The sequence below is a fragment of the Hibiscus syriacus genome, unplaced genomic scaffold (genome assembly GCF_006381635.1).
Source record: "Hibiscus syriacus cultivar Baekdansim isolate YM2019G1 unplaced genomic scaffold, ASM638163v2 tig00111582_pilon, whole genome shotgun sequence".
NCBI classification, from domain to species: domain Eukaryota; kingdom Viridiplantae; phylum Streptophyta; class Magnoliopsida; order Malvales; family Malvaceae; genus Hibiscus; species Hibiscus syriacus.
Window position 1 is genome coordinate 9,630,229 of NW_024063126.1, and position 72,089 is coordinate 9,702,317.

General features: G+C 33.8%; 1 protein-coding gene, 1 non-coding gene and 1 pseudogene across 2 annotated transcripts; 2 read left to right on the forward strand and 1 right to left on the reverse strand.

The window, feature by feature from the left end:
* Positions 1-3,833: 3,833 nt before the first annotated feature.
* LOC120165542 lies at positions 3,834-4,052 on the forward strand. Its single transcript, XR_005519829.1, has one exon. It is a non-coding gene; the product is annotated as a small nucleolar RNA U3 (small nucleolar RNA).
* A 30,415-nt stretch (positions 4,053-34,467) lies between these two features.
* LOC120165428 lies at positions 34,468-37,408 on the forward strand (annotated as a pseudogene).
* A 12,307-nt stretch (positions 37,409-49,715) lies between these two features.
* Positions 49,716-50,055, reverse strand: LOC120165322 (monothiol glutaredoxin-S9-like). The gene has a single exon (XM_039174871.1). The coding sequence runs from the start codon at positions 50,027-50,029 to the stop codon at positions 49,724-49,726; it is 306 nt and encodes a 101-aa protein (XP_039030802.1). The 5' UTR covers positions 50,030-50,055; the 3' UTR covers positions 49,716-49,723.
* Positions 50,056-72,089: the final 22,034 nt, after the last annotated feature.

The window sequence follows — 72,089 nt, forward strand, 5'->3', positions numbered from 1 at the left end:
AGGTAATGTCTTTTTCCTTTATTTTCCTTTTCTCTTATATTTTCTCTCTTTGTTTATTCTCTTTTTTTCTTCTTATTTTCGATGGGTTTTAATTCGAAAGCTTCTCTCCTTTTTGTTTTTTTTCGTTGTTCAAAAGTACTCCTCCTTGGATCTCTAGTTGTATGTTGATTTATGATTGATTTTTTGGATGAAATCTTCACATCTTAATAGGGGAATGATTTCCCTATGTTTGAGCAAGTAAAATTCCTCGACTTTTTGGGATTTAGATCATTTTTATGGTTTTTTGATTGGGTTTGCTACTGATTTCATTTGGTGCACTGTTCGGTATGTTCTGATGATGACGGCGGCTAGGGATATCAATCGATGGGCGCATGGACCACAGGCGCATGATCGGACGGTCCAGATCTTCTGGGTAGTGGCAGTGGTTGTTGATATTTAGGGTTAAAATGCTAAGCTTTTGGGTGATCTGGACCATTGTTCTTTAACCCAATCGGACGGTCGAGATTATGAGGCGGTGCTGGGAAGAGAGAAAGAAAGTCCAGAAAACCCTAGTCGGGTTTGGGCTTCTAAATGTGGGCTTGAGTGTTGTACTTTAGGCTGCTTATTGGGTTTGTAATTTGGGCTCTATTTGGGCCTACAAAATATAAATTAGAATATTATTAATATAATAATAATAATTAAAACATGGACAAAAACAGGTGTCTACAAGTACATTATGGATATGTTTCATATTGCCTCAACACTTAAGGCACTTAAGATCGAGTTTTTCTGAAGAATTAGTTGTTCTTGTGATTTTAGTATTGCTTCTTATAGAGTTTAATCAACTGAAAGAGAGAAATGAACTCTAAATGAGCTCATTTTTCATTATGTGCTAGAGGAAGAAAGGTTGAAGCATAATAAGTTTAAAAGTACTCATTTAAAAAGTGCATATAAAAATAAAGGCAAAAAATAAAATCAGAATGTAGTTGTTAAGGGTCCAACTTAAAGAGACAACAATATGTTACAAAAGGTTGTTCTCTTTTTTAGATAAGTTAGGACATTTGAGGATAAATTAAATTCTAAAAAAATAAGCAACTATTTTTGGTTATTCTGAGCGATCCAAAGGTTATAAGTTTTATGGTCTTATAATTAGGAATCTTTTTAAGATGAGATCTATAACATAATTTTTTGGAAGGTTGAGTTTGGAGTGATAAATAAGGTTTAATGAATTGCTTTTGAGGGGTAATTGAATTATAACTCAATTCCTTTTATCACTTTTTCTTATATTCATGTATTCATACATGTCGTTAATCAAGAAGTGAATCTAGAACCTCAATAAGATAATATTGAACAACTTTCCATTTAAGATTGGAAATTGTTACAGAAGAACAAACTCAACAACCTTAAAGGATAAGTGTCATTTTGAAGATCCACGAAATGAGAGAAATATTATTTTAGATTATTATGTTTCTACAAGAAATAGAGATGATAGTGGAATGATGGACGATGATTTAATCAACCTTCATCATGTCATAAAAGTTTTTACTCTCAAAAGTGGATTAATGTCATGTAAGAATAGTATAAGTTGTATACAAGATAATAAAGTTTGAGAACTTGTTTCATTACCTGAAGGTGAAAAGATGATTGGTTGCAAATGGATATTTAAAACCAAGATGGATACAAAAGGTGATGTTGACATATATTAGGAATATATTGTACCTAAAGGATATACTAAAACATAATGTATTAATTTTGTAGAGACTTTCTTTTTCGTTTCATTGAAAGACTCTTTAAGGATAATCATGATATTTGTTACTCATATTTGATCTTAAATTACATAAGTTGGATTTCAAAATTATGTTTCTCAATGGTAATATTGATGAGATGGTTTATATGGTACAGTTAGAAAATTGTGTCTAATGATACAAAATTAATTATATGAACTTAAGGAAATCCATTTATGAGTTTAAGTATTACTCCCATTAATTGTATAACAAATTTCATCAAGTGATTATCTCATTTGGTTTTGAGATAAATTTGGTTGACTATTGTATATATTATAAGTTTAGTGGGAGTAAACCAAGTGATACCCCTTTTTGCTAAAGGAAACAAGTTTAGTCTTTATCAGTTCCGTAAGAATGATTTTGGAACTAAGGAAATTCAAAAAGGTTCCTCATACTTCATAAATAAATGAAGAGTTTAATGTATACTCAGGTTTGTACTCATTCAGTCGTAGCGTATGATTTTGGGACATTAAGCAGATATTTAAGCAATTTGGATATGGATCGTTTGATAACAATCAAATTAATCATATGATACATTTAAGAACAAAATATTATATGCCCAGATATTGGAGGTCTAGTAAGTAAGAGATCATCGGGTTGATGGACTTTGATTTATTGGAATGGATGTAAAATTTTGTTAAATGAATGCTATTAATGTATACTCAGGTTTGTACTCATTCAGTCGTAGCGTATGATTTTGGGACATTAAGCAGATATTTAAGCAATTTGGATATGGATCGTTTGATAACAATCAAATTAATTCATATGATACATTTAAGAACAAAAATATTATATGCCCAGATATTGGAGGTCTAGTAAGTAAGAGATCATCGGGTTTATGGACTTTGATTTATTGGAATATGGATGTAAAATTTTGTTAAATGAACTGCTAATTATGGATTGATAAGAAAGACCACTTGAGTTATTTGTGACAACAAAGTTGCAATCCTTTATTTCATATACAATAGAAACACCTTAAAGTGTAAGCACATAGATATTATATTTCTAATTGTTAAAGAAAATACATAGTGATTATGCGTTTTATAGAGCATATTGGTGCAAACTTATTATTGCACGCTCATTAAGGAATTGTCCTCTAGGCCTTTCATAAGCACATTACTCATGTGGGTGTAATATCATTTAAGGATTAGTGGGAGTTTAATTTAAATGCTCGTTGGTTATAAACATAATTCTAGTTACTTCAGTTTAAGGATATTTATTTTAAGATTATTTTCTGTAGAAATTAAGCTTGTTTTGGTTTATCCATGCTCTGGTTTTGGAAAATGTTGATCTCACTAAAGACGACCAATTAGAAATAGACATGTACGGTTCACATTGCATGTAATTTCCATGCTACACTCCATGATTGATCTATGTCATTTGACTGTGTTTGTATACGTGACCATTGATGGGTCTAGTCATGATTGATATGGCAAAGGTCGCTTTGATCATATATGGATATAGTTGATGGATGAGATTGTTATAGAATACCTATTGAATGATAACAAATTTTGAGCTCGTAAGGTTATACATTTATCAGGAAACATATGTTACCCAAGTGGGTAATTTTAAATGTATATTGTTATCATAAAATACTACATATAAATTAAATGACCAATTATGTTATAAAGTCATAAGTTATTAGAAGTGTCATAGAAATAAAAGTGTAGATACTATTAAAGTTGTATTTATAATTCGATGAGGGGCAGAGTTATAAGTACAGAAAATAAATGATTCTTAAATCAACTACATAAAGGGGTTATGCTCCCCAAGAAATAGATCATCTCGTATTACTCTTATCCCCGTCAGAAAGTTTATACTAAAGAGAATTATATATTCTTAGAAGATCACAACCAAGACAATCTTCAAAATCTCAACCTTCTAGATAATCTCCAATAATAGATTTAGGTAGACTTTTGCAAATCTATTTTATTTTATTCTTGATGGTTTGACATGATTGGATCCTGGTTGGTTTTCATAGTTATTATGATTTAGTTCTATCAAATCCCACATGGGAAAAAGAAGACAAAGAATGATGATATTTAGCTTAGAACCAAGAGTTTGTAGGATACGACCTTACTTGAATAGGATTTGTTCTATACGATCGTACCTTTGTATCCTTGAGTTATAAGGAGACAAGCTTCCAAGTCTGGTTGATGAAATGAGATTGTGTGATCAGAGCGTGATTATTGGTCAGCAGTCTCTTAAATATGGACTTCATTGGCCGTAGAGGATCGTTCTCAGCCTGCCTTGTCTTGTCGGGATGGCCACACAGTTGTCTAACATACTTCCTTTTTCATTTTTTTCTTTTTCTGATCGTTAGTTCCATTGCATAGACCTTTGGAACAAATTATGGGTGATTTTGCCTATGGTATTGTTAAAGGCAATGAGCAGATGAATGGCTTGAAACTTGACAAATACGAGTTTAGAATTTTCAATTTTATTTTTCTTAAATAAGAACTTAATTGGTTGCAGAGGATCATTCTCAGCCTGCATTGTCTTGCCGGGATGGTCACGCAGTTGTCTGACAGACTTTCTTTTTCATTTTTTTCCTTTTTTGATCAGTAGTTCCATTGAATTATCCTTTGGAACAAATTATGGGAGATTTTGCCTATGGTATTGTTAAAGGTAATGAACACATGAATGGCTTGAAACTTGCTAAATATGAGTTTATAATTTTCAATTTTGCTCTTCTTAAATAAGGACTTCATTTTCCGTAGAGGATCATTCTCAGCCTGCCTTGTCTAGTTGGGATGGTCGCGCAATTGTCTAACAGACTTCCTTTTTCATTTTTTTCTTTTTCTGATCGTTAATTATTTTGCATTGTCTTTTGGAAAAAAATTATGGGAGATTTTGCCTATGGTATTGTTGAAGGAAATTGATGAGTGTTCTAAATTGATATATTTGCTCGTTAATTTTTCGATCTCATGGATTTATTGTTGCTGATTTGGTTGTGTTATGCTTATTTTTGTGCAACACAGCCTATTTCTAAAAATGGTGTATTCTGCATTTTTTTATTATTTGGTCATGACTAGAAACATGGGAACGACTCTGGGCATGACACTATCTGACGTGGCAGTTTCTAGAAGGTCCAGTCAATAGTAGTTTTCTAGAAGATCTAATCAGCGCCTTTTGGAAGGTGGACGAGCAGAGATATCTTAGGAGATTTATTTTTAATTTTGAAGTTTGAATTTGAAAAAACATTTGGAATTATCTTTAGGATTTTTTTTTTCTTTTAATTTATATGTTTATTTCTAGGATTTTAAAGGGTATAAATATCCTCTTGGGGTAAGCCTAAACACAACTCATATTTCACTCTTCTTCTTATTTCTAGTTTTATAAAGTTCTTTCTTTTCTTTTCTTTTCAAGTTTTCATTTTCATTTTATTTTAAGTTTTATTTTTAAACATGATAAGTATGACTTTTTTCATTCTTAGCTAATTTTCTCATAAGTGGAGAGCTAAAGCGATGACTCAATTCCAACATGATAATTGAAAAGAACTTGAACAACTTCGGAATATCTCTCTCAATCTCTACGCTTATTTTCAAAATCTAAATTTTGTTCAAAATCAAAGAATGATTTTGGTCATGATATTGTTGCAATTAAAGGTGAGGGAGAAACGATCGGCTTATTAAAAGCACATTCGACTTCCTGGGAACAAACTTGGCAAGATTGTCTTGCTAAGAGGGAATTGAGACCAAAATTAGTAGTTATTGAAACAACAATATGAGACAGTCTTAACGAACTTAAACGATTATTGATCTACGAAAATTGATGTTGATAAGATCAATTTTCAAAGCCAGAATCAAAGATTGCCTTGGGTACTCGGTATACAAAGTAGAGTCACAAAGATTGCCCTTGTAGACAAAATAACTTAACTGAATCCCGAAGGGAAAATATAATTTGATTATCAAAAGGAAACTGAGTCAAAGCGAGGCTTGAGGTTGTTTTTACCATATTTGTTTTCAACTTTACATTCTCTGTTTTCTTTATTTTTACTTTAAAATACTTTTTATTATTTAATCCTTTTTACCAAACCCTTTTTTTATCTATTGCATATCATTTGGTAAAGGTAATTCAAAATGAAATTTAGGAATTTCTAAGTCCCTGTGGAATCGACCCTTATTTCTCTTTACTACGTATTTCCTTCATTTATTAATTGAGAATAATGAATTTATTTTGACATCAAAATGACAGTTGTCAAATTGGTGTCATTGTCGGGGACTTCACCAAAGTTTCTAATTTTTTTGTTTGCTTTTGATTTATGATCAGGTCGAATTAGTGGAGTGCGACCCGAAAATTGAAGCCAGGGCTCAGAGACTTCACGCGCAGACGCTTTGAGAAAGAATGAGACAACAATCAGATCCATAATCGAATTCAGAATCAAATTTAGCCGAAGTCGTTAATACAAAACCAAATCCGATGGCCAATCCCTCTATCAGAGAGTTAGTCGCGACTCCTATTGAACAAGAGCCTTTGTGCATTGATTTTCCCCAAGGAAAAACTCTATACCAGTACAAAATTGGTCTTATTCATCTCCTTCCTACCTTCCGCAGATTACCAAAAAAAATACACATAAACATCTCATGGAATTTCACATGGTTTGCTCCAGCATGAAACCACATGGAGTAACTGAGGACCAAATCAAACTTAGAGCTTTTCCTTTTTCATTAGCAGATTCGGCTAAGGAGTTATTATTTTATTTACCCCCAAATTAAATTACTACATGGGCTTAAATGACTCGCATTTTTCTTGACAAGTTTTTCCTACGACGAAAGCAAGTGAGTTACGAAGAATGATACATGGAATTAAGCAACTAGAGGGATAGTCACTCTATGACTACAAGGAGATATTTAAAAAGTTATGTGCTAATTGCCTACATCATGGGTTAACTGAGAAAACACTTCTTCAATACTTTTATGAAGGATGCACTCCCCTGGAAATGAAGTTGATCGATGCTACCAGCGGAGGAGCTTTGGTGAACATAATTCTTACTGAGGCTAGGGATTTAATTTCCACAATGGCTACAAATTCCCAACAGTTTCGCCCAACTAAAGAAACTCCTCGAAGGGTTCATAAGATAAGTTCATCTTCTTTGGAAAGTAAGATAGATAAATTAACTAAAGTAGTTAACTTTCTTGTTGCAAGAAAGATAAGATCCAACATATTACGTTGAATTTGTGTACTATCTGACCATCCAATAGACAATTGTCCACTGATTCATGATGACACAACAACTCAAGTTAATGCAGTCGGGAACTTTCCATGACCTCCCTAGAGGGCTTATAATCCCTGTAGCAATACTTATAACCCAAGATGGAAAGATCATCCAAATTCCAGTTACGCTCAAAACGCAAGGCCAAATCAAGCTTATCAAACAAGGCCACCTCCATCACCCCAACAGCCATAAAAGTCATCGTTAGAATCAATTGTTGAAAGATTAACTTTTTCCCAAAAAAAGTTCCAGATTTGAACTGAAGCCCACTTCCAAGAGATGGACAAGCATAAAAGCCAACTAGCTCAGATCGTAGGATTTTTAGAATCACAAGGTAAACTTTCGTCTCAAACTGAGGTAAGCCCAAGGGAGAATGTTAGCGCCATCACTCTTCGGAGTAGTACAGTGGTCGCGCCACCTGTTCCAGAAAATGAAGCAATCCAGAAAGGAAAGAAGAATATTGACTCAAGATCCAAAAAGAAGAAAGACGAAGTACAAACGGATCCAATGCCATTCCCTATGATGTGCCACCACCTTTTCTATCGAGGTTAGTAAAAAGGGATAAACAGGCTGAGGAAAAGAAAATACTAGACGTATTTCAAAAGGTGGAAATCAATATACCTCTCTTTGAGATTATCCGAAAGGTTCCAAGATATGCTTGATTTTAAAAGGACCTTTGCACAACAAAAAGAAAACTTATCAGGAATGAGAAGGTAAATCTAGGAGAACATGTCTTAGTTGTATTCCAACAAAAGTTGCCACCAACTGAAAGACCAAGGTATGTCTGTAATACTCTATAAAATTCGTAAAGTTGGGATAAAGCAAGCCATGTGTGATATTGGCACCTCTATTAATGCGATGCCTTTCTCTATTTATAATATGATCACTAACGAGCCCTTAAAGGATACAAAAATATTAATTCAACTTGCCGAAAGATCTGTCATTTACCTGGAATGACTCTTGGAAAATGTGCTGGTAGAGGTAAACGACTTAATATTTCCTATTGACTTTTATGAAATTGACACGGAGAATGATCAGAGAAGCAATTCTTCCAATTTTTTTATTGGGGCATCCCTTCCTAAGTACAGCGCACACAAAAATTAACGTAAGAAGCGGGATTTTAACCATGAAATTTGATGGTGAGATCATTAAATTTGATGTGTATAAGAAAATAAAGCACACAAACAAAGTGGCAAGCATAAATTATGTTTGTATTATTGGTCCTTTAGAAAATGAGATTGTAGAAACTAATGTATCTTTTGATCTATATAGGGAGTTAGAAGACAACAATGACGAAATCAGGGAGTTGGAAAATTTATTTTCTGTTCATTCTGATTTACGTTTGATTCTTTATAAGTCTAAAGTTCTACTTTCTGTTTTGTAGGCACCTGAGCTAGAATTGAAACGAATGCTGAAACACTTAAAGAATACCTTTTTAGGAGAAAATTCTACTTTACCAGCTATTATTTCGGCTAACCTTTCAAAGCTAAAAAATATTCGAAGAAAATCTATGAGAATGCCAAATTCTACAAGGAGAAAATAAAAGAATTACACGATCGTAAAATTTCTCATAAGAAAGTTCTTAGTTGGAAAAAGTAGATGAAGTATTTATCTTAAAACCTATCGTCTGAAGTCAGGTCATCGAGCTAAACGACGTTAAACAAAGCACTTCATGTGAGGTAACCCATTTTTAATTTCGTTGCATTTTTATCTTTATTTTATTTTGATTAAGGAAATTTAATTTAATTTTTTGTTTTATTTTCAAGAACCAAATGTTTACAAATCGAGCTTAAACGAGGCAGAGTTACATTCGAACAGAGCAAAAAATATTATGTCCCAGGACCAACAGTTGCGCAACATAATGGAACAATTTATTCTAGCCTCGTGTTCGTCGTTTCATTAAACGACACACGTTAGCACCCTTTTCTTACAGGCTGACACACTTTAGCCAAACCCGAGAGAGAAAAAACCCTTTTTTGGCTCGTTGTGAGACACTTTGCTGACCGCCCATTTTACCCCTCCTTTTCTTTCTTCTATTAACTGTGGGCCTGCCTATATCCTTATCACTTCCCTTTTAAATTTTAAACATTTTTCCTTATTTTAATTTATTAAACCTAACAAATTTCACCCCAATTAAAATACCCTCCCCCATGTGCCCTTCACTTTAAACCCAACTCATTCATCTTCCCAAATTAGTTATCTTCTCCCTTAAACTCATCCATAGTTCTTTACTCTCCGCCATGCTCACTATCACCGACCTTACCATATTGTTCCGTTCATGTCACCGATCTCTTACCCATCCGTTGTTGCTCGCAATGGTTCACACAAGGAACCAACAAAACGTCGCACCACCAACCATCCTCGGTGGGCGTCATCGGCTCAACGCTCTAGCTTTCGTTAAAGTGCCAAGTGATTTCGAGCCGTAACCACCACAACCTACTCCTCTCCTGATGTGAACCCAAGGCCACCACTCAACTCTATACCCGCACCGTATCATTTGGCATTCACCGCCTCTCTCCGCCCTGGACCAAGCACTATTCATCATCCATCTCTACCTCGCTTTCTATCACCGTCCTTCCAGTCCATGTCAATCGTGTCTATTTCTTCTTCCCGTCCATGCCCGTCGAATTTCCTGACGTGTTCAATGCATTCGAATGCCTCTGACCATACTCCCAAGGTAAATTCTAAACCTATTTTCATTCAACTAGTACTAATGTACCATCTGATTTATGGTTTTACAGAGGATTTCGATACCGGTTTTCCACCTACCACACCACCTAATGATGTTTCCAGTTCACGACATCAACCCAGGTAACCTAATTCACTGTCTCACTCCTCTAGCCCGAATGATTATCCTTCTCCTGAAAGTCCACCACCTGCTCATGAGAATCCCGAACGTAATTGACGTGGACAATCGTATATTGTCCCTGTTGAGGAAACTCTGCAAGGTTATTTATAATTCACCGATGAGGAATTGGTGTGTTTTGAGTCGGTAAGGCATTTTTCTTTTCGTGTAGGTAAATATGTTCTTACCCAAACCTTGGAAACTTTACATTTACATGAATTTGTCCATACTTACTTTGATGCCATTGGTTGGACGTTATATCCGATGATTAATTGTGGCATGTTTAATTTTATGTTTTGGGGAAAAAACGCTTTAAGTGAGGGGGAGTAGAGTCTATGTTGAATTTTCTTTTATTTATCTCTATGTTTTGATGCTAGTATGTGTTGGTTGGATTTGCAGAAAGTTTCATTGAATTTCTTCGTCCAGTTGAATGTTTTTGGTATGTCATGCTTGTTTGGGAACACATAATTGTCTTGGTTAATATATTATTGATAGCAGATAGCATGAATTGTGATCAAGTTAGATTTCTTGTGATATTCCATAATTTTGTTGGTTGAAATGTGCTTAGCTCAATGCATGCAAACAATTTGGTGAGATATGAGCATTTACGAGCATATCTTTTTGCTCTCATTTTTTAGATTAAGTGTGTCGAATTTGAAATTGGTATTCTAGAACCTACATTTTAAATAATGTCGATATTACACACGAACATGATGTTTAAAAATGATTTGGGCACCTTAGGATTAAACATTCTGTTTTCCCCACTAAATGGCCTACCCATACATTTTTCCCTAGTTAACCACTCTTGAGCCTATTCCCACTTCTTTGTTTTCACCACATTTATATAAACTCGAGCCTTTTTATTTTATCCCTCTTTCTACCTTTTTTTAGTACAAGTGAACAATTTATCCGGTGTATACTCCAAGAACAGAATAATTTTTTGTATGATATGATGTCCAAAAGAAAATATAAAGGTTCTTCTTTCATATTTTCGGAAAAAAACAAAAAGGAAAAAAATAACAGTTCGGAAAAAAAAAAGAAAAAAAGAAAGAGACATTAGAAAAAGTTAAAATACAAAACAACAACAAAAGTGTGGAACAGTCAAATTCAATTCGAAAGGAAATGTGTTGTTTGATGGTTTGTGTCTTTTTATCTTGTTGTACTTAGTCGATTGATGGAGTAGTACTTATTGTTTGTAGTTTCTTGTCTTGAATTTTAGCCATATATTTAGGCTTTTTTCCGCCTTTATCTAAGTCTCGTTACAACCAATAAAAGACCATTTGATTTATGCATCTTGTTCTTATTAGTAGTGGAGATTTGATTTACTTGTAGGACTATGGTAATATCATGTCGTTTCTGACATTGAGCGTTTCTATACCCCAAACATATTGAGTGATTTGAGTGAATCCCGATAAGGTATTGAGTTATGGGCATTGAGATTGATGAATGAATGAATGTTATAGTTGTATTTAACTTGTTCCAATTGGTGATGTTCAATTGATTGGTGTCTTGACTTGGATGATTATTGTGGTCTCTACCTTGCTTCCATGAATGTGAGACTTGACAAAGAAAGATAAATGTAATTTTTGATTGATTTGATTATATCATACTTGAGGACAAGCATGAGATAAGTAAGGGGGAATTTGATGAGTGTTCTAAATTGATAATATTTGCTCGTTAATTCTTCGATCTTATGGATTTATTGTTGTTGATTTGGCTGTGTTATGCTTATTTCCGCGCAGGATCTTGCTTTCCATAATTAGCAGTAAAAAAGGCGTATTATGCATTTTTTTTATTATTTGGTCACGACTGGAGACATGGACACGACGTTGGGTATGACACGATCTGACGTGGCAGTCTCTAGAAGGTCTGACGTGGCAATTTCTAGAAGGTCCAGTCAGCAACAGTTTTTTAGAAGATCTAGTCAGCGCCTTCTGGAAGGTGGATGGGCAGAGATATTTTAGGAGATTTTTTTAATTTTGAAGTTTGAATTTGAAAAAACATTTCTTGGGTAAGCCTAAACACAACTCAGATTCCACTCTTCTTCTTATTTCTAGTTTTATAAAGTTCTTTCTTTTCTTTTCTTTTCAAGTTTTCATTTTTTTATTTTTAAACATGCTAAGTATGACTTTTGTCATGCTTAACAAATTTTCTCATAAGCCGATAGCTAAAGCGATGACTCAATTCCAACGTGAGAATTGAAAAGTACTTTAATAACTTCGGAATATCTCTCTCAATCTCTGTATTTATTTTCAAAATCTAAACAGTTTTCAAAATCAAAGGTTGACTTTGGTCAAGATATTGTTGCGATTAAACTTGTGGGAGAAAGGATCTGCTTATTGAAAGCACATTTGACTTACTGTGAACACATTTGGCAAGATTGTCTTGCTAAGAGGTAATTGAGATCGGAATTAGTAGTCATTGAAACAACAATTCGAGTCGGTTTTCACGAACTTAAATGGTCATTGATCTACGACAATTGATGTTGATCAAATTAATTTTCGAAGCCAGAATCAAAGATTGCCTTGGGTATTCAGTAATGAAAGTAGAGTCACGAGGATTTCCCTTGTAGACAAAGTAACCGACGTGAATCTTGAAGGAAAAATTTAATTCGATGATCCAAAGGAAATTGAATCAAAGCGAGGCTTGAAGCTGTTTTTACCATATTTATTTTCAACTTCATATTCTTTATTTTCTTTATTTTTACTTTAAATTGCTTTTAATTATTTAATCATTTTTACCAAACCCTCTTTTTTATATACTACATATCGCCTGGTCAAGGCAATTCAAACCGAAATTTAGGAATTTTCTAAATCCTTGTGGAATCGACCCTTACTTCTCTTTACTACTTATTTCCTTTATTTATTAATTGAGAAAAAAGAATTTATTTTGACATCAAAACGACAGTTGTCAGCAATGAGAACATGAATGGCTTGAAGCTTTCCAAATACGAGTTTAGAATTTTCAATTTTGATCTTCTTACAAACCACCTTGAGTCGAGTAAATTTTGTAAAGTAATTCAAGTTGACGAGTTGTATTTTATGACTCAAGTTTAATTTGAATTTTTTTCCTAGTCGAGTCGAATTTATAAAATTTGAGTTGAGTCAAGTTGTTTCAAGTTTCTACACAAATTTAATTGAAATTATTCATAGAATTATAATACAAGTTGGTTCCAATATTTTGACTTTCTCTAACAATATAAGATATGCATATATTTCTTTCTATTCTTTCCACATTATAATTTTATTTAATATATCAAATACATTCTAAAATAAAAATATATATATTTGCAATATTATATTTCAAAGATGGCATTTTGAGCATAAAGTATTGATGAGAGTATAAATATTGCAGCAAAATGGGTTTATAGCGGCATTTTTAGCTGTGTTTTTTGAACAAATGTCGGTAACTTTATTGTTATCGTAGTGTTTTTGAACAACGACACAAAATAACAAATTTCATGCCGTTTTAATCAAAACGCTGCTAAAGACTGTACTTTAGTGGCCCGCTAAAGACTTGTACTTTAGTGGTGCTTTTATACAAACGCCGCTAACAACTCATACTTTAGTGTTGTTTTTATACAAATAATATAATAGGAAACATATAGAATGGCGTTTTTGAAAAAACGTCGTAAGAGATTCATATTGTAATGGCATTTTTTGAATAAACGTCATAATTTATCTATACATTAGTGGCGTTTGTATACAAATTCAGCTAAAGAGTCATACTTTAGTGGCGTTTTATACAAACGCCACTATAGACTCGTACTTTTGTGGAATTTTTATACAAACGCCGCTAAAGACTCATTGGTGTTTGTGTTTATAAATAGCGCAAGTTTACAGTTTCTAAGTCTCACGCCCCTTTAATTCTTTTTCATTTTTTCCCTTCACCTATTTTTCATTCCCGCCGTTTACCCAAACCATATGTTGCTTCTTCGCCGATCTCAAGTAGTCTGAGCTCTAGATGTATCATTTTAAATTTCTATAACCGAAACTGGAAGTTTGTCGGATTTTGCAAACTCTCTTTGTTTTTTCCTTCTAAAAGCCCTCTTGTTTGTCTTCATGGTTTAGCTCAGATCGAACAAGGCAGGAAATCAGTAAGTGGGATTGTTTCTGATATGTGAATTAGGGTTTTAAAAGCTGAGATTTTGGAACAACGTGTCTGTTTTGGTTAAAAAGTTTGAATCTTTATTGTTTTCAGAAGTAGTTTTGGCTTTTCTTTACTGGGTTTGAAGTAGTTTTTCGAGCCACTAACCAATTTTTTTATACAGAATTATGCATTTCGTTTCTTGAGTTCCTCCATTTTTAGATTTTTTTTGGAATTTATGTTATATATAATTTTAAAAAACATGTTATTGTTTACATAAGCTTTTTAATGGATTCTCTTAGATTTTTTTTATATGTTTGGTCCTGGATTTGAGCTGCTCCAATGTTTTTTATTTTCTGATTTTAAAAATTTTGAACCTTCTTATATTAGTTCATTGCTGATATCGAATTTAAATACAAAATATCGAATTTTGAACCTTCTTATATGTAGTAGAGATGCATTGGATGGCCATGTTTGTAGCAAATTAGAGTAGGAACCTTGTTATAAGCAAATAGAAAATGTAGTTTTTGATATGCAATAGTTCATCACGTTGATTCATGTCCTTCCTCTTTGATGAATGTAAAATTGCTTACTCTATCATGCTTTTAAAGTTTGACATTTCGGATTTGTGTTCTGAAACTGTTTCACTTATTATTATTATTATATGAAAAGAGTAACTAATTCACATATGAAACATGGGTGTATTTCTCACTTTTATCTATTCTTACTGCAGACGAGAGTCGCTGCAATTTTTATATTTATATCATTTACTTCACTTTTAAACATCGCTGGGGTACCTGCGATAATGAAAGAAATCAAGGTGATCCTTCTCTTTATTACCTTGTCTTTTTTGGATTGAATATAATGACTATTTGAAGTTCTTGGCCAAGATGGTAACCTAATGGAAGTCGCCGCTTGGACTACCTCGTCTCCTATATTAATCAAAAAGTTTTAGTTCCTAACCAATTTCTGAAGTTGCATGATCGGTTTCTTTCCTTCTTTCCTTTGTTCTTTCATGCTGAAATTGTGTGATCTTTTTTTTTTTTTTTTACAGATATATGTTTGGGCAACTACTCTCGAGCATTCCCTTCCTATTCCTCATCTCAATATCATCAAGTCTCGTCTTCTATTTCTTTATAGGATTGCTAGATGAATTCGGTTTGTTGATGTACTTTATGCTGAATTTCTTTATGTGCCTCTTAGTAAATGGAGGATTGATGATGGTTGTTGCCTCTTTTATGGAAAAATATTTTCCGGAGTCTCTTAAGTGAGTTTTCACTATTTGAAAGACAATTAATCTTACAATTTTATAAATATTTTCATTTCCAGTCTTGAGCTTTTACTACTAAGCCTTCGCTCTGCTAATCTTGTGATCAAAATGCACCATGTTTCAGGGGTTACTGATGCTTGCAGCGGGCTATTTCAGAATTTGAAATGAGTTGCCTGGAACCGTGTGGACATATCCGTTGTCATACATAGCTTTTCACACCTACTCTATCCAGATGTGTGCGCGTTCATAGCATCTTGTTATTTTCTTTACATCAAAATACATTTGCTCGTACTAGGATTCCGTACGCATCAGAGAATCCATTCTAGGCAATCTTATCATTTCTGAAAGTTCCGAATCTTTAAAACATATGACCTATGTTTCTGCCACAGGGACTTTTGGAGAACGAGTGTCTAGGAGTGAATTTTTGCATTGGACAGGTGAGGACCATATAGGGTTTTCAAGCACTCCATAGTGCTTACGATCTTTCTCCTAGTAGTAACTCCAAGTGGGAGAATTTACTGGTATTGTTCCTCATGGCAGTTGGATATAGAATTCTTGTGTTTGTGTTGCTGCATTTGCATGCAAGGAAAAATTTTCCCTACGTAGAATTTGCGAGTGTTGTCGCGATTCGACGAGCTGAGATGAATGGAGGTGGTACTGTCATCTTTGGCAACCATTCAAAGGGTATAATCTTTTGTCTTTCCATTGTCCAATCCAATGTTATCGTTCATAAATTACCCAAACTTTGATGTGTCATTCATTAGCGCATGAAATTTTCGAAGTGCTCAATCACAGTTGCAGAATGAATCCTTCTTTGGCTTTAATCGCGTTCTTTTCTTATTCATCTCTTCTCCTCCCTTTCCCTTGTCTTGGAAAAATCCACAAGCAGATATCAAAAATGTCTTTTTGCCCCTCTTGAATCTTCTCTTTGATGGAGTCTGCTTCGAGTCACGTGGGCTACTTTGCTGCATGAATGTCACATGATGGCATATTTATGTACATGCATACCAACCACATCGCGAATCATGATATTATAGGCGTACATACAGAAGAGACAGATGTGGAGGAAAAAGGCTAACCACGTTATGGTAAGAGTAAAGATGGACAGAAGGTACAGATGGGTCCCCATTAAAAATTTAAAAGTATTATATATTTTAGATTTTTTTATTGAAGATTTGTTTTTATCTACTAGATTTTTATAAGTTCGTCCATTCTAAAATTTTAAAGTTCGTCAAGGGTAATCAACTTCTATTTGGTCCTACATTTTCTATAATATTAACAATTAACATTTGAAACTGATAATCCAAAAATACAAAATGAATAAGGGTTGGATGGATTTGTCAAAGGTAAGCGACGAATATCGAAATGGAGTCGAAATTGAAGCAAAAGAAGCAGAGAGAGAAGCAGCATATAGAGAATTAATTATAACAAATTTTATTTAAATTTTAAATTATTGTAATCAGTTATAATATTCTTGTAATTAGTTGTAATCTCCTAACTCTAGGCTAGTTTCCTATTTCTATGTGCCCCATCTTGTGTATATATATCCACTTTTAATCAATGGAAAACTTAAGCCATTGTTTCTCAATACTCTTCTCTCTATTTCAACATGGTATCACGAGCCTAATCTTCCAGAGCATATTTTCCTCTCTCTTTTTCCCCTTCAAAAACACCACGATCCTTCATATACATATATCTAAAACTACGCCACTAGTCCCTTCAATGGCTTCCCATACGACTTCCTCTTCCACCAACGACCCTATTACTATCCAAAACTCTCAAGATCCATAACATCCTCTCCTTACAATAAATCTCTCCAATATCACCAAACTGTTATCCACCAATTATCTTACATGGAGCCTTCAAATCCAATCTCTTCTTGAAGGTTATGTTCTTCATCACTTTATTGATGGCACTCAAACTCCACCACAACCCACAGTCACCGTCAATGGTGTTACATCTCCAAATCCGGCGTACATAACTTGGAAGCGTCAGGATCGTCTCCTTTTTAGCGCTCTCCTTGGTGCTATATCCATTTCACTACAACCGCTTATTGCCCACACCACCACTTCCCTTGATGCATGGCAAACCTTAGCTAATACCTACGCCAAACCATCTCGTGGTCATATTAAACAATTGAAGGAACAATTAAAGCGGTGTACCAAGGGCTCAAAATCAATTAGTGAATGCATGCAGGCGATAAAGACTCGTACCGATGAACTTTCCCTTCTAGGGAAGCCAATTGATGATGAGTATTGATCGGGTTCTAGAAGGACTAAGTGATGAGTAAAAATATGTCATTGAAGCCATTAATGCCCGTGACACGCCAATTTCTTTTGTTGAACTTCATGAGAAACTTCTCAACAAAGAAGCATCTCTTCAGACCGCTCAACCATCTTCCCTATCACTACCAGCCACGGCAAATCCCACGACCTTTTGGAATCGTCCAAATTGGCGTCCATCAGCCACCAATTCATAACATTCAGGCCCTACCACTATACTTTCTTCTCATGATCAACGCCAACCCAAACCTTATTTGGGTCGTTGTCAAGCATGAGACACTCAAAGACACACTGCCAAACGATGCCCGATGTTTCGGCTTGTCACTAATCAATAATCACCAACATCTCGTCCTCAAGACTCTCAGGGATATCACCCCTCCACACCCTGGCAACCACGAGACAATCATGTTATTCTGGGCAACAACACTACACCTACTTGGCTGTTGGATAGTGGAGCATCTCACCACGTTACATCTGACTTGAGCAATCTCTCTCTTCATAGCTCATACCAAGGATCTGATGATGTCATGATTGGTGATGGATCGACCCTTCACATAACCCATACTGGTTCTACCACCATACATACTTCCTCTCACACCTTTACTTTACAAAATGTTCTTTGTGTCCCTTCCATGAAAAAGAACTTAATTTTGATTTATCAATTTTGCACTCATAACCATGTTTCTGTTGAATTCTTACCCCTCTGTTTTTAGGTGAAGGATTTAAACACGGGGACAATCCTTTTGATGGGTGAACCTAAGGATGGCGTATAAGAGTGGTCGACTACATCCCCTTCAGTTTCATCTCCACCATTGCTTGCATTTTCCAGTGTCAAGACCACTTCGTCAGAGTGGCACTCTAGACTAGGTCACCATCATTTACTATTATGAAAATTATTATTTCCAAATTTCCTTTACAATTGTCTAGTCCGTTATCCTCCTTCACACATTGCAATTCCTGTTCATGCAATAAAAGTCATAAAATTCCATTTTCTTCTTCTACCTTAACCTCATCTCACCCACTTGAACTTATCTTTTCTGATGTATGGACCTCTCCTGTTTATTCTGTCGATGGTTTTCAATACTATGTTATTTTTGTTGATCATTATACACGATATATTTGGTATTATTCCCTTAAACGAAAATCTAATGTGTATGATGTCTTTGTACGTTTCAAGGCATTAGTCGAAAACCAATTTAAACATCGAATTTGTAACACCCCCAACCCGTATCCGACCCAGATCCGAGTCTGAAGTGTCACATTGACTTTTCGAAAACCTTTACTTGTATAAAATAGTGAGTAATTAAAATTTATTATTACATATATATAACTTATTCAAAACCTTTATCAAACTATTCAGAGCTTATACAATATATTATTTTGAATACACGCCAACTAGAACTTTATGTATTAAAATACATATTATTCATCTTTCTTCTGATCTAACCTTTGATAAGGAGAACTGACCTGTCTTGCTCCACATTGCTCTTTACTCTTCTCACTTCGGTAACCTACGTGTGAAATAATCACACGCTAAGTCGATGACTTAGTGAGGCAATAAACATAAAATATAACTATAGCTTGTAATCATGCATTAACAATTACTACTATCACTCATACCCTTATTCATGTAACAAATCCCTATAACACATATGCAATATATATCATTACATATAAAAACATATACACACATATATTCATCACTCATCATTTCCATCATTAGCCTTATTTCATTATCAATATTATTATCGTTTATATCACTTAATACATATCCTCTTATACCTAGCATTTTAACCAACATTTGCCTCATTTAATCATACAATCCACATATCATCATATAAATCATATAATACCATTCATATCACAAAAGCATACAAATCACATGTAATATATTTGTTGTTTTTCTTATTAGCCCATGTACACATGTGAGAACTATAGATGTATGAGTCTATAGAGGTTGTACACTAATGATGTCACCACAGCTCGTATAAATGCACCGAAGTGCCACATAGAATTGCACCGTAGTGCCGCGTAGAAATGCACCGAAGTGCCACGTAGAAATGCACCGAAGTGCCATATAAGGTTGTCCCTAAGGACCACATATCATTGCTTAAGAATCATATACATATGCCAAGGATCAAGTATGTGTCTCAAAAGACCTCACACATGTTCCAAAGAATACATAAATTTCCCGAAGGACCGCGTAGACCCTCGACTCTTGGCATGCCAACTATACTCTAGCTCTCATGACACATAACATGGGCATCATCAATTATGTCATTTCATATTTTCACATAAACACGTAGTTCACTTTCACATAGCACGTAGATTATGTCACATAAGTTGAATCACATATACGTTTAAACATGTAAATCACTTTCACATATCACGTAGCTCATATTCACTTTTCATACAATTTCACATTTCTTGTCACATTGCTTATATCTTATTTTTATGTCTTATCCTATATATATATAGATATTCATATGTTCATATAATTCATCATTTCATCATCTAAATGTGTATTCATATAATTCATCTTCATATATATATATATATCATTTTTCCTATACTTGTATTCACATCATTTATATTCTCTTTCTCATAATCTCATATGTCCTGATTAATAGCTTATATCATATATGTATAAAATAACTTATCTCATATCATATAGCTTATACCTCATTCTATGATATTCACCTAGATCATATCACATCTGTCACACTCATAAACATATGTCACTTCTATTATTTTCATTTATATACTAATCTAATCTATTTATCTAAATCAATTCATATAGTACCTATAACTTTCTAATATGATTACGTATATTTCCATCATACAACCCATATATCATAATTTTATTTAAGCATATGTATCTTTCCCATCTAACTCATCTTATATGTTCCTATTATCACTTATGTTCAAGTCTCATATCATCATATAGGTTAATATTATCTACCTTGTTTCAATTCTCATTCAATGATATAATTATATTTTACTATTTCACATAAATGTTCATACCACTATTCACTTACCCAACTCACATTCTTATTGTTTATATAACCTTTACACTTGAGTACTTCATTCCCATCATTTCTTCTAAACTGGCTTTTTACCATATTCCCATATTATTACCTAATTTATCCCATATCATGTATTCGCGTAATCTTATATTCCATTTCTATATATCTCAAAGATCTTATCACATAACTTCTCTTTTATATTCATATAATTTCTTATCATATCATCATAACATAGCATATATTCACATCAACCATAAATACATATACAATAACATGTCAACACATACCATAACATATAACTCAGACACTCATAACAAACACATGTTCATGTTCATGCTTCATGCACAATACTATAGAAATTAGACTTGTCACAAGTCTTATTTCCTATTAAACATCATATATAAAATAATACGCACTCACCTTGGCCTCACTAAGTTCCAATCCATTTTTATAATTTTCTCTCTTGCGATCGAATCATAACTTGATAATCACTTTGGGACTTGTTCGTGATCGATATCTATATAATCATACATTGATACATATTAGTATCCAATTGATATACACTAATCTATTATTTCTTAGACCAAAAGAAAGGTATAATTCTATTTCCCTTGAAGTGCATCGATGCATTCTACAGTGTATCGATGCATCCCTTAACATGTGCATCGATGCACTCCTTATGCATCGATGCATTAATTGCATTCGATGTTTCCATTTTTAATGGGTGCATCAATGCACTTCCTGTGCATCGATACACTCTGAACAATTTCTAAAAATTTACCCTTGATGCATCGGTGCACCTCGAATGTGCATCGATGCACATAGCCCAAAATTCATTTTTAAGCCCGAAAATCTACTCAAATCAACTCAAATGCTTCATCTTTCAACCCCTTTCATGTTCTCAACTCATATACACATGCTTAAACCAATTTATATCCATATAAACCATCTTTAGCTTCAAAATTCTTTTCCTAATATGTAACTCAAGAATTAAACCAACTTTGCAATATGTTTTAATTCCAATTTTATGGCTTCTAACTTCTTAATTAGACCATTGACAAGTCAAATTTAACTTCTAACTCTAGTTATGAACTCTATTTCAAGATTTCACCCAAGAACCTCAAATCTTTAATCCCTCCTAACTCTATCATACTTTGATTTTAAGATAACTTAAGCTTTCCTTAAGCTTAGTTATCATCTAATAATCATAAACCAACTTTTATTTTAACAAATAATCAACTAACCACAAAACTCACGTTTTCCATGGTGACTCACGGCTGAAGAAGAAGAAGAGAACTCTGGAAGTTTATTTTGCTTTCTTTTCTCTTCCACATGGCTTCCTTATCTAATAAAGGAAAATAAAAATCTTCCATGTCAAATGACTATTTTACCCTTTATTTCTTTAAATAATTACTAAATAACCTTTATCATATTTCCAATAAATCAATGAACTATTCAATTATCCCACTTTAATCACCAATTCCTGAAATTTTACAATTTGGTCACTAACCCGGTATTGAAGATGTTACAAATCTCCCCTCCTTTACAGAAAATTTGTCCTCGAATTTTCACTGAACAAATCAATAAGAACACATCTTCTATTGTTCTCATATTACCTCATTTCTTAATCTTTTCTTCCTTATTTCTTAAACTACCTTTTTCCTTTATACATTTATCTATTGTCACTGATCATATAAACAGTAACAAGTAACTTTAATCCCTTCTATCTTTTCTCTCCTTCCATTATGCATTTTCCTTGGACCATTTCTGCGACTTCATATAATATCACTAATCATGTAGACAGTAACATCCATTTTCACCACCCAACATCATAAATTCATCTCTAACTGCCTTACAATAATAACCAAATTCGTTTTCATCATCATTTAACCAAAAACACGACCTTAAATCTTCTTTAAATATGATTCAACATACACTTTAAAGAATCTTTTTACATCACCTTGCTTTTCTTACTTTTATATCAAAATTATCATCTACACTTCCATATAACCCTTATCGTATCTGATCCTTTAACTAAATTCCTTTCATTTCTTTACTCCATTACTCCTTTATTTATTCCTTATACCTCAAATCATATATTTCCTTTCATGTTCACATACACTTGTCTTATCACTTATACTCATCTCTATGTACCAATATTTATGACATCCTCATAACTGTGATAACTCATTTACTTATACAAAACTTCATTCTTTATCATTCTTATACTTGTATTTTCCTTCCTTAAGGTTCCATGCAAATATTTATCTTCTTTTCTACATCATAGCTATCTGATCAGAATACACAACTACATTCATTTCACATCATAATTGATTAACTCAACTTTACCTTTTCTTCCAGTCTTATAACCTTTACTATGATAATTAATCAATAAAATTTATCCAATCGAGGGCACAAACCCTAGTCAACCAATCACATACATCCTTTCCAATCGAAATTATCTTAAAATTCGTTTACTTAACTTGTCAATTTCACCTCCATTCTCATACATCCTGAAATTTACGTTATTCAAACTCAACATCATAACTTCCTTTGTCTTATAAACTGATCATTGATATATACATTCTCAAACTCTTCTTATCAATCCTCAGCTTTACTCAAATATACAAATCCTTATTTCCTTTACTATATCACCTTACTATAGTCCAAATATACAACTGTATCCAGATCCATTTTATATTTGGTTGTCTTATCCTGACAACATCTCAAAATATTAAATTCTATACTTTTTCCATCACATAATCTGGTTAGCCAACGCTAACTCTATCCATCCAAAATGCAAACCCTTATTCTATCCACATTCTTGCTTATACACAGTGTTATTCCTATATTTCAAACTCATCAACTCTGGTTGTATATATCTTATACGCTTGTCACTGATGCACTTATTCTTGAATTCTCCACAAATTCTAATCACATCTTTAGATCTTCTAACGTCCTTATGGTGACACTTGCTCACCATATTCTATCTTATTCACTTTATAACAAAAACTTCTCCATATCACTTTTTCGATTCGAAACAATGAAAACCTTTTATCACTATTCAAATATGATTTCAATTTCTGAATTCAACCTTTAATCTTATAAGACACTTTCTGAGGTTTCTGCTTTTCATCATGTCTGGCCAGGGCAGGTGAATTGCTATCACCATCAGAATTGTCAGTTATCGATTCACTTCGATAATTTCTATAATCAATTTTTACTATATTATATCTTGTTCTATTGGCAAGACAACATACTCCTTACCCTATCTGATCAAAAATTTTCACTCTGAGTTGGCATGTACACATTTTATGATACTTTGGACTTTAGTTTATGCTGAGAATCGGCTAAACCGTAGCTCTGATACCATTAAATGTAATACCCCCAACCCGTATCCGACCCGGATCCGAGTCCGAAGTGTCACATTGACTTTTCAAAAACCTTTACTTGTATAAAATAGTGAGTAACTAAAATTTATTATTACATATAACTTATTCAAAACCTTTATCGAACTATTCAGAGCTTATACAATATATTATTTTGAATACATGCCAACTAGAACTTTATGTATTAAAATACATATTATTCACCTTTCTTCTAATCTGACCTTTGGTAAGGAGAACTGACCTGTCTTGCTCCACATTGCTCTTTACTCTTCTCACTTCGGTAACCTACGTGTGAAATAATCACACGCTAAGTCGATGACTTAGTGAGGCAATAAACATAAAATATAACTATAGCTTGTAATCATGCATGAACAATTACTACTATTACTCATACCCTTATTCATGTAACAAATCCCTATAACACATATGCAATATATATCATTACATATAAAACATACACACTTATATTCACTCATCATTTTCATCATTAGCCTTATTTCATTATCAATATTATCGTTTATATCACTTAATACATATCCTCTTATACCTAGCATTTTAACCAACATTTGCCTCATTTAATCATACAATCCATATATCATCATATAAATCATATAATACCATTCATATCACAAAAGCATACAAATCACATGTAATATATTTGTTGTTTTTCTTATTAGTCCGTGTACACATGTGAGAACTATAGATATATGAGTCTATAGAGGTTGTGCACTAATGTTGTCACCACAGCTCGTATAAATGCACCGAAGTGCCACGTAGAATTGCACCGTAGTGTCGCATAGAAATGCACCAAAGTGCCATATAAGGTTGTCCCTAAGGACCACATATCATTCCTTAAGAATCATATACATATTCCAAGAATCAAGTATGTGTCTCAAAAGACCTCACACATGTTCCAAAGAATACATAAATGTCCCGAAGGACCGCGTAGACCCTCGACTCTTGGCATGTCAACTATACCCTAGCTCTCATGACATATAACATGTGCATCATCATTTATGTCATTTCACATTTTCACATAAACAAGTAGTTCACTTTCACATAGCACGTAGATTATGTCGCATAAGTTAAATCACATATACGTATAAATGCGTAAATCACTTTCACATATCACGTAGCTCATATTCACTTTTCATACTATTTCACATTTCTTGTCACATTGCTTATATCTTATTTTTATGTCTTATCCTATATATATAGATATTCACATGTTCATATAATTCATCATTTCATCATCTAAATGTGTATTCATATAATTCATCTTCCTATATATATATCATTTTTCCTATACTTGTATTCACATCATTTATATTCTCCTTCTCATAATCTCATATGTCCTGATATAACTTTATATATATGTATAAAATAACTTATCATATCATATAGCTTATACTTCATTCTATGATATTCACCTAGATCATATCACATCTGTCACACTCATAACATATGTCACTTCTATATTTCATTATATAATAATCTATATTTACCTAATTCAATTCATATAGTACATAACTTTCTAATATGATTACGTAGATTTTCATCATACAACCATATATCATAATTTTATTTAAGCATGTATCTTTCCCATCTAACTCATCTTATATGTTCCTATTATCACTTATGTTCAAGTCTCATATCATCATATAGGTCAATATTATCTATCTTGTTTCAATTCTCATTCATGAGATAATTCTATTTTACTATTTCACATAAATGTTCATACCATTATTCACTTACCCAACTCACATTCTTATTGTTTATATAACCTTTACACTTGAGTATTTCATTCCCATCATTTCTTCTAAACTCACTTTTTACCATATTCCCATATTATTACCTAATTTATCACATATCATGTATTCGCGTAATCTTATATTCCATTTCTATATATCTCAAAGATCTATCACATAACTTCTCTTTATATTCATATAATTTCTTATATCATCATAACATAGCATATATTCACATCAACCATGAAATACATATACAATAACATGGCAACACATACCATAACATATAACTCAGACACTCATAATAAACACATGTTCATGTTCATGCTTCATGCACAATACTATAGAAATTAGACTTATCACAAGTCTTATTTCCCATTAAACATCATATATAAAATAATACGCACTCACCTTGGCCTCACTAAGTTCCAATCCATTTTTATAATTTCCTCTCTTACGATCGAATCATAACTTGATAATCGCTCCGGGACTTGTTCGGCTCGATATCTATCATATAGTACATATTAGAATCCAATTGATATACACTAATCTATCATTTCTTAGACCAAAATAAAGGTATAATTCTATTTCCCTTGAAGTGCATCGATGCATTCTACAGTGTATCAATGCATCCCTTAACATGTGCATCGATGCACTCCTTATGCATCGATCCATTAATTACATTCGATGTTTCCATTTTTAATGGGTGCATCGATGCACTTCCTATACATCGATACAGTCTGAACAATTTCTGGAAATTTACCCTTGATGCATCGGTGCACCTCGAATGTGCATCGATGCACATAGCTCATAATTCATTTTTAAGCCCGAAAATCTACTCAAATCAACTCAAATGCTTCATCTTTCAACCCCTTTCATGTTCTCAACTCATATACACATGCTTAAACCAATTTATATCTATATAAACCATCTTTAGCTTCAAAATTCTTTTCCTCATATGTAACTCAAGAATTAAACCAACTTTGCAATATGTTTTAATTCCAATTCTATGGCTTCTAACTTCTTAATTAGACCATTGACAAGTTAAATTTAACTTCTAACTCTAGTTATGAACTCTATTTCAAGATTTCACCCAAGAACCTCAAATCTTTAATCCCTCCTAACTCCATCATACTTTGATTTTAAGATAACTTAAGCTTTCCTTAAGCTTAGTTATCATCTAATAATCATAAACCAACTTTTATTTTAACAAATAATCAACTAACCATAAAACTCACCTTTGCCATGGTGACTCACAGCAGAAGAAGAAGAAGAGAACTCTGGAAGTTTATTTTGCCTTCTTTTCTTTTCCACGTAGCTTCCTTATCTAATAAAGGAAAATAAAAATCTTCCATGTCAAATGACTATTTTACCCTTTACTTCATTCAATAATTACTAAATAACCTTCATCATATTTCCAATAAATCATTGAACTATTCAATTATCCCACTTTAATCACTAATTCCTGAAATTTTACAATTTGGTCACTAACCCGGTATTGAAGATGTTACAGAATTGTTACCTTCTATTCAGATAATGGTGATGAATATCAAGCCCTTGATCTTTTCCTCTCCACCAATGGTATATCACATCTTAATACACCACCCCATACACCAGAACATAATGGTTTTTCTGAACGACGTCATCGACATATTGTTGAAACTGGTTTATCTCTCCTTACTCATGCATCAATGCCTTTAACTTATTGGACTTACGCATTTTCCACTGTTGTATATCTCATCAACCGTATGCCCACATCCACATTACATCTTTCATCTCCTTTTGAGAAACTCTTTGAGTCTCAACCCAACTACACTAAACTTCGGGTGTTTGGTTGCTTCTGTTATCCATGGCTTCGTCCTTATTCTCAGCATAAACTTGACTCTTGTTCCACTCTTGTGTCTTTTTGGTTACTCTTCAACACAAAGTGCATATATTTGTCTCGCTCTATCCGCTTCTAAAATATACATTTCTCTTCATGTCAAATTTCTTGAAAAATCCTTTCCCTTTAGCACTCACCAAATCCATCTATCATATCCCACCCCAGTGATCATTTCCAAATGGCTTTCCCCGGTCCAAATTTTACCAATTTCAAGTGGCTCACTCAACAGTCGACTGTCAATCCCTGTCAATAGACCTCCCTTTACCCGAACACAGCTCGATTAATCACCAAAAAACCATCGTCGACCATTTACCACTAGAACCACACAATTATGAGACCTCTTCTGTTTCAATCATAGCGCAACCCACCCATCAAAATACCCATCCCATGACCACTAGATCGAAAAACAAAATCCATAAACCCCTAACCAAAATGAACCTCACTGCTATCATTTCTCAACCATCAGACATTGAGCCTCATACTGTTTCTCAAACCCTAAAAGATCCTAATTGGAGACAAGCTATGAATGATGAGCTTGATGCTCTTGTTCGGAATGGAACTTGGGAGCTTGTTCCATCTACTTCTTTGCAGAATCTTGTTGGATGTAAGTGGGTTTTTTCGTATTAAACGGCTTCCTAATGGTTCTATTGACAGGTACAAAGCTAGACTAGTTGCCAAAGGCTTTCATGAGCGACCTGGAGTGGATTATCATGAAACTTTTAGTCCGGTTATCAAGACGACAACAATACGACTTGTTCTAAGCCTGGCACTCAATAGAGGTTGGCAATTACGACAATTGGATGTTAATAATGCCTTTCTTCAGGGCCATCTTTTCGAAGATGTCTACATGGCTCAGCCTCTAGGATTTGTTGATAAAGACAATCCAACACATGTATGCAAACTAAAGAAGGCTATATATGGACTCAAGCAAGCCCCACGGGCTTGGTACCTTGAACTTCTCAAATTCCTCATTAAGTCTGGGTTCACAAACTCTCATGCAGACACTTCCCTATTCATTCTTCACTCAGGTGACACTACTATATATCTACTTGTTTATGTGGATGACATTATTATCACAGGCACCAACACCAATATTATTCAACTCTACATTGACCTCACGACACAAAGATTTTCAATCAAAGATCTTGGTACCTTGTCTTATTTTCTCAGCATTGAGGTTCTAACCACTCCATCCGGTCTGCTACTTACTCAAAGGCGCTACATCACTGATCTTCTTTCCCGGAAAAAAATGATTGGTGCAAAACCTGTTGCTAGACCACTTGTTACAGATGGAAATCTCACACTTCATTCAGGTACATCTCTAACTGACTGCACAGAATATAGAACAATTGTTGGTAGCATCTCTAACTGACTGCACAGAATATAGAACAATTGTTGGTAGTTACAGTATCTTTGCATCACTCGCCCATACATAGCATATGTTGTTAACAAGTTTTCTCAATTCATGCATCGCCCAACGTCTGAACATTAGAATGCTGCAAAACGACTGCTTCGATATCTATGTGGCACATTAACTCATTGATTATTCCTTCACAAGGCAAATCCACTTTCCCTTCATGCCTTCTCAGATGCTGATTGGGGTGGAAACAAAGATGACTATACCTCAACGAGTGCCTATATTGTCTATCTTGGTCGTCATCCTATTTCTTGGTCATCCAAGAAACAATGTACAGTTGCTCGATCCTCCACGGAAGCTGAGTATCGATCAGTTGTCGCTACTACTTCTGAACTTAATTGAATTTGTTCCCTTCTCACAGAACTTGGCATCAATCTTCTTACACTGCCTGTTATCTACTACGACAATGTTGGTGCCACCTATCTCTGTTCTAATCCAGTCTTTCATTCGTGCATGAAACATGTGGCACTTGACTATCACTTTATTTGGGGTCAAGTTCAATCAGGTGCTCTTCGTGTTACTCATGTTTCCTCAGCAGATCAACTTACCGACGCTCTTACCAAACCGCTTCCACGAAGTCGATTCCAAGACTTAAGGGTCAAGATTGGTGTCTCCTACGGAGCTCCATCTTGAGGGGGCATATTAGAGAATTAATTATAATAAATTTTATTTAAATTTTAAATTATTGTAATCAATTATAATATTCTTGTGATTAGTTGTAATTCCCTAACTCTAGGCTAGTCTCCTATTTATGTGCCTTGTAATTAGTTGTAATCCCCTAACTCTAGGCTAGTTTCCTATTTCTATGTGCCCCATCTTATGTATATATATCCACTCTTAATCAATGGAAAACTTAAGCCATTGTTTATCAATACTCTTCTCTCTATTTCAACACAACATACCAGAAAAAATATGAAGACTTTCAAAATCAACTTCAAGCTATGATGCAGATGATACGAAAAAAATCAACCCTAGAGTCCACCTTCTTAGGTGTTATTTTTATTCTAGTTAACAATGTTTAACTACATTATATTTTACGTTAATGTAAACTTTGATTTATTATTATGGATTTAAAGTTTTTTGTTATGGATTTCAAGTTTGTTTTTATGGATGTCAATTTTTTTGTATAATGCTATAGGTTAAATTTGGATAACAAAAGAGTAGAAAATAGCTTTTGAAAAATTAGGTTTAATTTGCGGTGTTTTTATAAAAGAAGCCACTAAATACATAGTCAATACCAGAGTTTTTAAAAAATGCCGGTATATACGTAGTCAATAGCGGCTTTTTATATTCACAAACATCATTATATGACATAACATTTAGCGGCATTTTTGGGAACAAACACCACTATATGTCAGAACATTTAGCAGCGTTTTTGGGACAAAATGTCACAAAAGAAAAGATAAAAAGAGACGTTTGGAAAAGTTCCACTAAATATCATAACCTTTAGCGGTTTTGGTAAAAAAATGGCGCTAAAAATATAACCTTTAGCAGCATTTGTGAACAACAAAACGTTGCTACCTTTTGCGGCGTTTGTTTCAGTAGCGCTTTTTACGGCATTTGTTTTTGCGCCACAAAGGTTTTTAGCGGCACTTAAAAAACGCCACTATATGATTGAAAATGCCACTAAAAACATGTTTTGCTGTAGTGAAATGAGTCAAGATTAATAAGAATAAAACATTTGTAAATAATTGTAGTTAAAAGACCAAATTGAGTAAAATGCAAAGTTAAGAAACTAAATAAAAAAGAGAGTACATTTTTTGCAAACATAAGAATCGAAGTTATATATGTATTTTATAGTGTTATGGGAGCATGCAGTTCAAATTTAGTCAAAAACGAATTTAGAATGAATGATGAATTGAAGAAATAAGGAAATCATGCAAAATTGAGGGATTAAATTGAAAAATAGAAAACTTGTTATCAAAAAGAAAAATTGATAAGAAAATACTAAGCCAAAATTTTGGGGTTTTTCAGTGAATCAAAATTTTCAAATTTCAATTCGACTCGAACTCAATAATTCGAGTTGATTCGAATGAATTCAAATTAAAAAAATATTTTTTCGAGTTGAGTCGAGATTTACTCACCTCCTACCCTTAAGATCAACAACTAAAAGTAAAACTACCATATACATACAAAAAAACATCTCAAAATCGTGAAACTAACAAGAGTTATCGTTTCAGTAAATAATATGTAGTGAACTAATAATATAAGTGATAAAAATATTATTTTTTTAAAATCGATGACCGAAATCGTTGACCATCCGTGTAATTTACCCTTTAATTTTTCTGACGTCGTATTTTAGATTTCCTAACTATGTCCGGAATGCATCTAAAATCACTTGGGAAATGTTAAAGACTAATTTTAATCATTTTGAAAAAGTTTAAGGGGGTGTTTGGTTCAAGGATTGTGGGATTCCCATGGGATGGGAATCCCACATTCCCATGTTTGGTTGGCAGAGAATCTCATTCCCGGTAAAGTTTAATTACCAATAGTAGATTTTTTGGGGTATATTACCAGGAATGTCATTACCTCCCTTCCCTTAGGTATTGTAACATTACCGGCATTTTTGGACTAAAATGCCCTTAAATTTTTATTTTTTTTCAAAAATATCCTTCTTCTGTCATTGAATAATAAAAATTCTACGAAGGTTAAATTACAAATTTATCCTTAAATTATTTTAGATTTACAAAAAAGTTTATAATTAAAATTTTATATGAAGTTTAGGGTTAATATTTCTTTTACCCTTTCATTAAACCTTTTTTATATTTTTAATTTTGTAAAAAAATTATATAAATATTATTATGAATTTAATTTTTTAAAGAAAACATATAAATATTTTACAATTTGTAATATTATACAAATATATAATAAGGACAATTTGGTCAAATATAGATTTCAATAATCTTTTATTCCTTTAATCAAATACAGTAATCTTACATTCCTGCTAAACCAACCAAACACAAAATACAACATTCCCAGTAATCCTATTCTCTGGTAATCTTTTATTCCCACTGGTAATCTTACATTCCGTGAACCAAACGCACCCTAAGAGTAATTTGCTCTTTTCCACCATCACCATGAGATCAAAGTATACAATAACCTGCATGGGTGAGTAAAACTCGATTCGACTCGTTGATTTTTTTTATTCATCTTAACTCGAAAAAACTCGATTCGAATTGACTTCGAGTAGTAATTTTATAAACTTGACTTGAAAAAATTTCAAGTTCAAATCGAGTTGCATTTTACAACTCGAAATTTTTAATAATTATTGGATTGATTTTCAAGTTTTAATCGAACCCCTCGACTCTGTATGATATATGTATATCACATATGAAACAATATAAAGAAATATATATGTATTACATATGGTCATAAACAACCATTTAAATTAGAATAAAATAATATCATAATATTATAAATATTTACAATTAAATTTAAGCATAAACTCGAAAATTTGACCCGACTTAAATTTTATAAACCAAACTTGACTCGAAAAAATTTCAAGTCAAGATTAAGTTATAAAATAAGACTCGTCAACTCGAATAACTCAATTTTTTAACTCAATATTATCGAACAACCCCCACTAACATGTACAGCCCCTCCTGCAGAGTCCTTGATAGTTACTTGCTTAACCTATTGCTAAGCTATAATTATTTTCGTAAGCTTAATCGATTAGCAAGCATTTCTAATATATATGTATATATATATTTTGTCGAAACTTGTACAAAATCCCACATGTAATAGAGCAGACAAACCATGGTGGTATTTAAGTTATAACCAAGAGTTGGTGGGCATGACCTTACTTGAACCGGATTTGTTCTATAGAGGAGACAGGATTCCACGTCTGTTTGATGAGTTGAGGCTGTGTGACGCATATGCCACAGTTTGGTAGTATTATCACAGGATTCAACAGAATGAACTCCACGTACAACGGTACTCCCTAACAATCTGTAAATATTCCCTGCAGTCATCTTTCTTTTCATCACAGTCAAAGCTCCTTTAATAATCCGAATGGTTTTCCTATCATCATCAGCCTTATCCCGTAAAGTGCCCAAAGAAATCAAATTTTTCTTCAAATCTGGGATATGTCGAACACCACACATCACCAATACCAACAATATTGACAGAACCATAATTAACCGACATGTATGTCGAAAACCATTCCCTATTTGGCGTGATGTAATAAGAACATCCAGAATCAAGAATCCAGACATCCATCAGATGAGTCATCATGCTTCTCATCAGTCTGCTTTTTCAACTTCGTACAGTCTTGCTTCATATGTCCCGCCTCCTCGCACTTGTAACAGTGAATTGTCTTCTTATCCCTAGATTTGGATCTAAAATTCCGCTTCCCAGACCCTGCCTTCTCTGGCTTCCGTCCACGGTCTCGATTACCATTAACATATAAGCTATCAGCTTGAGAGCTTTCCCCTGCATTCTGCTTCCGCTAGTTGTGAGCCAACAAGGCTACAGTAATCTCCTCAACTTTGATAGTCTATTTCTCATATGTAAGAGTAGTCACCATGTGTTCGTAAGAGGGAGGCAACGAACACAACAGAATCATGGCTTTGTCTTCATCCTCAATTTTCACATCAAGCCGAGTCAAATCAGAAACAATTTGATTGAAGACATTCACGTGTTGCGCCAAATCATAATAATCATGCATCTTCAGCTTTTACAGCCGCTGCTTTAGATACAGTTTAGTCGTTAAGGATTTGGACATAAACCGACTTTCCAACTTCTTCCAAATTTCATATGGAGATGACATATGCATGATGTGATACATGACCTCGTCCGCCAAACATAATCGTATGGTTCCTGCCGCTCGCTGTTGCAATTCTTCCCAATCTTCCTCCTCCATCGACCCCGGCTTTGTAGGTCGCAAAGCCTTCAGAATCCCTTGTTGCGCCAACAGATCCTTCACCCTTGTTGCCATAATCCGAAGTTACCCTGACCATCGAATTTCGCAACTTCGAATTTGGTTCTTGACATCTAATACCAATTGTTAAAGAATCGGGTAAAGAAAACGGAAAGAACACAAGAATTTTAATGAGGTTCAGCAATGTGCTTAAGTCCTCGGTGCCCTAGGCGGCGCTTGAATTTTTATTCAATTCAATGTCTCATAGGTTTAGGTTACATCTCCTTTTATAATAAATAAACCCTTATACATATTTACAAAAACAACCCTGTACCATACCGAGGACCATAGCCCCCTCACCCCAACCCTCATAATCGTAACCCGCCCCCACTACGATACTTTCTTTGTTTATGAGCCATACATAACAAAACGGATCAAATAGTCTCATTTTTCATTTCAATTGTTATTTTTGTACTGCTTGGTGTCAAACATGATCCCATCTATCTTGGACTTTGAACAAGGCGCTGTCTTGATTGAACTCAACAACGGTCAAAATTGCTTCAAGCTGATATAAAAGGTATTGACGTGAGAGAATTTCCTAATTTTCTTCATATTGAATACATTGCTTCAAGCTTATTCTCTATTACATTTGTATCAGCATTCGGGAAGTTAAGTAGACAGAGACCATGACCATCAATGACGATTTAAGCATGACCATTGTCGCATTCTGTGGATCCTTCGAGTTCGGTTCCTGCGTAAGTCTCCGTCACCACTCTATGCACCAGAAAATGAGATTTGCTTGTAATGGTTACTTCCATAAGCTGTAAAATGTTGAAATTGTTTTCAGGCAGTCTTTTCATCAGCAACTCCGGCTGAAATTATGGTCTTTCTCTTACACTAGAGGTATATATTTGGACACTAAATTTTCTAAGCAAGCAACTTATAACTAATGCATTCGATCTTTGAATCTTCAGTATTCAGAGTTTGGTTCTATACTGATTTTCGGTGCTGGTGCAATCACGAGTGGACCGGTTGCTGATTTTATTGGTAGGAAAGGGTAAGTTTTAGTAATTCTTTTTCCTTTGGTATAGATTATGATATGATGTAACATTATGTTGTTTGCTAAATATGTGCAGGCAATGAGAACAGCTACTGGCTTCTGTGTTGCAGGGTGGCTAGCTATTTATTTTGCTAAGGTTGTACTTGTGATCCAGCTTCACCTCTAAATTTATCATTGTTTAAGCTACAAATTAATCGATTATGAAGAAATGTAACCGTAACCTGTTTCGATGTCTTTGATTAAAACAAAAAGGGGGCTTTGTCTTTAGACATTGGAAGACTGGCAACAGGCTATGGCTTGGGAATATTCTCGTATGTTGTGAGTTTCTGAATCTCATCTACAATTCCCTCCTGAAACCTTTTATTAATGACTATGATGCCTTTCTTGACAAGGTACCGGTATTTATAGCCGAAATCGTGCCGAAGAATCTTCGAGGAGCACTAACAGCTGTAAACCAGGTAAAATTTACATTAATATCAACTCAACTGGAATCCATTCCATGAATGTGAAATACAAATGCATGATCAATGAAATGTACACAGACCTGTTAATTATTTCACTTTTTATTTCTACAGCTTATGATCTGCACGGGAGTGTCGGTCTCCTTCATAATAGGGACGGTTATAACTTGGAGGACATTAACATTAACAGGTAAAATCACTTTATCCATCTATTCAAAGTAATCACGTTGGAATGAAACATATTTCGGAGAAATCGTGTGTCTATGTATGTCTACATATTCATGAAGCTAAAGATAGAAGCCGAATTTATAAGCGGTTGATTGCAGGACTCGTTCCTTGTGCAATTCTGCTTGTTGGACTCTTTTACATTCCAGAAACACCTAGATGGCTAGTAAGATGGAAGCCTATTTCACATTGAAATTATAGTAACATGAAACGGGAACTAGATAAAAATCCGTAGATATAATGCAGGCAAATATAGGACATGAAAAAGAATTCGAAGCTGCACTACAAAATCTTCGTGGCAAGGACACTGATATATCGAAGGAGGCGGCTGAGATTCGGTTTCTTAGTCTGAACTCTTATCATTTTAACCAGCATGAACAATGAGTTAAAGCATTGTCGAGAAATGTTCTATAAAAATAAGTTATCTTCATGCTTTACAGGACTATATAGAGACTCTTGAACAGCTTCCAAAAGCTAAAATGCTGGATTTGTTTCAATGAAGATACTTACGCTCAGTCATTGTAATTACAACTGATCTTCAAACATTGGCAATCACAAGTCTTCACTCTTATATCCTAATTAATGTGTCCTTCATTATCTATGATCAGATAGGAGTTGGTTTAATGTTTTTTCAACAATTTGGAGGAATCAGTGGCATCTTCTTTTATGTCAGCAATATTTTCGAGTCTGCAGATAACGGAACGTCGGAACCTTTCGAGTTACACCCTGATTGCATTTGGCCTCAAATTTCTCCTATCATTAAAGTTGCGATTTTTGTACTTAAAATGTCTCAGGAGTCTCTTCCGGTAAAGGGACAATAGTATATGCTATTCTTCAGGTTTCATCTCCTCCTTTCCTCGACATCCATGTAAATTTTCCTGGAAAACAACTGATCAAAACAACCGTTTATGCAGCTTCCAATTACAGCATTTTTCACAACAGTGATTGATAAGGCTGGAAGAAAGCCTGTAATACTGGTACACATTTAGATCAATGAACAATCACTAATGTTCTTAAATTGACGAGCCAAATCGTTTTCACCGATCATCTTTTCGTTTTCATTACAGATTTCTTCAACAGGGTTGATTCTTTCCTGTATACTTTCTGGGATGGCATTCTATCTTAAGGACCATAATTTGGCACCAAATTCAGTGCCCATTCTTTCTGCAGCAGGCATATTGGTGAATCTAAAAAATACTTCATTGGAATCATATATATCCATTCAATTTGTTCATTGCCAAAGTATGAATTACCACTTTTTATTTACGCTAATCTTATTTGGGGTCAGTTATACATTAGCATATCGGCATCGGACATTCATGTCCAACACGTATCCAAACATGGGTGTCGGAATATGACTCATATCTGATACTCACACTCGAGTTTTGTTTCAGATATTCCCAATAAATATCAAAGGAGTAGCTGGAAGCCTAGCAACACTGGTGAACTGGTTTTGTGGAGGGGCAGTTACTTACTCTTTCAACTACCTCATGAGCTGGATCTCCTCCGGTAAATAGAATAAAGCTATCTTCTTTTTTATCTTCAAGTTTCCATACTTTTAAGCTGTACTTGTGAATTTTTTATCTGCAATTCATGGCTTTCACAGGTACCTTCCTGCTTTATGCTGCAATATGTGCACTGGGTATAGTACTATAGTGTTTGTGATCACAGTGGTTCCTGAAATAAAAGGGAAAAGCCTGTAACAAATTCAAGCAGAAATCAATGCATAGAGAAATCAAGAAAATGAAGCTGTTGATTCTTCAGTGGAGCACACAGCAAGAACCAACATGTACTAATGCGAAGCTACATTTTCCATTTGGGATAAATAAAGTTATTGGAAATGAGATTGATCTATGTTTGCTTTTCCATACTATGAATCTATAATTAGTTTAAAAAAAACAATAGAACCAGAGATTCTGCCCCCACCTTATGAATCTTAGTTCGTATTCTGAACGAATGTTTCAGATATTTCATTAATGTTCAATCCCAGACCTGTAAGTACCGGTTTAGCCGATTTCGAACCATCTGTTATAGGAATAACGATACGCTGTTGGCCTGTTCTCCCATGGACTCGGGGCTTATCATCTTCGATGAATCCGTTCCCTCTCTCCACTGCTTCGACGTCATTTTCATCATCTTTTTCTTCTTCGATTGGTTTCGAGTTCGCCCTTTTGTTTCGGTTGAGTTTGGCTAGACTTATTAGTGGTTGTCGGACACCATTCCTGGCGTATTCATGTTGTTGGGGTTCATTGGTTGAGCCTAGGGGCATAGGGTGCCCCAAGGTGACCCGTTTGAGGGCTATGCCAACAAGGCTGTAGAGGATGAAATTGAAGATTCTATGGCAAATGCCGACACTCTGAATATGCTTTTCCTTTTTCTGCATGGCTTGGAATGAGATGAAAAATATGAAGCGAAAGATGAGAGCTTAGAAGGAAGTGTTAAAAGTTTCAAAGTTTGGCAACCAACTTTGGAAAATGTTTTTTCAAAGTTTGGTAAATGTTTCTTTGAAAAATGTTTTTCAAAGTTTGGTAAAATTTTGGTAGATGTTTGTTGAAAATAGGAATGGGTAAATTCACTTTAGTCATTGCACTTTAGGGTATTTTCAAAGATTAGTCCTTAAGTTTCTACTATAAATACCCTTACCCATTTAGCTTAAAAATCATCCCAAAATATTTCTTTCTTCCTATACTAGAGAGCTTTCTTGTGAGTAGTGAGTGTTTTGTAAACACCTGTAAATTTTCTCTCTTAGTAAAAGATCTGCAGCAGCCCGGAGACGTAAGCACAATTGGCTGAACTCCGTTATCAATTTTCGGGTATTATTTTTCCGCTTTTATTTCGCATTCTCACTAATATGGTTATAGGGAAATTACTTGTACTTGGTTTATTTCCTAACAACTGGTAATCAGAGCTTTTGGTTGTGAATTTTGTCAAATTTTCTGCGAGGTTACTATTCATTACTATTCACGTGAATAGTGAATTTCGTGAATAGTGAAATTCGATCGGCGATACGAGTTTGTCGACGGTGGTGTTCTAATACACGGTGATTCGCAAGAATTGTCAAAAACGATCCAAACGAAGCCAGATTCGAGTGAGAGCGATGGCTGCAGACGAATGGAAGGTAAAAATTGAAAAGTTCGATGGTGCGGACTTTGGCTTTTGGAAGATGCAGATTGAAGATTTTTTGTACCAGAAAAATCTATATCAACCTCTCTCAGGAAAGCAACCAGAGGGCATGAAGGATGAAGATTGGGCTCTTCTCGACAGACAAGCCCTCGGAGTTATCCGACTGACGTTATCCCGCAATGTTGCTTTTAACATAGCAAAGGAAAAGACCACGGCGGGTCTTATGGCGGCTCTCTCCAGTATGTACGAGAAGCCATCGGCCTCAAACAAAGTTCATTTGATGAGGCGATTATTCAATTTGCGGATGGTGGAAGGGGCATCGGTGGCACAACACCTAAATGAACTCAACACAATCACAACCCAGTTGAGTTCAGTGGAAATTGAGTTCGATGATGAAGTTCGAGCTTTAATTCTCTTATCATCTCTACCAGACAGTTGGAATGCTACTGTTACAACAGTCAGCAGTTCGTCGAGAAACAACAAATTAAAATTCGGCGATGTTCGGGATCTGGTATTGAGTGAAGAAATTCGACGAAGAGAATCGGGTGAAGCATCAACCTCCTCAGCCTTGCACACGGAGTCTAGAGGGAGAACTTCAGAAAGAAATTCAAATCGTGGCAGATCAAAATCCAGAAGGGGCAAATCAAGAACAGGAAATAAAGATTTTACCTGTTATAATTGCGGCAAGAAGGGTCACTTCAAAAGAGATTGCCGAGCACCGAAGAAAAATACCGGCGCACAGGAATCTGCCAACATGACGGAGGAGACAGGTGATGCCATGATTTTAAGCGTCAACAGTCCGATTGAATCATGGATCTTGGATTCAGGGGCATCTTTCCACTCCACCCCATGCCGAGAAATCATAGAGAACTATGTCAGTGGTGATTTTGGGAAGGTTCATCTAGCTGATGATGAAACCTTGAAGATCGTCGGAAAAGGAGACATCCGACTAAAGCTGCCAAACCAGACCACCTGGAAGCTGACAGGAGTGAGACATATTCCTGGCCTCAAAAGAAATCTGATTTCTGTTGGACAGCTTGATGGAGAAGGATATAGTACAACTTTTTCAGGCTGTGAATGGAAGATTACCAAAGGAGCACTCATCATTGCTCGTGGTAAGAAGACCGGTACTCTCTATGTAACCTCAAATTTAGAGAATATCATTGCAGTAGCAGATGCTGATGGAAAATGAAACCTATGGCACCAAAGGCTCGGCCATATGAGCGAGAAAGGAATGAAGATACTTCTGTCAAAAGGGAAGCTGCCCGATCTAAAGAATGTAGATGTAAGACTATACGAGGATTGCATCTTTGGAAAACAAAAGAAAGTCAGTTTTACAAAGATTGGCAAGACTCCCAAAGCAGAAAGGTTAGAATTGGTTCATACTGATGTATGGGGACCATCCCCTGTTCCATCTCTTGCAAGCTCACTATATTATGTCACCTTCATCGATGATTCAACAAGGAAGGTGTGGGTTTATTTTCTGAAGAAGAAATCAGAAGTCTTTGATACCTTCAGAAAATGAAAGGCCATGGTGGAAAATGAGACTGGTTTGAAAGTCAAGCGGTTGAGGTCTGACAATGGAGGAGAGTACAGAGACAGTAGTTTCAGAGATTTATGCGCAAACAATGGGATCAAGATGGAGACAACAGTTCCCATAACACCGCAGCAGAATGGCGTAGCAGAGCACATGAACAGAACTCTGAATGAACGTGCCAGAAGCATGAGGATACATGCCGGATTGCCCAAATTTCTATGGGCTGAAGCTATCAACACTGTAGCTTACCTGATCAACCGTAGGCCCTCAGTTCCTTTGGATGGCGGAATACCAGAGGAAGCTTGGAGCAAGAAAGAAATAAACCTTTCACACTTAAGAGTGTTTGGTTGTATTTCTTATGTACACATAAACTCTGCTGAAAGAAGTAAACTTGATGCCAAGTCCAACAAATGTGTCTTTGTTGGTTACGGTGGTGATGAGTTCGGTTACCGGTTTTGGGACTACGAAAATCGGAAGATCATCAGAAGCAGAGACGTCATTTTCAATGAGAATGTGATGTACAAAGACAAGTCAACCGCATAATCAAGTAATACCGAGGCTGAAACAAAGGAATTTGCTAAGTTCGAGGAGATTTCTGGAAATGATGTTCAGATCAGTCCAGAAGCAGTTCAAGAAGAACCAGACACACCAGAACTGAGACGCTCCTCCAGAATTCCTAAACCAACCCAACGGTATTCGCCTTCTTTGCACTACTTGTTGCTGACTGAAAATGATGAACCAGAGTGCTATGATGAAGCAATGCAAGTGGAGGATTCAGTCAAGTGGGAGTCTTCCATGAAAGATGAGATGGACTCGCTTATGTCAAATCAGACATGGGAATTAACTGAGTTACCACCAGGCAAGAAAGCGCTCCACAGCAAGTGGATTTACAGGATCAAAGAAGAGCATGATGGGAGCAAACGCTACAAAGCAAGATTGGTAGTCAAAGGTTTTCAGCAAAAAGAAGGTATTGACTACAATGAAATTTTCTCTCCAGTCGTAAAACTGTCTACAATCAGACTGGTGTTGAAAATTGTAACTGCGGAGAATTTACATCTTGAGCAGTTAGATGTAAAGACAGCTTTCCTTCATGGTGATTTGGAGGAAGAGATCTATATGAGGCAGCCAGAAGGCTTCATAGAGGCAGGCAAGAAAAACCTGGTATGCAGGTTGAAGAAGAGCTTGTATGGTTTAAAACAAGCTCCTAGAAAGTGGTACAAGAAGTTCGATAGTTTCATGAGTAGCAGTGGTTTTACCAGATGCCAAGCAGATCATTGTTGCTACATCAAGAAGTTTGACAATAGTTTCATTATTTTATTGTTGTACGTTGATGACATGCTCGTTGCAGGCTCAAACATGCAAGAGATCATAAACTTGAAGCAAAAATTGTCGAAGCAGTTTGCTATGAAGGATTTGGGCGATGTAAAGCAGATTCTTGGGATGAGGATCAAGAGAGACACAAAGTCGGGGAATTTGATGTTATCACAGGCTGAGTACATCAACAAAGTACTCTTCAGGTTCAACATGCAAGATGCTAAACCAGTAAGTACACCTTTAGGTGTTCATTTCAGACTCTCCAAAGACCAATCACCAAAGACGGAGGAAGAACGTGCACACATGGTGAAGGCGCCGTATGCCTCAGCAATTGGAAGTCTGATGTATGACATGGTTTGTACCAGACCAGATATTGCTCATGCAGTGGGAGCTGTTAGCAGGTACATGAATAATCCGGGCAAGGTACACTGGGAAGCAGTCAAATGGATCCTCAGATATCTTCGGGGTACCACAAACAAAGCACTTTGTTTCAAAGGTGGAGATATGATACTGACAGGCTATGTAGATGCTGACTTAGCCGGAAATGTCGACATCAGAAGGAGCACTACAGGGTATGTCTATACTCTAGGAGGAACTGCAGTGAGTTGGGTTTCTCAACTACAGAAGATAGTTGCTCGCTCCACAACTGAAGCAGAATATGTCGCTGTTACGGAAGCCAGCAAGGAGATGGTTTGGCTCCAAAGTTTCTTGGAAGAGTTAGGCAAGAAACAAGAAAACAATATCTTGTATTGCGACAGTCAAATTGCTATCCATCTAGCAAAGAATCCGTCTTTTCATTCCAGGACAAAGCACATACAATTGAGATATCATTTTATCCGGTCTCTTCTGGAAGATGGGATTTTGAAACTTGAAAAGATTAGTGGAGCTCAAAATCCGGCAGACATGTTGACAAAGACGGTGACTACGGACAAACTGAAGTTGTGTTCAGCTTCAGTTGGCATGCTAGAATAACAAGACCAGACATGCTGCTGCATTGATCGAGGTGTGAAGACATATTAAAATCAGTCTTCAAGTGGGAGATTGTTAAAAGTTTCAAAGTTTGGCAACCAACTTTGGAAAATGTTTTTTCAAAGTTTGGTAAATGTTTCTTTGAAAAATGTTTTTCAAAGTTTGGTAAAATTTTGGTAGATGTTTGTTGAAAATAGGAATGGGTAAATTCACTTTAGTCATTGCACTTTAGGGTATTTTCAAAGATTAGTCCCTAAGTTTCTACTATAAATACCCTTACCCATTTAGCTTAAAAATCATCCCAAAACATTTCTTTCTTCCTATACTAGAGAGCTTTCTTGTGAGTAGTGAGTGTTTTGTAAACACCTGTAAATTTTCTCTCTTAGTAAAAGATCTGCAGCAGCCCGGAGACGTAAGCACAATTGGCTGAACTCCGTTATCAATTTTCGGGTATTATTTTTCCGCTTTTATTTCGCATTCTCACTAATATGGTTATAGGGAAATTACTTGTACTTAGTTTATTTCCTAACATGAAGGATTTGAGCAAATTATGTATTGGTGTTTAACCATGTATGAATTATTCTATTCTTGGGAATTGGGGTAACAAAAATGATTCCATGGGCTCCCAAATAGGGATTTACCGAGGAGTGATATAATTTTAAATTTTTTAAATTTTTATATTTTTCAGAAATACTCTTTATATTTTATATTTACAATATATTTTCGTCCTCTAAAATTTTATAAATTCAACATATCTTAAAATTTTATAAATTCACTCAAGTACTGCCTAAGACGTTTTTGTTAAAAAAAACCGCAGGAACAGTAAGGGAGAGCAAAATTAAGGGAATCCTGGTAGTGGAATTCCACATTGCCTGAAGCAAATGGAATTCTGAGACGGCAAACAATTTAAACAAAATAAAATAATTTAGGGTGAAATATAACATTGACCACTAAACTATTTATTCCTTTTACTTTTACCATTAATCTTTTAATTTTGTCAATCAAACCACTAAACTATTTAATTATTTTCAATCAAGTGACTTGCAGTTAACATTTAACAAATTAGGTGATGTGGCAGTTAAATATATTGGTATAATCACACATTTGGTCAACGTTATTTACATATTCTCTCAATTTAGTCATACTTTAAATAAATTAAAATAAATTTAATAATTTAGTCCTACTTTTAATAAATTAAAATAAATTTAAAATTTAATAAATATATATTAAATTGAGAGAATATGTAAATAATAGAGATCAAATGTGTGATTATACTAAAATATTTAAGTGTCATGTCACCTAATATGTTAAATGTTAACAGCAAGTGGCTTGATTGAGAATAATTAAATAGTTTAATGGTCGGATTGACGAAATTGAAAGATCGGTGGTAACAGTAAAAGGGTTAAATAGTTTAGTGGTAAATGATACGGTTTACTCAATAATTTAAACAAAAAATAAAAGAAAAATACCTTACCGAAAAAATAAAGAAAAAATTTAAAATAACAATTAGATAACCAAAACATAATAAAAATGATAGTTGGGATATTAATCTTCAATTTACCCAAAGGTAATATTAAGATAGAGATACAATAGATACACAACACGTAAAATTAAATTTAATCTAATCTATAATACTAAATAAATAAATATATAATCTAAGGAGATTAATCAAATAAATCCTTAAATAACATAAATAATATGATTCTGAATTTATCCAAAATTTATGATGAATAGTTTGATTGAATTTAATTATAAATAATTAATAAAAATATTTAAAATATATGATAATTTAAAATTTGGTAAATTACATGATTGATCACTTTCCTTTTAATTTTTATACTTTTTTCTCACAAAATTCAAAAAACATGACATTTGGTAACTTTCGTTTTTATTTAATTAAAACATTATCACTTTTTTTAAATTTCCTCAGTTTTCCTCACTAACGACAATCAAAATTTAAGTGACTAAATATTTAAAAATCGATAAGGTAAGTGATCACATCTTAATTAAATAAAAAACATGAGCATATTTTAATTAAATAAAAATGAAAGTGACTGAATATTATATTTTTTAAATCTAGTGAGAAAAAATGTACAAAACTTAAACAAAAGTGATCAATCTTGTAATTTATCATTCAAAAATCGTGTATTAGATTTATGTTTAGTTTAATGCTTACTTTATCTTCACTAATATAGATAAGAAATTCTTGATATCTGATTAAGATATTTTAAGATACATTAAAAAATTAACTTATAATTTATTGATTAATTAAAAAATATTTCAACCTAAAATATCCTAATGTCATTTAAAAATCATGATAAATATAATTAAAAAACAACTTTAATAATTTATCTAAAATACATTATTTACTCTCCTATTCTCATATAAAATTGGCATAGATCATGCAACCAACGGGAAAATAAACGTAAGATATTTCTTCTGTAATCAGTATAACTCGAATATTATATTTTCATGGTAAATATTTAAAATTTTCTTAAGAATAAATATTAAGATTGAAATTTATACAAAATGAGATAATACGAATATTATTGACAACTCAATCAATAAATAAATCTCAAACTGGTTGAGACTTTAATTGATTTTATCTTTTCTATGGATATTAAGTATCTTTCCATGGCATTTCAACTTGATTCATTTCTATTACTTCTTTAACTTTGGTACGCTAAAATAATTCCATCATTTATTTTTTTTAGTAATAGTACGTCTAAATTAATATGTTCGAATACAAATAAAAAATTATATTACCAATTTAAATTTATTAATGATATTTTAAAGTTAAAAATATGAAAACAATACTTATAAAAAGTATGAGTTCAAACCTCAGACTTACCTTAAAGTAAAAATTTAGAGTACCTTACTAATTAAAGTGTGTGACAAAGATATAAGACATTCCATCTATCTACACTGCTTTGGTTGTATCTTTTCCATGATGCTAAGAATCTTTTGCTGTCCTTCCATTTAAACATGCACTATTAGTTTCGTAGGGGTGTAAGAAGCCAACCTGACTTGTAAAATTGACTGAAATCGAATCGAGTTAAAATTATTTTTAACATGTATTGTGGCGATCCGAAATCGACTCGAGTCGGAACTGGTGTTGACCTGAACTCGAGTTGGACCTGGAAATTGTGGATCTAAACCCATCCTGCACCCGACCTGAGAACGACCTGAACCCGAATTGAACTGAAATATGATACTCGAACTGCATCCGACTAATATGAACTCGAACCTGAGATTGACCTGGTAAATAACTGGTATTACCCGACTTGTTTTCTACCTGACCCGTTATGAACCTGACATGTAATTGACTCAACCTGTAAATGATCCGACATGTTGTTAAAGTGGTCTAATATTTACCTAACTTATAAGTAATAAGTTACCATTAATATAATTATGTTATTTTAAATTTATAATAAATTTATGATAATTAAATTAATATGATTACTTTTTGAAATTTAATTTTTATATTCATTATAATTTGTATATTATAAATTAAGTTTTTAGATTAATTCCAATTCTTTATATTATTTATAATTCTTATATTATAAATTTTATTTATAATCACTAAATTAAATTTAGATATTGTCTTATTGAACATGCTTTTATTAAATTATATAAATTGAGTTAAAATATTCATAAATCTTACTTTTAATGTGAAAATTGATTAATAATTTAAGTATAACTTAACTTGAAATTTTTAAAATAAAAATATATTAGTTAAAATGATGAACTTATTAAAGATTTGAAACTTGAATAACATAACAAAATACTAAAACAAAAATTTATAAATGAAGTTAATTTTATCACACTTGAATACAATAAAATCAACTAAACAAAATAAATTTATGTTGAAATAAATGCTCTCAGATCTTATAGCTAAGGTTTTACAAGGCTAAAAGACTAACTATACTACCAGAAATATCATCATCGAGCCTTTATACCTAAATGCTTCCAACATGTTTAATTATGGGCAACTTTCTAGCTTTAAAAGCCATAATCCAATGCATGATTTCTAAGATGATCGAACCTAGGACATTTAGGAGAAGGCAACGACTAACCACTACACTTAACAAGAAATATTTGTTTTTGATAGGAAAATAGTTTTTAGGTTAAACTACTATTAGAATTAAATTCATTTATTTTATGAAAATATATTAATTATAATATTAATTATTATTATTTTAATTTAAATAAATTTTCTATGATTTCTCATATGAAATAAGTTCATTGAAGAAAAAAATATAAAAACAATAATTTGGTTGATTTTAAAATATAGACATATAAATATTAAGATTTAAACTTAAATTAACATGTCTTTAAATTATATGTTGATAAAATAAAAAAATAATGACAATGTATTAACCCCTTATGGTGGAAGTTTTAAATTAAAAAACAAAGTAGTAGTAATTGATTGGTGTTTGTAAAATTCACATGTATCTCAATAAAGATCATAAATTGCATATAAAGAATAATCACTTTTTTTATAAAAAAAACTAATCATAATTGAAGATTAAATAATAGTGTCAAATCTTATAGTATCACCGATTATTTATTTTGTTAATAAAAATAAAAATCATAAAAATATAAAATAACATATTTAAAAGATTAGTCATATAGTCGTTGACTGTTTGAATTGTTATTCAGATTTAAAATTTTAAAATATATATGAACTAAAATTGATCAATTAGAGCATAATGACTAAAAACACAATTCACACATAGTATAGATATTAATAAAAACATTTTTCCTTTTGATAATTCGCATTATGAGCTTTCGTCTAGGCCCCATCTTCCAGCTTCATAAAATAATAAAATAATCATGTTTGACAATATTATAAGTTAGTGACTGTCTTTATTGTTTTAGTTGTATTTAGTGTTTTCTTAATAAAACAATAAAAGTAACGTGTTTGATAAAGTTTAAATATGTTTATGTAGTTTATTAATAAAACATTAAATTAAATTTTCAAAGTAATGGAATATGCTTTCGTTATGTAGGGCCAATATTTTAGTTTTTGCTCGAGCCCGAAAATTTGAGTCGACTCTGGATTTTAGGTTATAAAATTTATAGTTTAGGTTTAAAATTTAGAGTTTAGAGTGTATAATACGTAGGGATTAGGATTAAAATAAAAAGTTATGTAAATTAATTTTTAAACATTATTCCCTCTGTCCCATCATTTTTGTTCCATGTTGGCTAATTACATAGTTTTAGGAGATAAATCTAAGCACGTGTTAAGTTGTATAAAATGAGGAAAATGAAAAAATTATCCCTAAAAATTGATTGATAGATTTGACATTTTTGTTTGGAGTAAATTACGCTTTTAGTACCTAAACTATCATTTTTTGTCTATTTTAATACCTAAACTTTCATTTTTGTTTTCAAAATCATACCTAACGTTCAGTTTTTGTTTCATTTTAGTACACTGTCGTTAAAAACTTAACAAACGGGCTGATGTGTCATAGCTCTGGTGGAAGGACGACCAATCTGAATGGTGGACCATGAGAGAATGACGAGTCGACCAATATAGTTCAGTTTCAGGCCCATCAGACGATAAACCATGGAGATCAGAGGAAGAAGAAATCGAAGAGTCCATCTTCGATTTGGGGTGATTGAAGTGTTTCCCAATGAAATATAGGCCATAATCATATTTAGGGGGTTGAAAAGGTACGGGCTGGAAAGTTTGAGTTTCATCAACCGACGAATACGACGGCCGACGACTGTAGACGTGATGGCCGACGATACTATCCCTTAAATTTTTAACAGAGGGTACTAAAATGAAACAAATAATTAAATGTTATGTATGGTTTAAAAAAATGAAAGTTTAGGTACTAAAATGAACAAAAACTAATAGTTTAGGTACTAAACGCATAGTTTACCCGATTTGTTTTGATAGATATAAAATAATGAGACAAATAAGGATAAAAATATATAAATGTTTTTTATTAAATTTTCTAATAAGACATTTTAAATTAGATAATTTTAAAAATTAAAATGAACAAATTTATTTAAACGTATAGAGTATTTATTTTTACATTGTTGGAATGCAATAGGGTTTCCAATGTTGAGAAACTTACCCATGTTGCTTCTAGATGGAAAAAGTGACACTAACAAATATATAAAAAAATTATAGTATAAATTATTAGATTGGACTAACAATAAATGGTCTCTGGATTTTATTTTGTTGAGTATACTGACTATTAAAAGTTAAAATTTGGTCATCTAACTATAAAATGATTTTTTTTCGAGTCATCCGACTATTAAAAGTTATAAAACGGTCACTTGGCTATTTAGATATTCTAAAATCGTCCTTTTTATGTTAAAAAGTTAACGCTTGTATGAGTTGGACGTTAACCTGCTGACTGAGATATAGTAGAAATCATATTTTAATGATGTTTATTGGCATCACCATTGCTTTCAAGTATTGACTCGCCAACATAATGTTTCAAGCACTAGCTTACGACATAATGTAAACAGAAATTTGATCCATGAAATACAGATAAAACGGTTATGGATAAGATTTTCTCATATCACAATCAATAGGTTAGCGTCCATCTTAGACGACCGTCAATTTTTTAACGGAAAATGATGAGTTTGGAATATATAAATAGTTGGGTGACCATTTTGCAACTTTAATAGTCGGATGACTCAAAAAAGCAACGACCTCTAGTCAGGAACCATTTTTTAACTTTCAATAGTCAAGGGAGTCAACAAAGCAACACCTTAAACTCGGGGACCATTTATATACTTTACCCTATCATTTTTTACTCCATTCAAAAGTAACAAACTTTGAATTATCCTTATGATCGACGCCTGCGATGGAAAGGTTGATCATGGAGGATTTTGTGAAGATGCTTCAAACTAATCACTTTATGATTAGCATCTATAACTCTGAGATCATAGAATTTGGTGTATTGAAAAAATGACTTATTTATTCAAATTTTGATGTTATGACTGCTAGGGTGTATATATATATATATATATATATATATCAACATTTGTAAGTCTGTATAAATGGCTTAAGCAGAAGTACATATAGAAAGTAAACTTCATTAAGAAATAGGAACAATTTACATTGATATAGAGAGCTAAAGCAAAGCTATAGAATATCTCATGAGAGATTAACATGGAAAAAAAGAAGATACACAATACGTACAGCTGACCAGAGAGGCTACTGATTTTTTAGTCAATTTATTTCTTTCAATGTCATAATTAGAAAGAGTTTTGATTTGTATTATAGTTCAATACAAAGCTTGATACGGCCTCAGCAAAGGGATCAGCCCTCCACTTAAGTGGAGGGACATGACTTCATTTGTGGATCCCAGCAGCTTTCCCCCTATGAAGATCATCGGAACCGGCGTGTTGCACCCCAACCTCATCAGGGCTCTCTCCATTTCCCGGCCTTCAGGGTCTTGGTCGATCTCGTGAACCGTCGGGGTCACCCCAAGGTCTTGGAACAGAATCTTGACCGTAAAACACAGGCAACATGAGCTCTTGCTGAACAGCACCACTCCACTATCCGAGGCCAATCTCATCACCTTGTCCATGTCTTCTGCAGTGAAGACGGTCGTTACACTTAACGTGGGACGAAGAAAATGCTAAAGCTCAGAGAGAAGTCAAGATATTTTTTCGATTTCACTTTAAAACTTAACGACTATCGGATCACTGCATTCGACTGAATGGTGGTGGGAGGTTGGAGTTTGAGAAAGAGTGAAAAGGGTCCAAAACCTTGGTGGACCTGAAACTTAAGCTCCCGATGGTGGAGTATTTATAGGGAACATCATAGAGTAAACTCCATTGTTTGACAGAACATTGAAAACAATCTCTGCTTTAACTAGATGCTTCAAACCAATAACTTTGAAAATATTCTGAGGCAAGCTACTCATTTAGACCAGATTCCCACGATCGCCTCCTTTGAATCCAATTTGCAGGAAAAGTTCGAGAATGTGATGGCTTTCGGGGGAGGCAATATCTTTGTATTGCGCCCACCAACTTGCATATGATTCTTCTTCCCAAATGTGAGGGTTGCTTCTCTTTCAACGGCTTTGAACACGTGTATCGACAACTACTCTTCCTTTCATCACAGTGGGACATGACAGGATTCTCCACTGTCTATCCGAAAAAAAGTTGGCATTGCAGAAGAGCATCCATGAGGTAGTTACAGTAGAGGTACACACTGTAAAATCATGAGTAATATCACCTTTTTGCCCTACAAATAAGGTAATATGCACATCAGTTGTTATAATAAATCATTAACTATGTCAACTAATATGTTAGTTTTAAAATCAATGAACTCCTTGAAAAGAAAAAACCACTGAAAATCTACAAAATCCTCAACAAGTTTCTGTGGTATTTATGTTAATCCGTTAATGTAATAGAAGGATGCACCCGTAAAACATGCAAGTTTCTGTGGTATTTATGTTAGTTTTAATGTAATACAAGTTTCAGTGGTATTTATGTTAATCCGTTCATGCATCAAAAAATGTTCAGACTGTTGTCAAACTATATAGTTGTCTAAGCCCGTGCTCGAACCTAGGACCTCTAGTGTGTGACTAGTGTGATAAGCAACTACACCACCCAAACAATTGAAATTTCCATCTGGTAATACTAATTTAGTATTAAGGTTATATATAATCAAAATGTTTCAATATTAACATTACTTTTCTAGAATTATCATTGAATTAATAAAATTATAAATATTGAAATTAAATTTGTTAGGCTTTTTAGTATATAAATCTTTCCTCTTTAAAAAAAATCAATTAAACTTGTTCAATATTTTATATCTAATGAAACCCTCTAACCGTAAAAATTAATAATTTTTTTTATCAGTATATTAACTATATTTACATTACTGTTAATTGATAATGATGTAAACTAGGGGTGATTAATGAGTTGACCAGCTCGTGAACTACTAGAACTTGACTTGGTTAAAACTTGGTCAGTGCTCGACTCGAGTTGACTCGACCCAAACTTAAACTTGAGTTCGATTCGAGACCTTAACGAGTTGAGTCGAACAAGATCTAACTCGAATCGATAAGCCTGAGAGCATTTCGTTTTTTATTTTTATAATTTTTTAGTAGCCACCTTAAAAAATATTGCATTAAAAAAAGTCTAAATAATAATTACTAATTTACTGATAGATAATAAGAAAAATGTTTAATTATTGTAAGCACCATTTTTTCAATACTCTTACCCCACCTGCAACATCAATTCCACCAACTCTCATATTTCAACACCAACGCCCATCATACCCTGATTCCTGCAGAAATTTGCGCGCAACCACCCCACTAGTTTCCTTATTTTATGTTAAACTTACGTAAAGTTCAACTATAAAAAAAGAACTGAACGAAATGTAATGGGGGATTCGAACAAAAAAAGAGTGAAACAATTGTAAGGCCTTTTGGCTCTCGGTTTTTTTCAGCAGAAATACAAAAGTATTTTAGAGGTTGTTTTTTTTCGTTTTTTTTTCTCTTCATTTAATTTCGAAATAACCAATAGAAATGATAAATAATGAGCATTTTACAGTAAAAAATAAGGAAGAAGATCTAGTGATTACCCGAGGAAGGGAGTCTCACAGGAGTAGGGGTCGCCGATGTAGGTTGATAGTGAGGGAGTCGAAGAGATAGGGGATTCTAGGGGTTCAAAGGCGTTTTGCATGTTGGTTTTAGGAGTAGACCTAGCTTTTAAAGGATAGGTTTTGCGGTGAGTAGGGGTTGCTCTGCCGTCTAGGGTCGTTTGAGTACGAGGCATACGAAAGGTCAAGTTCTTTTCGAGTAGATCCAAGGTTACTTTTTGGAGTTTTCGGTGTGAGGTCCGGGGTAAAAGAGGGTAGATCGGAGAGAGATAAGTGTTTTGGGTTTGGTTGAGGGCTCCGACCACCGTCTGTGGAGGCCGGAGCAGCGGTTGAAACGGCAGCGCTGGGCTTCGGCGAACTTCTCACCTAGGGGGGAAAGGGAAAGTTGAGTGTGTTTAGATTTTTTTAGGGGTTGGGAATGAAATGAAACAAAAAAGAAGAAGAAAAGTGTGTTATATAAGGATACTTAATGGGTTATCTCGCTTTAGATCCCCTTAGTTTATTTCGTGTTTTGCATTCCGGTCCCAAGGGAGGATCATTTTCGTTATTTACCGTTTTTATATGTGTTATTATCTATTGGATTATTTTCTATTAGGTCCTTTAATTTGTGTATATTTTAGGCTGAATTTCTCAAATAATGCATTTGAATTTTTTTTATATATTTTATCTTGATTTATATTTTAGGCTGAATTAATTTGTGTTTATTTTTATTTCTGACTTTCTCATACTAATATTACACTTTATATATCCTTGTATGCATATTTCCTTTTATATAATTAATTGTTTATATCTCACACGTTTAAATTATTTCCATTTATATCTTATTGTTTTCCCAAATCTATTATAATAGATGTAAAGTTAACACCATTTTAATAAATTATTTCCTTTAATTTTACTGTTTGTCTACACTGATTTCGTTCCCCCCTTTATTTAGTTACCATTTTGAATATGTTTCATACTTTTGTCCTTTATCTGTTCCAATTCTTATTTAATTTTTTCTAGCATTCAATTGGTATTCTGTGCATTCATTTCTTTCTATAATTATTTATTCGTTACATATTTTCCTTTTAAAAAGGTTCATGTTTCGAGTTGGTTTAATTACTTTTAATTCCGACAAGTTTAGGTTGTGTAATTTAGTCTTGGATTTAGTTAACTTGAAATAGATTGAACCTTAAGTAAAGATTTTCACGTACCTAAACTTTTAACTAGATTATCCTTTTGACATAATTAAATAGGTTAGATGGAGCCTCTATTTTAGCTTAGGTTTCAAATTAGTCTTTTAATGTAGGGGATAATTCGACTCTGTTCTCACGTATATGCTCGAAGGACCATCTCGATTATTCGATTCAATAATTAATTAAAAATAAAATAATTTTTAGGTTTGATCCCCTAGGTTCTTTAATTTTAATAATTTGACACCGTAGGCTAGAAAAAGTTTTAATTTATTTTTAGAATAATTAGGATTAAATAAAATTTTATTTGATTGCATTGCTTTTAAAACTTAAGGCACTTTTCACTTATTAAGGGGTTAATAGTATATCCTCCGCGATCGTGCTCAGGAGGCGACTATTGGTATTTCCCTAAATAAGTTGACATCCTTTTCAAAACCACATCATGTTTTCTAAAAACGAGGCAATGTTCGGTTATTAGACCCAATAGCTGATCTCCCGCATTTACGCTCGGGGGTGAATGCTATCGGTCTCAATAAACGAATACCCTTTTCTACTTTGCATCCTTAATGATTTTTAAATTAAATAAAGATCGAACTCAAAATTTCTAATTTTAAATATAGGGTAATCAACTAGGTACCAATTTTTGAGCGCTTGTGGGGGTGCTAATCCTTCCCCACGCGTAACTGACTCCCGAACCTGATTTTTGGATTTTCGCAGACATTAAAACTCGGTATTTTGATAAAAAAAATGTTTTATTAAAATCACTCGATTTTTACAGTGTTCCAATCTCACCTTAAATGATTGGTGGCGACTCCTCACATTTTTGAAATATTTTCAAAAAGAAAACCCCCGAGTCGATATCGACTTTTCCCAGTCTCGACGAAAAATAGTGTCGACAGCTTGGCGACTCCACTGGGGACTTTTGTTTTTAAAATAAGTTGAGAGTCGAGCCACGAGTTGGTTACCCTATATTTATTATTTGGAAATTATTAGTTCAATCTTGTTTAATTTATGGTTCATTATGTTATTTCAAAAAGAAAAAAAGATTTTCTCTCTGATTAATGCTTACAATTATGTGATATTTAGAATTGGTTCATATCATAGCTCTAAACCCGAGCTCAAACCCGGTTTACCTAAGTAGAGAGAAACGTCACACCTCACGAGAAGCATTAGGCTTCCTTGTGTGGGTCTAACAAAGTATCTCTGGAAAGCACCCTAAGTTGCTTATCCGGATATCAGATCCGAGGTAAGCTTTTAGTGGTGTGATCCCCTGAGCTAAACTCGATTTGCAAGTCTGTAATGGGCCAGAATCGGGGGCAACCTTAGCAGGTTGTACCCTTTGCTAGAACCCAGCCTCATATAGAGAATTTAGTAAGCCTACCCCGCTAGTACCATGTGGATAACCTAGGAGAACTAGAACACATGCTGTTATGATTATTAATTTCCTTTGTATGCTTTATTTTTCAGTCTCAACTTCGAGTCATATTTATTTATTTTTGCTAAGATTACATTTCTGGACTAATCATTTCAACTAACTTGATTATTGTTGTTTTGTTTCTACTAACACTGGTTTCCTTTTGTCTACGATTATTGCATTTTTGCATGAACATGACATATCATTCAAAGGTATTGATCCCTAAATAACTGATCATTTAGAAGGTTATTGAAAAACAATGCCACAACAATGCCTTTCTCTGGGATTGGTAGGATTTCGAAGATGGTCCACGTAAATCGAGTAGCTAAAGGGAGTCTACCTACCAAGGAGACGAGCCAGACACCTGCCTGTTGAGGTAGCAAGTTGGACTCGAGACAATTCGATGTTGAAGATCACGAACTAGTTCGAAAGACTTCTGGAAGCAGTACACGAAGTAGAAGCTTTGAAGATGATGCAGTACCCAGATGCTCGCAGGAGCTGAACAACTTACAAATGGACCATATCTTCACTTCCCCTCAAGAATTGTTCTTGGAACAGTTATTTTGGATCAATTCCTTGTTGCATTTGTATCTCGCATTTTGCACTCCCATTTTTGCATCTTTGCATTTGCATGTACATATTTACATATCTGTATTATTATATACACATTGTACATTACACGGTATACACTACGTATCAATCACGAATCCCGAAGGTAACTCGTGGAGAATCTTGTGATAAAAATTTTGAGGTGAGATGAAGTCACCTCATTCATACCAATAAAGAATTAAAAGCTATGGACATGATGTTAGCACCATCTAAAGATCAAGGCACCTCACTGAGAATTGTGGGGCATTGAAGCACAGGGTTCAAAATTTAATTGATTCAAGGGCATGGACAAATAAGGGTGATTATAAGGTATATACAATAAAGCTGAATTCAGCTAGCCAGACAATGGCAAATTAAATCAAATTGATCTAATAATGAGTTTCGATGAAAATTGACTAAGGGAATCGGGGAAAACTTGTTATACTCAACCTCACACAAGCACGAAAGAATTTTATGTTTAGAGTGATGTCCCTGCATTACCTTTGTTAAAGGAAGTCTATGAAGCTTGAACAAATGAAAGATTTCAAAGAATCGAAACATAAGTGTTCTAGAAAGTTTAGTGATTGATAATGCTAGTTGCGTCATTTTGTCCGCATCTGATTAAAATGCCAAGCCAAAAAAGAGGGGCATGTTGTAAGGTTCACAGGGACCGAAAAAGAAATAACATTTTGATGATTGAAACCTTAGAAACTTTAAGGAGCTAACCTGAAACAAACCCATCAATTTTGACACTTGTCAAAGTGGTATAAGTTTGAAAGATTAAAAGAGTTGTTGATTCTCTTGATATTTACCGAACTCATATTTTGTGATTTGCTTCAATTGTGAGCCTAAAAAAATGACTTTTTTTCTTAAAATAACTTTCCATATTTTGAAAATAAAAAGAAAGAAAATATTTTCAAATAGGACAATCTCTCTGGAGAGTTTAGCCTGGAAATTGACAGAGGTCCCTCAGACCTAGAAGCTTAGAATCAAAAAATGGGGCAAAGAATTTGAATGTTAGGGAGCCAGGAAAGAAGATGTTTGCAAAGAAATGCGATGGTACACCTTGGTGTGAAAGAAGAATGAAGACGAACAGATCAAGAAGAGAACCAAGATTGCTTGAGCACATTTTCACTACTATTAATCAAGAAGAACATGCATAATACATACATGAATTTGAATCTTTGCATCAAACATCCATCATCAGGATAGTTATATCCAGATACATTTTACAGATCTTTCAGGAGAAGATAAGATTAAAAGACAACAAGACGTCCTCAACAAGAGGGAACAATCATCTTCAGATTCAACATTTCCAAAAAAAAATTGTCTCACTTGAGATTGTTTTACTCGAAAGAAGACATAATCATTTGACTCAAGATTATTTTTCTTAAAACAAGATTTGTCTCACTTGAGACAGTTTTTACTCGAAACAAGAAGATTTATTTCACTCAAGATTGTTTTTCTTAAAACAAGATTTGTCTCTCTTGAGACAGTTTTTAATTAAAAAATACATTTCATTTCACTCAAGATTGTTTTAAAGAAGATTTTATCTCGCTTGAGATAGTTTCCCTCGAAACAGAAGATTTTGTCTCGCTTAAGATAGTTTCCCTCGAAACAGAAGATTTTGTCTAGCTTGAGATAGTTTCCCTCGAAATAGAAGATTTTATCTCGCTTAAGATAGTGTCCCTCAAAACTAAATATTTTATCTCGCTTGAGATTATTTCCCTCGAAATAGAAGATTTTATTTTGCTTGAGATAGTTTCCCTCGAAACAGAAGATTTTGTCTCGCTTGATATAGTTTCCCTCGAAACAGAAGATTTTGTCTCACTTGAGATAGTTTCCCTCGAAACAGAAGATTTTGTCTCGTTTGAGATAGTTTCCCTCGAAACAGAAGACTTTGTCTCGCTTGAGAAAGTTTCTCTCGAAACAGAACATTTTTTCTCGCTTGAGATAGTTTCCCTCGAAATAGAAGATTTTATCTCGCTTGAGATAGTTTCTCTCGAAACAAAATACTTTATCTCGCTTGAGATAGTTTCTCTCAAAACAAAAGATTTTATAAGAAACTAATTTGATTTTCAAGGTTTTCTTGATGAGTAAGTCCTTCTGGCCATCAGTAAGTCTTTCGAGCTTGATGCTTAAATCCTTCGAGTCATCTATAAGTCTGTCGAGCAAGATTATAAGTCATTCGGGCCATCCATAACACCTTCGGGCAGGGTGTTTTCAACATTTCCGATACTCGATTCTATCACAGAAAGAGGTGGATCAATATTACAGTAGAGAATTCATAATGAAGAGCTTGTTCAACATTTTGCTCGATTCTATCAAAGAAGGAGGTAGATCAGCATCGAGATCTCGTTCGATTCCATCACAGAAGGAGGTGGATCGACATTTTTATTTCGCTCAAATCCATCGTAGAAGGAGTTGGATCAGCTTCAACTTTTTGTTTGATTCTATCATAGAAGGAGGTATATCAACACTAATATCTCGTTCGATTCCATCACAGAAAGAGATTGATTTACATTTTTCACTCAAATCCATCGCAGAAGGAGTTGGATCAGCATCATCAACACTGTCATTCTTGCTCGATTAATCACATATGGAGTTGATCCAACAATACCTCGCTTGAGGGATCAACATTTATGAAAGAAAGATCACGATGAGAAAAAACCTACGACTTGAAGAACTAAAGATGAAGACTCAACCAAGAGAGTGAAGCAAAGATGACATCATTTGCAGCAAGGACTCGACGATTTCACAAAAGGAGAAGAATTGGCATTCCCTAGTGAAGAGTTCACAGCGTGATAAGAAGAGGCCAAGATGAAAAATGGTGCTTTATTATCTTTGCTCCATTGCTGTTTTACAGCAATGAGCAAAGAGGGGCAGCTGTAAGCACCATTTGTTCAATTCTCTTACCCCACATGCAGTATCAATTCCACCAACTCCCATATTTCAACACCAACGCCCATCATACCCTGATCCATGCAGAAATTTACGCACAACCATCCCACTAGTTTGCTTATTTTATGTTAAACTTATGTAAAGTTCAGCTATAAAAAAAGAACTGAACGAAATGTAATGAAATACAAAGTATTTTAAAGGTTGTTTTTTTTTCTCTTCGTTTAATTTCGAAATAACCAATAGAAATGATAAATAATGAGCATTTTACAGTAAATAAATAAGGAAGAAGATCTAGTGATTACTCGAGGAAGGGAGTCTCACCGGAGTAGGGGTCGCTGATGTAGGTCGATGGTAAGGGAATCGAAGAGATAGGGGATTCTAGGGGTTCAAAGGCGTTTTGCATGTTGGTTTTAGGAGTAGATCTAGCTTTTAAAGGATAGGTTTTGCGTTTTTGGGGTGAGTAGGGGTTGCTCCGCCGTCGAGGGTCACCGGAGTACGAGGCATACGAAATGTCAAGTTCTTTTCGAGTAGATCCAAGGTTACTTTTTGGAGTTTTCGGTGTGAGGTCCAGTGTAAGGACGGTATATCGGAGAGAGATGGGTGTTTAGGGTTTGGTTGAGGGCTCCGACCACCGTCTGTGGTGGCCGGAGCGGCGGCTGAAATGGCAGCACTGGGCTTCGGCGAACTTCTCGCCTGGGGGGAGAGGGAGAGTTGAGAGTGTTTTAATTTTTTTAGGAGTTGGGGTTGAAATGAAACAAAAAGGAGAAGAAGAAAAGTGTGTTATATAGGGATACTTAATGGGTTATCTAGCTTTAGGTCCCCTTAGTTTATTTCGTGTTTTGCATTCCAGTCCAAAGAGAGGATCATTTTCGTTATTTATCATTTTTATATATGTGTTATTACCTATTGGATTATTTTCTATTAGGTCCTTTAATTTGTGTTTATTTTATGTTTTTTATTTTTATTTCTGACTTTCTCATACTAATATTACACTTTATATATCCTTGTATGCATATTTCCTTTTATATAATTAATTGTTTATATCTCACACGTTTAAATTATTTCCATATTTTAGCTTGATTTATATTATTTCTTTATATCTTATTGTTTTTCCCAAATCTATTATAATAGACGTAAAGTTAGCACCTTTTTAATAAATTATTTCCTTTAATTTTACTGTTTGTCTCCACTAATTTCGTTTCCCCCCTTTATTTAGTTACCATTTTGAATATGCTTCGTACTTTTGTCCTTTATCTGTTCCATTTCTTATTTAATTTTTTCTAGCATTCAATTGGTATTCTGTGCATTCATTTCTTTTAATAATTATTTATTCGTTTTTTTTTTAATTTATTCGTTACATATTTTCCTTTTAAAAAGGTTCATGTTTCGAGTTGGTTTAATTACTTTTAATTCCGACAAGTTTAGGTTGTTTAATTTAGTCTTGGATTTAGTTAACTTGAAATAGATTGAACCTTAAGTATAGATTTTTCACATTCTAGTCCCTTAACTTTTAACTAGATTATCCTTTTGACATAATTAAATAGGTTAGATGAAACCTCTATTTTAGCTTAGGTTTCAAATTAGTCTTTTAATTTAGGGGATAATTCGACTCGGCTCTCGCGTATATGCTCGAGGGACCATATCGATTATTCGATTCAATAATTAATATTAGAGCCTACATTTTTAGGTTTGATCCCCTAGGTTCTTTAATTTTAATAATTTGACACCGTAGGCTAGAAAACGTTTTAATTTTAGAATAGTTAGGATTAAATAAAATTTTGTTTGATTGCATTGCTTTTAAAACTTAAGGCACTATTCACTTATTAAGGAGTTAATAGTATATCCTCCGCGATCGTGCTCAGGAGGTGACTACTGGTAATTCCCTAAATAAGTCGACATCTTTTTCAAAACCACATCATGTTTTCTAAAAACGAGACAATGTTCAGTTATTAGACCCAATAGTTGATCTCCCGCATTTACGCTCGGGGTGAATGTTATCGGTCTCAATAAACGAATACCCTTTTCAACTTTGCATCCTTAATGATTATTAAATTAAATAAAGATCGAACTCAAAATTTCCAATTTTAAATATAGGGTAATCAACTAGGTACCAATTTTTGGGCGCTTGTGGGGGTGCTAGTCCTTCCCCATGCGTATCTGACTCCCGAACCTGATTTCTGGATTTTTGCATACCCCAAAAATCGGTATTTTGATAAAAATAAAATGTTTTATTGAAATCACCCGGTTTTTACGGTATTTCAATCTCACCTTAAATGATTGGTGGTGACTCCTCACATTTTCGAAATATTTTCAAAAAGAAAACCCCCGAGTCGATATCGTTCTTTTCCCGCCCGGGCAAAAAACGGTGTCGACAATTATTAATTAATAATTATTACTAATATATTAATTTTTAATAAATAATAAGAAAAATATTAAAATATCAATAATTAATTTACACCAAAGAAGCAAATCCTAATTACCTTACCCAAATATTCTGGTGAACTTAACGAGCAATGAGTTGAACAACCAATTTTTTTAACAAGTACGAGTCGAGCAAAAATTTAATGAGCTTAGCAAACAACGAATAGAGTCGAGTCGAGTCGAGCAACAAAAATTTTTAATGAGCACGAATTGAGCACTGCCTTGAACAACAAATTTTTTTAACAAGTACGAGTCGAGCAAAAATTTAATGAGCTTAGCAAACAACGAATAGAGTCGAGTCGAGTCGAGCAACAAAAATTTTTAATGAGCACGAATTGAGCACTGCCCAACTCACAATTCAGTCGCTTAATAAACAACCCTATCGCGTGTAATGACAAACCATAAATCATAATTTGAGTAGTTGCATGATATCAATTTCTGTTGTCTACAAATATCAATAATTAATAATCTCAAAAAAAACATTTTTAAGGAAATGTAATATATATTAGAAAAATATCATGATTGAGTAATTGTATAATACTTCTAAAAATATATTTATAATTTTTAAAGGCTTAATAGACAAAATAGCCCTTAAATAAAAAGTTAGTTCTTATATGGTCGTTGACACATCCCAAAATTTAGTCTAATAGTTTCATGTTAGTGAATCGGGTAATTGATTTAGATTTTAGAAGAATTCTAAATATTTTTCAAAATAAGAAATTTAATGATTATTTTTCTTAAAATTAATTTAGATCAAATTTAGAGCCAAAAATTAGGTTTGGAAAATGTTAAAAAGATGTTTAGAATAATTTTTCCTTAAACTAGCTTTGGAAATGTAAAATTTAGATCCTAAAATTAGGTTTTAAAAAAGTTCAAGTGTTTCTTTTGTAAAACATAATGGACATGTAAAGAAGGACCGAGTCAAATTTAAGAGTTGGCTAGCGAAAAAAGATAAATCAATTACTTTGAGTCAAAATGGTTGATGTTAATTATAGCAAATAATGAATTAATTATGGTTCTATAATCTATGTCTCAAATTTCTTACAGGGATTAAGAAACATAAGAGAACTAGTGGGAGCTGAAAGATACATTTATTTAAGAAATAAGAAATTGTTGGAAGCGTAGGTGGGGACTCGAAAATTTATAATTCACACGCTATTACTATGAACCAAAATACAAACACAAACACACACTACAACAAAATTGATCTATAGCGGCGTATATAGTAGCATTTTGAACGTAAGTGCCACTAAATTTATAGATATCGCAGCGTTTTTAGGCGAAACACCACAAAATGGTAACATTAACAACGTTTATACAAAAACGCCGCTACAGAACCATACTATAATGCAACTTTTATACAAACGTCGTTAAAAACTAATACTTTAGTGGCATTTTTTTGACAAATGCCGCAACATACTCATATTATAGTGACATTTATTAAATAAACGTCGCTATTTTTCTGGACATTAGTGGCGTTTTTGCTAACAAACGCCGCTATTAGTCCCCCAACCTTTATTCCTTTTCCATTTTTCTCATTTACATGTTTTAAGGGCTTCACTCCCGGTCTCCGCTATTTTTATCCTTTACACATTTATAATCCCTAACCCATCACAGCCACCGTACCGTAACCACCAGTAGAAGCTACCATCTCGTCGTCGCACTCTTCAGGACGACCACCAAGTGTACCTTTCTTCTTCTTCGTACACTTCTTTAGGGCGTTTCTATGTTTTTGATTCGTGAAAACTTTGGGTGTTTCTCTGTTTTTCATAAGCAAAAGAGTCTGGTGAATACTACTCCAATTACAGACGTAATATGTGTTCAGAATCAGGACAAAGCTATCATCCTTAGTAAAAGTTTTTATGGATCTAAAAATGAGCTCAATTTCCATCTAGAAAAGAAAAAGATGATGATGGGATTTTATCAAGAAACTGCTCATAATGAAGCAAAGATTTATGCATTTGAGGGTTTATCCAAAGAAGATACTCAATGAATGATCAAGAATGACAGAATAAGAGGCATTGACAGTACTAACGTCGAGAAAGAAGTCGAGATCAATACAGTGAAGTCTTATTCAGTTTATCATGGGGCCAAACCTTATAGAATAACCCGAGAGAATACTCTTGTCGTTGAAATCCAAATGACATATGAAGAACTGCTCCCATTACTAGTTCAGCAGAATCTTGTGACTCCGGTTTAGTCTAAACAGAAAGAACCCCTATTTCCTGAAGGGTATGATGTTAATGCAATATGTAGTTACCACATGGGAAGCTCGGGGCATACTACTGAGAATTGTGGGGCCTTGAAATGCCAGGTTTAGAATTTAATTGAATCAGGGGCATGGACCTTTAGGGGTCGTTTGGATGGGGGAATGTGGGATTCCCCCGGGAATGGAATCCACATTCCCCCGTTTGGTTTGGCCGGTAATGTCATTCCCGGTAATGTTTTATTACCAATAGTGGATTTTTTGGGGTATATTACCGGGAATGTCATTACCTCCCTTCCCTTAGGTATTGTAACATTACCGGCGTTTTGGACTAAAATGCCCTTAAATTTTTATTTTTTTTCAAAATATCATTATTGTCATTGAATAATAAAAATTCTACGAAGGTTAAATTACAAATTTATCCTTAAATTATTTTAGATTTACAAAAAAAGTCTATAATTAAAATTTTTTATGAAGTTCAGGGGTTAAAATAAAATTTTACCCTTTCATTAAACCTTTTTTTTATATTTTAAATTTTGTAAAAAAATTATATAAATATTATGAATTTAATTTTTTGAAGAAAATATATAAATATTTTACAACTTGTAATATTATACAAATATATAATAAGGACAATTTGGTCAAATATACATTCCAATAATCTTTTATTCCTTTAACCAAACACAGTAATCTTACATTCCTGCTAAACCAACCAAACACAAAATACAACATTCCCAGTAATCCTATTCCCTGGTAATCTTTTATTCCCACTGGTAATCTTACATTCCGTGAACCAAACGCACCCTTAAGGAATGATGGGGCCAGCTAAATGAACAAGTGGAAGTTGGTATCTACCACTATAGTACTTTCTATTTTCAGCATCTTGTTTGCACATGTTTTTTGTTCCTTTCTCTGCCTTTTGTGCAATAAATAAATTTGTGTTGCTTTTAAGGTTATAAGCATTGAGTCAATTTTTCAATCTTGCAGTTCTTTGAATATCAATTGGATTTAAAAACTCTTAATGATTAGAGTTATAATCTTTGACAAAATATCAAGATTGAAAACTAGAAAAACAAGGTCTCTTGACCTTACCTCAAAAGAAATACACCCAAACACTATCTTATTACAAATATGAGATAGCATACTCCTATTAAAAGGAATTACAAAAAGGATTATTATTTATATATAGGAGCGTACAACATGGGGCATCGTTGGTGTATTACATTGCAAAGCTGACTAGATTGCTTTTCTATTGATGAAGTTTGACGACGAAACTTTGAAAAATCTAGTCTAAAGTCATTTGGTAATGAGATTTTATGAACTACACCAGACACCTAGGCTATAACAAGTTCTTCTAAATATATATATATATTCAAAGCATGACCTTGATCGGGTATTTGGCAGTTCGGTGTTTGCTCCACTGTGATTGTCAAGTCGAAGACATTGTGATGAGTTAAACCATTTAATTAGTCCAATGAAGGCTAATGTCAATAAAGCTGAATTCAGCTAGTCAAAATGGCAAAAGAAGACCTGTTATAGTCTATTTCACACACGTACACATAGAAATCTGGTTATTAGATCGATGTTTTCACATTGCTTTATCAAGGATTTCAGAGAATTGAAATGGAAGTATTCTAGAAGGTCTAGTAACCATTATACTAGATTGTGTCATTTTGTACATATTTGGTTAAAATACCAAGTCCTTAAAGCGAGGTATGACAATGTTCACAAAGAGCGAGAGAAGAGTGACATCTTAAATAGATGTAACCATAGAAAATAGGAAAGTCATCCTCAAACCAACCCAAAATTTGATATTTGTCAAAGAGCTATAATTCTAAAACATTAAAGAGTTATTGATTCTTTTGATATTCTTTGAATTCATGCTTATGATTTGATTCTATTGTGAACCTATGATAGGTAACATTTTACAAAATTCTTTCATTCTTCGATAAAGAAAAGAGGAAAAACATTTTCAAACAGGACAGTCTTAAATGAGGAAAGTCTTTGAAGCAAGTTGATGTTTATTCTACCTCTATTGTAGAAAAAGATAGTGATGCCAGAATGATGAAGCATTTTTTAAAGCAAGTAGTCTGAGAAGCTAGAAAGTCTGGAGAATTGAACTTGTAAAGATCTCCTGTGACATTATTAGCCATTCATCAAGAAAGATTATCACTTATCTCATGCTGAGGGCGATAAGCATCACCAGACAAATTATTTTCCCTAGCCATCAATCCATGTCTCTAACAGATCCTCCAATCACAGAGCTATAAGTCCTATTAAGGTGTATTATGGGAATGAACAAGTCCACTATCTGTACTCTGGTTATACCGTGATACTGGCTCAAGTTTTACATTGCTGCCTCTTCCATGTCGATCATTTTCCTTGTCAGGATTATATCCATTATATCCTTCAGAAGATTGTTGAACTTGAAATTGAGAACTTATATGCACAGATTATACGGCCTTTCATATGGGGTAACATTGGTTACAAGATTCCAAAAGTAGAAATAACCAGTTTTACCATCTTCTAATCCTTTCCATGATTCGGAAAGAGTGGGATATATTTTGGAGCAACAAAAGAGGCAATTGTTGTAGCAACCATTGCAAGAAAATACACCAACAAAAATCTTCTAGTTCATCCCGATGATGTTTATTTCTTCCAGTAAGGTTGTTACACGGGATGCCATTGAAAACAAGGTCAAATCCGCCAAATCTACTCATCAATTGCTCCAATCGATCATCATTCAGTTCTTGTACATCTGCTTTCAAAGGTATGTTAAGCCAGTAAAGGGCAATCTCTGCACCACCGATCCCAGAGAAAAGAGACAGAACATTGATACCCTTAGGGAACATGTCTCTTAAAACTTAAAGATGATAAGCCACTGTGTCAACCTGGAATGGATTACCAAACGATTTATACCACTCTATACGACTAGATCCCTCCAGATCTAGAAAATGGTCACCTCATTCAAAAGAGGCACATATCTTAAACATTTCTGTCATAAGGATTGATTACTTCTTAAATGATTGTGGCAACAACAGGAAAATCTTTAAGTTACTGAACAAAACCGCTGTTTAATGACACCAGAATAAGAGCATTAAAGATTAACAGATTTTTGTACAGATTACGAGTACCCGTAACAGTGCATTGTCAAAATTGGACCTCGTGGGGATCATGATATTCAAGTCAAACAAACGTTGAGATTGAACCAGAAATAGAATATCGGGGCATCTCGAAATCCCATTTCAGACAGAAATTATCCATGTGGGGCTTTTTGAAGGCCCACGTCAGTATGAATATTTGGGCATTTTTGAAAGCTCAAATCAACAAAAAAAGCAAATGCTTGGGCGTGCTGAAAGCCCTTTCTGTATCAGCAAATGTTGGAGCATACTGAAGACCCACATCATCATGTGCTAAAGATCATTGATTTAAGCAAATATTTCCAATAAGACATAAAGGAATGAAGAAAGAAAATGGTGAAACAGTGAAAGTAGAGCTGACTATACATAATTGCTTCATTTATCAAACAATTACATTAGGATCATGGTGTTGAACAAATATCTACTCAGCAAGTATGGTTTCAAATACCCAATATTCTTAACCATGTGTCACATAACAGCATGTTCTTTATTAAGATACATCACGGTTGCATGAATAAAGATGGTCCTCATGTAGACCATTCGATTCAAGGTTCAGTTTCTCAAAATATTGGCTTTGAATTTTGTATTCTGTGTGTCAGTAATGATTGGATATATTTCTTTGAGGTTTTTGGAAGTTAGTTTCAACCATACTGTTGGGGTTACGAAGCTGTTTTTTCACATCAATTGTTGTTTACTTGATGACATTGAATAAAAAGGCTTAGTTTATGTATATTACCCTTATTTTTGTTATTACTGGGGTTATCATTACCAGTCGAGATGAACTGAGTTTTCATCTATTTGGTTTTATCATGTGCGTTTCATCTCCAGCAGTAAGAATTCCATGGACTTCATTCTGTACATGGCTCCTATAATAGATGTGTTTCCATTTCCTACAACACTCGTTATGGAAGAAAACGTGATCGATATCACATTTTTCCTTACCAGAGGTGATATCAAAATCAGTTGTTATCTCTTATTCAATTAAACACTAGCAATTTTGTGAATTTAACCAAGTGAGAAAACGTGATCGATATCACATTTTTCCTTACCAGAGGTGATATCAAAATCAGTTGTTATCTCTTATTCAATTAAACACTAGCATATTTTGTGAATTTAACCAAGTGTTGATCATGAAACACACCAACATCTCACTTGTATTCCCAAATAGTTTTGTTCTCAAGTGGTCTTGTGATATCATACAAAAGCTTTGAACACTATGTAAAAAGCTTTATTGACCAGAAATCTATGCAGAAGCCATAGCTGGATGAATGTATTGTCAAATGTTTTACAAACATATGGGCAGAAGCCACACGAAAGGATGAATGTGTTGTCAAATATTTTACTAGCATCTGAGCAAAAACCACATGAGATGATGAATGTGTTGTCAAATGTTTTACGAACCAGTTATTCTGACGTTGAACCAATATTGTGATCATATGGTATTTCCATTTGTTGATCCAAGATGAAGTTTGTCTTCTTCAACCCCAAGATTAAAAGTAAGATATGATGAAGATCTCTTTCCACAGAAGGGAAGCTGAAAATTTTAACAACAAGAAACTAGTAGTGCCAACTAAGATTGAACAATAGGTTGTTGTTAAACATCTCGACATGATATGGTCTGAATGGCTTTGTTCGAGATCCAATTAGATGTAGAGACAAGAAAGGAATTAGGATAAATCCTCATTGTGATGTGTTTCAAGAGTCAAATCAGAACAGACGCTGATCTCCTAATTAATTTGTTGAGTCAGTCATATCTGCATCTACACTCTTCAAAGATGATAGATTAAAATTTGAAAGCTTTATTGGATTTCTACACAAGTATAGACGAAGAAAGTTGGTGTTAACAAAGACAAAAATAGGGCATCCAGGTCATAATTCTGATTACGGCAAGAGTTCCATAAATGAAACATTTTTTCTGAAATTTTAATGAAACAAAGAAGACACAAAGATACAAGTTGATCAGATGGTTCTTCAAAAATGAAAGCTTGATAGCATAAGTGGCTACACTGATATCCGAAGGTAACATTGGAAATAAATGATCAAGTGAAGGAAGACCGAGTTTACCACTTTGAAGTCAAATGAAGATTGAATCAACATTCATGCATTTATAAGAACATCATTTGGACAATATACAATGCATTACATTGATACATTTGATTGCATTCAAATATAGAGTTTTACAAATCTTCGTATGAAAAAAGAGGATTCATGATGAAAAATACCTTACAAGAAGAAGGTAGAATTAAAAACCTCGAATGCATGAATCACGCAAGCATCTGAATAATAGATGGACTCAATCCACAAATTGTTTTCAAAAAGCCTTCAGGATCTTTTTGATATTTAAAGCCTCAGGGTCATCTGTAAGACCTACAATGCATGATGTTTTCAAAAAGCTTTCGGGAGCTTTTTGATAATTAAAGCCTCCGGGTCATCTCTAAGACCTACAGTGCAAGATGATAAGACCTCAGGGCCATCCATAAGACCTGCACTGCAGGATGTTTTCAAAAAGCCTTCAGGAGCTTTTTGATATTTAAAGCCTCCGGGTCCCCTATAAGACCTCCAGTGCAGGATATTTTCAAATGAGATTTTAAGAAACGGATTTTTAAAAGGTTCTTGATCTTAAATCTTCCAGGTCATCTGTAAGACCTACAGTGCAAGATGATAATACCTCAGGGCCATCCATAAGACCTACAGTACAGGATGTTTTCAAAAAGCCTTCAGGAGCTTTTTGATATTTAAAGCCTCCAGGTCATCTGTAAGACCTACAGTGCAAGATGATAAGCCCTTAGGGCCATCCATAAGACCTACAGTGCATGATGTTTTCAAAAATGCCTTCGGGAGCTTTTTGATATTTAAAGCCTCCGGGTCATCTGTAAGACCTACAGTGCATGATGTTTTCAAGACCTCAGGGCCATCCATAAGACCTATAGTGGAGGATGTGTTCAAACAAGCCTTCGGGAGCTTTTTGATATTTCAAAGACTTCGGGTCATCTGTAAGACCTATAGCGCATGATGTTTCAAGACCTCAGGGCCATCCATAAGACCTACAGTGCAGGATGTTTTCAAATGATATTTTAAGAAACTGATTTTCAAAGGTTTCTTGATCTTAAATCATTCGGATCATCTGTAAGACCTACAGTGCAAGATGATAAGACCTCAGGGCCATTCATAAGACCTCTGGGCAGAATGTTTTAACATTTCCATCATACTCAAAAAGAAGCCAAATGAAAAATTATTGTCTTTTTCATCTTTGCTCTATTCTTGTTAACACAAGAATATGTAAAGAGGGGCAGCTGTAGACACTAATTTTTCATTCTATTTTCAATTTATTTTATTATTATTATTATAATTATTATTAATATTATATATTATTATTATAAGTATTATTATTATTATTATATTATATTATATTATTATTAATAAATAAATTACAAGGCCCAAAATCAGAGCCCATTTACAATTAGGCCCATATGGCCCAACAGAAGCCCAATTTGGCCCAGTAAAACCCTAAACCCAATTAGGGTTTCATCATTTCCAGCTCCAGCCGCCTCAGCTCACAACCGTTGGACATGGCCTTGATCCAATGGTCCAAATAGTCCCAGCAGGAAACCCTAGGGTTATGATACCCTAGAGACTATGGCCGCCGTTCATCAGCTAGTTATTGCCACCGCCTCGACCTCTACTACCAGGTGCTCGAACCAGCCTCATCCATCTATTGCCGCCCTCGCCAAAAGCTTCCAGAATACCCAAACGGCCGTCCACGTCGCAGCTATAGGGTGAGTCACCACATAATTCGGTGACTCACCGAAATCCACCTGCAGGACCGGTCCATGGCGAGCACCATAGTGGCTATAAAAGCCATCATCTCCTGCGAAATAAAGGAGAGATCGACAACAACAAGGAGAAGAACGACAACAACGAGCACCCACAACAACATCAAACAAAATACGAAGAGGAAACGAAATAACCAGCAAAGGATAAAACAGAAGGAAACTTACTCTGTCATCGGAGTTCTTCAAAGGTCGCCGGAAAATTGAAACATAAGAGGTAAAAATCCTAGATCTAGAAATTTCTAAGGGTTTTTAAGAAAAATAGAGTTCGTATTCGGCCTTAGGAAGTGGAGATCTACGATTTGGGCATTTTTGTAAAATCCGGCCACCAGTGGCCGGCGGTGGAGATCGGTTCAGAATCACGGCGACTGGTGTTGGATGAATTTCCTCCGGTGAGGGAATTCCATAAATAAACGAGAGCTTCTCTCTCTAATGTGAGAGAAGCAAAAATAGAAAATGAAGAAAATCAGCCAAAATGACCGGTTAAATGGGTATTTATACCCCTCCCCGAACGACGTCGTTTTGAGGAGGGGGTATTTGTGTAATTTTCTTAATGGGTAAACTGTTTCCGTAGTCCTTCTGAGTTCTATAAGTTTACAATTTGGTCACTAAAATTAATTTCTATAAGTTTTAATTCGGTCTTATAATTTTATTTAATTATAATTTAGTCATTATTAGTAAGTATATATATTTATGCTAAATAACATATTAAGCACCATAACTTTGATAAATTTTATTTTAACCCCGAAATAATTAATTAAGGCTAAATTATACTATCAATACATGGTTTTTTAAATAATTCGAGTTAGGGCCTTTAATTTATATATTTTATATTTTATTCATGCTGTTTTAAATTTATTTATTTTAGTCAATATTTAATTGCAATTTATTATTATCTTTTTAATTCCAATATGTTTAATTTAATACTTTAAATATTATTTATTTTAGAATATAAAAATATATTTGATTAAATAATAATATTTATTTAATTTTAAATATTAAGATAGGGTTGTCTTAAATTAACTAGAAGCCACATTAAGATATTTTTAAATAAATAAGTATTGTACTTATAAAAACAAATAAATATATAGTTATTTTTCAAATTATTATATTTTTCTTCATTTTATATTTATTTAATTTTAGTCATATTAATATATGTATATATATATATACGAAAGATTAATAAGTATTATTTAATTAATTTCACAAATTAATTAAATAATAATATTTATTTATTTTTAAATATTAAGAAAGGGCGGTCTTAAAATAACTAGACGTCCTATTCTAGTATTTTAAAAATAAATAAATATCATGCTTATATATATATATATTTACTTCGTTTTTATTATTTTTAGAAAAATTATTATATTCTTATTAATATTTATTTATTAATATTAAAGAAACGGGCAATCTTAAAGTAACTAGATGTCATTTTCTAAATATTTTTAAATAAATAAATACTCTATTTAGTTTTATAAAAAGTATTTTTAATATATTTTATTTTAAAATTATGCGATTAAATTTGTAAAAAGCATATCATAAATTAAATTTATTTGAATTCTTAAATTCACTATTAGAGACAATTTATAATCGACATGGATTAATTTTGGGCGTTGTGGGGTGCTAATCCTTCCCCAAACGTAATCGACAACGAATCCCTTTTTATTATTAAAAAGAACGAATTTTTGGTTAAACGTAAACCGATTTATCTTTTAACTGATGTTTTCTTAAAAACACTTTTAAAAGATGATTTTTAGGTATTTGACCTACCTAACCCAAAAGGTCGATGGCTACTCCAAAACATTTCATTAATAACCATTTAATTATTCACCTTATTTTTCCCGCCAAATAAAATTTCATGCCCGGACGAAAACCGGTTACGACAGACCCGAAAAGTCAAAATTTTTGAAAAGTCTTATTTTATATTTTTTGACGTCCCGAGTCTAAATCTGAAGTCCGTTTTGCCAAATTCGCACTCGGTAAGCTGATTTTTAGTGTTTTATCTTTAGATTCAAGTTGGTTTCCAAATTTAGTTCAGTTTCTGACGTAAATTCATTTGCTAGTCTGAGGAATTATTGGACGTTGAATTCAAGTTAGAGACTGATCGAATGGAGTTTAAATGTTCAATCGGTGGAGCATGGAAATTGAGGGAATACTCGACTACCTTTTGTATGCTTTTAAGAACACATTGATAATAATTGGTAGATGCATGAATGAAAATAATTGGTCCATGAGGTGTATTTACTTATCATTGGACTCAAACGGAATTTAGAATAAAGACAAAACACTTTATAAGACTCAGACAGCTCGTAAAAGAAATTGGTAGACTAATCGGAAAGAAATCTAAGTTCAATGATTTAA

Excerpts from the sequence above, each read along its gene's own strand:
- LOC120165322 (XM_039174871.1), bottom strand. The coding sequence starts at position 50,029 with ATGGACAAGGTGATGAGATTGGCCTCGGATAGTGGAGTGGTGCTGTTC.